At 42.5% G+C, this 72,089-nt stretch overlaps 2 protein-coding genes across 6 annotated transcripts in view; both read right to left on the bottom strand.

Moving 5' to 3' along the window:
• Nucleotides 1–21,295: 21,295 nt before the first annotated feature.
• On the bottom strand, nt 21,296–44,038 carry PLEKHF2 (pleckstrin homology and FYVE domain containing 2). Its single transcript, XM_075743678.1, has 2 exons — nt 43,906–44,038; nt 21,296–24,743 (listed from the first exon to the last, which is right to left on the bottom strand). The coding sequence occupies exon 2, from the start codon at nt 24,727–24,729 to the stop codon at nt 23,980–23,982; it is 750 nt and encodes a 249-aa protein (XP_075599793.1). The 5' UTR covers nt 24,730–24,743; nt 43,906–44,038; the 3' UTR covers nt 21,296–23,979.
• An 11,271-nt stretch (nt 44,039–55,309) lies between these two features.
• Nucleotides 55,310–72,089, bottom strand: part of NDUFAF6 (NADH:ubiquinone oxidoreductase complex assembly factor 6) — a 21,049-nt gene continuing 4,269 nt past the window's right edge. For 2 of the 5 annotated variants that reach the window (XM_010302088.2, XM_075743675.1), the window contains exons 3-9: nt 71,596–71,718; nt 66,594–66,650; nt 64,931–65,033; nt 61,675–61,808; nt 59,781–59,882; nt 55,957–56,013; nt 55,310–55,455 (exon numbers count right to left, since the gene is read on the bottom strand). In XM_010302088.2, the coding sequence (XP_010300390.2) occupies nt 55,327–55,455; nt 55,957–56,013; nt 59,781–59,882; nt 61,675–61,808; nt 64,931–65,033; nt 66,594–66,650; nt 71,596–71,718 (705 nt within the window). In that variant the 3' untranslated portion in view covers nt 55,310–55,326. Of the gene's footprint in view, nt 55,456–55,956; nt 56,014–59,780; nt 59,883–61,674; nt 61,809–64,930; nt 65,034–66,593; nt 66,651–71,595; nt 71,780–72,089 lie in introns of all 5 variants that reach the window. The other 3 variants (XM_075743674.1, XM_075743677.1, XM_075743676.1) reach the window with 2 other exon arrangements.

The raw sequence follows: 72,089 nt of genomic DNA on the forward strand, positions 1-72,089 counted from the left end.
TGTCCATAAATTAATAGCCATTTAAAAAAAAAAGTAATTAAAGATCACACCTCTTAGTGAGGAAAGCAAAAAAAGAAAAAGAAAGTGAGAATTAGAATAAGCTACAGCCACAGCCTTAAATCAGTGTAAATAAAAATGTGGTCCTGACACAGAGATTTTTACATCTTATAGCATTGAGAAATTATCTTCATCTGATTCATAAATCAACATGATGCAAACAGCATCAGCAACTTAATACCTCTGAGAGGAGTTGATGCTAAAATAAGTTACGCGGGCGCTGAAACGCCGCCCGGCAGGACGGCCTGATGTGTAGTTGTGTAATGGGGATAAGTACAGTATTTCTTTGGAGCATTAACCTGAATTAAAGGATGAAAGGGGTGGACAGGGATGAAAGTGGCTGGACAGGGATCAAGTGACACTCCTGGTCATGGCTGAAGCCTTGGTAAGCATTAGAGAAACTGCAAGGCCGTCATTTAAATACGGAAACTTTCACTGGGGAGCGCAGCAGTTTTCTTGCAAGGGATTTCTTCTCCCAGATCGGCTCTCAGGGCTGCCGCGGCTGGGGAGGAGGGAGTTCACGGAGGGGTTCAGCATCCCCACCCCACCACATCTGCACCCAGCGCGTGGAGGGCACGGCTCTGGTCTGGCCCTGCTTACCCTGTGGGCTGCGGTGGCTTTCCACAGAGCCGAGCCGTGCTTTCCAGGGACTGCAGCCGGACAAAGCAATCGGGACCGATGCAAAAGCAGTTTATTGTGTCTATTATGCAGCTGTGTCAGGAGTTACATACTTAAATCTCTGTGCATCACAGCGGGGGAACACTCTCCACGCAATGCTGCTTGTTGTCAGTAATCCTCTCAACTCGCTGCTCAAAATACAGCATGCGGCAGTCGCTGCCGCGCCATGGAAAAAAACGTGGTGTGCGCCAAAGTCACATAGAGCCTGATCTACATCTGGGGTCAGGCCCTGTAAACCAGGGCGATGCCCGCCACAGCCAGTCTGTCCCGCTGGAGGCATTCCTTCCCATGAGAGCAGAGGCAAGGGCACACACCGACGGGAGACATCGCTTTAAATCCCGAGCCCTTCAACGGGATTATTCCAGATTTTCCATGGGGAGCTAAAATCTGAATTTAGCCAATAGCACGTACACAAATGCCATTTGTTTGAGTTAAACCCACCAGCTTTGCTTTAGTTTGAGGAATATCTCCAAGGAACAAACCTCTTCATGTGCTTTGCAGCTTGAAAATGGATTTTAAGATCCTACTGCCTGCGCAGGGCCCATAACAAACTGTGCCCTTGCAGAACTGCCTTGTGTCTGGCAAACAACGCTGCTGTCATCAGCACAAAGCTAACCCCGTCATCTCCGTAATAACATGCTAGATAGGCTCACTGCAAAGGCTGCCCACCGGGGTCATGTTAGCCTTCAGTAAAGGGAAGACTGGTCCCTGTGTAAGCGTATTTTTAAAGCACATTTTCAATATATAGAAAAAACTACAGTGAATGGTGTTGCCCACTAGATGAGGATTTTGAGGGTCCCAAGCGTTGGCTCACTCTGGTTCCTCACTGCACCAGCAGCCCCCGATCTGCCAGGTTTCCTCTGCTGCTGACATTAGCACAAGCTCCACGGTTTTGTTGCGGTGACTTTCATGTTTATAACTTCTTGCTGGGATGAGCAGGGCCGGCACACACATATCCCCTCAACCATCACCACTGCTGGCTTCTGGGGGGCTTCTGCTCTCAAAACCACCTCCCAGAATTGCAACAGAATAAGGGCCGAGTCAAATGGTGTTTACATGTCATTGCACACTGAAAAAATCTTCCTCTGCCACTAATTAAAGGCAACGTGAAGACATTTGGCTGATGTGTTCCCCTAAACTGATCATGTGTCTGAGCACTAAAACATCCTATAACTAGGCAAGGCAAGCTGGCTCTAGGACAGCTTCCCGCTAGGACCGGTTTAACGTGTGCTGGGGAACAAGTGACGGTCCCTTCGTTTGGGTTAGAGGGTGCTGGTTACATCACACCAGCTGGGGTGATTTTGCATCATCCCTTTCAGCTCTGTCTAGAGTTGGGAAGGCAGAAATAAGAAGTCATCCAGACTTTGATACTCTCCTAAGAAAACTAGTTTAAGAGTCATACCTCAGGAGCTTATCTAAATGTAGAATTTCATTAATTCAACGGAAACAATTAAATTAATTGAAGCTTTTGCAAACTGCTGTGCACGTACTCCCGCTTGCATTTTAACCAGGTGTCTTTCATACCTGCCTCCACCATTGCTTGCTCCAGTGGTTTTTAGTGTGTGCTTCCTCCACCTTCAGACAGGTCACAAAAAATAACTGAGAAAAGCAATTTGGCAACAGGTTTGAATTCCTCTGGGATAAGCACTGGAGAGTATCTGGGTGAACAACAAATTTTAAAAGAACAAAAAACCTCACGCCTCTTTAGTTAGTTAAATGTACATGTAGCTAAAGCCTGGGGATGAAACCCACCGCTGCCTCGGACGATGATGCCTCAGGAGCCCTCTGGCCAGGCGCACTGCAGCACAGAGCAGAGCTGCTGCAGCAGGGGACTCGGTGGAGACCGAATAGCTGCAAAGTGGGATCCCACCTCATCGTTTATTTTCCCCATGCTGGGTGGTTTGAAAATAAAAAATCACAGCCACTCACTGCCTCACCTCTGCTAAGCCCCGTGCTGCTCAGGTCTGCTCTGAATTCCAGAGCATCACTGGCCAGCTGCAAACCTGGTCCTTGCTCTTGGGTGACCAACGCCCAGCGTACAGAAGGCACTATGTGGCACTGCCCTTCCCACTGTCCCCTGCCATTAGACGTGCTCCCACACCGAGCTGCAGAGATGTCCCCGCACAGCTGCCGTTTGGTGTCACAGGGAACCCTCAGCCTTGCCGGCAGGTGGCAAGTTGAACCGAGCTGGCTCTTTGGGGGAGATGTTGCGTGCGTGATTTCTTGTTCAGTACTTCCTACAGCTAAAATACAAAACATTGAGACTGAGAGGTTTAGTCTGTGTCCGTGCTGAAATGCACTGATTATCTTATAGAATTATTACTGTATGAAAGCATAAACTTCAGATCCCCTCTAAGGCAAATTCTGGGGTAGGGACACATGGCGGGAAGGAGAAAGGCTTACTGGGGTTTCATGCCTTTTCATTCTTTAAACCACATTTTCAAATTATAGAAATCACATCACACCTCTGATTGGATCCCAGACTGGCAGAACCATTCCCGACAGAGCTGTTCTCCTTAAAAGTGTTTAACTTTGTCCTGGTTTCAGCTGGGATAGAGTTAATTTTCTTCCTAGTAGCTGGTATAGTGCTGTGTTTCAGGTTTAGGATGAGAATAATGTTGATAACACACTGATGTTTTAGTTGTTGCTAAGTAGTGCTTACACTAAGTCAGGGACTTTTCAGCTTCTCATGCCCTGCCAGTGAGAAGGCTGAAGACGCACAAGAAGCTGGGAGGGGGCACAAAAGCTGAACTCAAACTAGCCAAAGGAATATTCCATACCACATGATGTCATGCTGAATATACAAACGGGGGGAGATGGCCAGGTGGGGGATCACTGCTCAAGGCATCGTTTGGTGGATGGTGAGCAATTGTTTTTCATTTGCATCACTTGTTTTTCTTGGGGTTTATTTCTTACTCTTTTTGCTGTTTTCCTTTTCATTACAATTTTTATTTATTTTTATTTTATTAAACTGTCTTTATCTCAACCCACGAGTTTTCTCACTTTTATCTTTCCAATTCTCTCCCCCATCCCACCACGGTGCTAAGTACTGTGTGGTGATAAGTTGCTGGCTGGACTAAACCACAACAGTCCTTCAGAAATAGAGATACATTACAGATATTTTCTGTCCACTGTCTGTTCACTTACCATACACTCACCACTTCTTCAATTTGACAGAGTTTTTTAGGAACTGTTTTTGCAGAGGTAAGAAAGTAGCATAAATAATCAAGTAGACTTTCATTGTCCTTACCTGCTTGTACATTATTGGTGTTTAACTACATATTTAACAACTATTGCTCCTAGACACATCACTTACAGCTGAATCAATTGATGTGCTTAAGTGTAGCTAGGGGATATGGGAAAAATAGAGGGAAAAATCTATCAAGAAAGAGAAACTTTGAGATGTTTGCGTTTGTACATGTCCTTTTACCAAACCGGTGTTTAGATATCTCATAAAAGAGATGGTCTGGAGCAAGGAGCTTACCTATTCCTGCAGTTCTTTAAAATTAATTTAAAGCATTGTGCATTTACAAGGCAAGAGGATCACCTCTACAATGGCAAATATCAACCTGCAGATGTTTCCTCTGGTCAGTGAAAGTGCCTAAAACTCACAATCTTTTCTCTTGCCATCAGAGCAGATGGGCATTAAGACAGGTGAGAGACTGCTGGTTTGACACAGAAATAATCTATCAGCGGCTGTGCCGTCACTGCTACCCCCATTTCACCCGCAGGCACTTGGCGGAAGGAAACAAGAGATGCTGCAACGGGGAAAGGTGACTTTGAGGAGCACAGAGCATGACTAGCAGCCAAGTAGTAGACAGGAGACTGAATATAACCGATGAAGAAGCTTGAGGAGGTAGCACATAGCAGAGAAGAGCTGAAATGTGCATGGGAAGTGCAGGATCGATCTGCCTTTCTAGAGAAACATGGAGGGATGGGGGCAGATATTTGTGCAAAGGAAACCACAAGGGACGGTGATGGACACAGCACAGCAAAAGGTGACATAAATGCTCTCAGAGATGACCACCAGGCCAGGAGCACTGGCCAGAAGAGGAGCTGCTCCATGTCCATGGTGGCAGCTCAGGAGGAGCGGGTGAAACGCTGAAGCGGTGATCCCTTGGGTGAAGGCAGGCTGCTGCATGGTAGCTCCACGCCATGCTAAGGTCTCCCAGCCCTTGGCCAGCATGTGCCTTCTCTTGTCATGAGCAGGGCTCTGCATTTATAGGGTTGGGCTTTGACCATCTTACTACCCTTCCTCTCATTTTTGAACTACCACAATAGAGGGCATCAACAGTAAGACCTGGAGGACTATCCTGCCTTCACTCTGGAGGGTGAAGAGTAGCCATGAGGATGTGTTTGTATACCGCGCGCTGTTTCCTCCTGCATTAGATGGATATTTCTATTTCAGTGGCTATGAGAAAACTGGGAAGGGGTGTTAGCAACTGATAGCGTAGCTGCTCTCCTCCAGCTCCCTGAAAGAACAGGTACAGGAAGGGAAACTAAGGAAAATTAGGCACCAATTTCCAAAGTCCCCCTCGGAGCTCCCTTCCCTCACTCCAGCAGCTGGAGACACACTGTGACCAACGAGCATTACCCCAACACATGTAGGGTTATGATTTACCAGGGCATTGCACAAATCCAGAGGTGCTTCCCTCCCACGTCCAGCCATTGGGAGGTCTGAGCTACCTCCAGTTGTTGTTTGTGGAGCTGCAGAAGGGCAATGCACAAGCTCTTTCCATCCTGCCAAACATTCCAAGGAAAACATTTCTTTTCCTTGAAAAAACAGTAGGGAGGATGCATTTTTGCTTCCTATAATCTGTGTCAGCTAAGTGCCCTCCTTGTCCTCTTCTCCCTGGGGCCACAAAAGTGATGCTCTTCCTCTTGTCTCTTGTGTGCACCTCTCCTGTTCTCAGTCATTGGCTCAATGGTTGTCTCCAAACGGTGACTTCTCCATGAGTCTTATAGCCACATGGCCTGCACAGAGGGGTCCTCACTAAACCTGACAACAAGCAATGGGGCACTTGGAGCGGAAAGTCCCTCTAGGACACAGTGGGGTGCATGGCCCATAAGATGATCTGCCCACCACTGCTTACTTAGATGTTGACACTGCAGCAACTTTGGAAACGGCAAGTTTAGGAACACACTGGATGAATAATATACAAGTTTAAGTTATTTCTGATTCCCACTGAGAATGTTCAGTGTGAAGAAGGAAGGCTCAGGTACTTCAGGAATGCGAAAAGCCAAAACTCCTAAGCAGCTATGGCTTTTTGTTCATGACTTTCACATTCTGTGCTGCATGGAGATCCCATCCCCGCTACAAGCAAAAATGGGATGATCAAAAATGTGAGGTGAGTATCCCACTAAGAGAAAATAAAAGCCAGAGCCTGGACCTTTAAACCCCACGTGTGCCTCTGCCAGGAATGCCACGGCACTGCCAAACACTGGGAGCAGCAGGTAATACCCTTGTCTGTATAACACTTTCCATTGCTTTTTTTTTTTTTTTTTTTAAATATAATTGAAACCTAAGCTCTGTTCTGAAACATCAGACTGCTGAAATACACCCTCTCCTCCCACATGGCATTAACCAGGCAGGTGGGTGTAAAGCAGCAGCTGGCACTGTGAGGCCTGAAGTGCCTTTCTCCGGTAGGCGCTGCCCGCCTGCCAGACCGAAACCAGCCCCGGATGAGGTGCCACGGAACTGGGGAAACCTCCTGCTGGGCTGGATCAGGCCCCGCTTCTGGCCGGGGATGCTCATCAATATGTCTTTCAGAGCAGCAAGTTGAGCACGAGACACCTGAGCAAACATCCCCGCACTTCCAGGCTATTTGCATGTCCTGGGATTTGCTCCCTTGCTTCCATGGGTGCCCCCAGTTTGGCAGCAGCCCCCTTCATGCACCGCAGAAATGAGACCCACATCTGTGCCCAAACCCGTGTGGTTTTGAAGCAAGTTTAGCCTCATGGGTACTGATTGTGCCAGTCCTTGATGCTTTGGCTGCTCCGTTCTGTTGGTGACACGAGTGCTGCTTGTTTTCATCACGGAAATAGTTGTAGCAAAAGAAAAATGATCATTCCTTTGGTTTTCTTGCCCTCTCAAGAAGACTATAAAAAAGCAGAGTTTCTGTGGCTTCAGCACCAAACCCTTCCGAGACACCTTTCAAACACAGCTTCTGCAATGGCTTGTGTGTGCCATGGGCATCTGGCAGGGTGGTGGTCGCTGGCAGGTGACGGGGAATTTGAGGCACTGCTTTTGGATTTCCCTTTTCTGGGTAAGTAAAGACATGGTGAATGAGAGACATTCCTCTGAGCTTTGTCCCCACCAGCGAGCCCCTCACCCTGTACCCTGAAGCTTTTATAAAGCTCGTGCCTTTGCCAGTTGGGACATCACTAGTGTAACTATTAAGAGAGCCGTCTTGGCCCGCTCAGAAGCTCTGTGAAGCATCCCTACGGCAGAGCTCCCATGGGTGGGTTGCTTGGAATTGATTTTTGTTGTGCTGATATGACTTGGAGGGGGTAACACTGGGGAGGAAATCTACGTGTTTGGAGACGAGTGTAAAATCAGATGTGTCTTTGACACACGTCCAAAGTGAGGTTGGTCCAGAGAGGTCCAAGCATCCATATGGGCCAAAATGGGGGATCTTATTTCCCCCGCTGGAAAAGTTCATTTGGGAAGGGGCAGGAGGCTGCAGCCAGCCACTGCTCCCCATGCCATGAGTTTAATAGCCCAGTTTTCTGTAAGCGCCGTGAAAGACCAAAGACTGAAGATACACGCTTGCTGCGCAGTTGCACAGGTATTGCAAGCTCAGAGGGGCCAAACTGCACCCTACCCCAACTCTCCTGCCCATGGCTCTCAGCAGTGCCACCAGCACCACCCCTGTGCCCCGTGGGAGGGGGGTTGGGGGGGATGGGGACTGGGAGCTGGCACCAAGGCCGTGCAGCTCCTCACCCTGGAGGAGGGTGGCGTGGGTTGGCCCCATGGCACCATGCAAGCACCCCGGCTCTCAGCTGGCCCCAGTGTCGCACATGCCCAGCTCGTGCCACCGCCTTCATGCTGAGACCACAGGATCTTCCCCAACAACCAGCAGCGTCTCCTGTGTTTGTAGGTCTGGCTGAATGCGAGTTCCATGAAGCACGTGCCATGCCAATTAGTGCTAATCACTGTTTACTCCCTGCACCCCTTCCTGTCTGCCCACTTGCAGCAAGTTAAAATAAATGAATAATATTTAAATGAACAGTGCACTTGTGATTCCTAGTAATTTTCCTTGAAGTAGTTATGACGAGCACATTAACTGGTACTAATTCATCATGCTGCTTGTAATTTGGCCAGGATTCAGACAGGAGAACCTGTTTTCATAGCAGCTAATAAACGGTGGTTTATTGCTGCCCTACCAGGTGTCCCGTAGCTGCAGAGTCCTTCCCAGCACAGAAGCCATGAACATCTACTTCTCTTGGCACGCGCTCTTGGTTAGAGAGATGATATTTTACAAATAGGCCAGGCTGGTTATGATTCAGCCTTAACCACTATAAACAGTCTTTCTCTTTCATCAAGGAAAAAGCAGGTGGAGCAAACATCTACCCATTGGTTCCACCTAACACCATACAGCTCAGGCACATTAAATAGCACCTGGAGCCCAGGGATGTATTCATAAGCTTTGCCCTAAAACTCAGTGCAGGCTTAGGAAACTATATTATACCATCACCTTGCTTATGCATCATGCTTACAGATGTTTCAGGTTACGCTGCTCCTGGGGTTCCCGCTGAGACCAGACCTGTGGTTGGGACTGGTCCAGCAACTCCGCAGGCTCTGACCCAGCCCCAGGAGCCGATGGCAAAAGGGGGAGCCGAGGGAGAAGGGCTGCAAGAGGTTGGCAAGATCCCCAGGTCCACACAGGCAGTTGGGCTCTGCACTTACCTTGCCTCAGCAAGGCAGGAATTAAATAAAAACCTGGCTTATGAAGGCTGCGTGGGCTCTGCTGTCTCATGCTGGGGTGGCGGATGAGGGGACTCGCCTTGTTAGCCAGAGAAATGGCAAGGTTGGGAGAGGAACCCAGGCCTGAGGTTTCCATCCCGCTCTTGCCAGCACACTCAAATGCTGGAAGGGAACATGCTCGCCTGTGACTGAACAGGAACTGCTTACAGGGACAGCAGGGGAATTTGCTCATCACTGAGTAAATTGAAAGGGTTTGTCCTGGTGCGGGTGAGGACAGTGGGCATGCACTCCTGGTGGATGTGGGAGAGCTTGCCAAGTCCCTCCTTATGGCTATGCTAAGCTTCTGCTAAAACCACCAGTTAATAATAGCTAATAACTACCAGGAAAATAAAAGAAAGAGAATAGGGTTTGGTGGTCCCAGTTGAGGCCATATGAAGACCGGATCAGTGGTGGCCCCCGAGCCAGCGATACCCTGGGGTTGCTAGTGGTGTCATGGAACGCTGCAGTGGGTTTGCTTCGGGTCTGACCGTGTCACTGCGTGCAGCACCTTCCCTGCCCCGCGAGGCACTGGAGCACCCCTATCCTACCCTTCCACTCACAGCAGCCAACTGCACTTCATGCCTCGGTATCGAGCTGCCAGCTGAGGGAAAAGCAGTTCAGACAGGAGCAGCAGGCATCACAAGGTCCTTGGGTTAGGTCTGGCTCTCCTTCCCTGCAGGAACAGTCTCATCGATGTCAAGTGCTTCTGGCTGTCATAGGAAAAAAAGCAAGTCCTGGTCCATCTGCTTTTGTTCACTGATGATGATGCACCACCCGTGCAGTGATGGTGAATCTTGTGGGTATCCAGCCACAAGGCTCAGAATTGAAAAAAACCTCATGGCTGCACGGCCACAGCGGTGAGCCCGACCCTCCCTGTGTGCAGTTGGATGATGAGCCACCACTGCTAGCAAGCAGCATGTGGGGACTGTCCCAAAGGAGATGCTGTTTGCAGCAGCACTGGTTCCTCACTCTCCAGCATTTCAGAAGATGCTGTGTGAAAGAAGGTGCAACTTTTTGGATCCAGGCTGGTTTTACTCAGTCAATATGCCTCATGACTTCAGGAAGATTGCAACCAGGCAGAGGATTGCTGGGGCATTACAACACACATGTAGCTTTGCCTCATAAAAGGATGGCCGCTCCATAGCCTCAAGCTGTTATTTTGCTTGATAGCTCCCTACGTGAAACCTGGGCAAGGAGCTGTGCAAAACAGGCTGCGGACACTCAGAGGGGTGCTGTGAGTTTATGTGGTATTTAGCCAGGCACCAGCTTGCCCTTCATCAGTGATCAGTCACCTAACAATGAGGCTAAGTCAGGACTAGATGTTAGAAACAGCATTTTGATGTCCTACGTGCTTCGCCACACCATCAAACCCCATGTCTTTTTTTAAAAATGCAAAAGCAAACCACAAACACGACCAGTATGTTTTAAAGTGGTGGAGGTGGTTTATCACACACTAATGTGGACTCAGATTCTTTCTCCAAGATGCAGCTAATTTCACATTAATTATACTTGGGCATTTCCCCTCTTTCCCAGACACAGGTCTCATCCAAAGTCCATTTTCCCTGTTAGCAACACAGAGCAAGGCTAGGGCCGGCCCTATGCTGAGAGGTGAGAAGGGGCATTTTATAGTCTGAAAGGCTACAGAAGCCAAAAGCTTTGTGTATTTTCTATCACACTATCCTGATTTTCTGCTGTAAACTGTGGAGACACCTCACCCCTGCAACCTCTTCTGTAAGCCAAGTTGTTGCAGCGATACCTCGCTTGGCCAAATGACTAATCGGCATTTTATCCCTGCAGGTAATGGCATGAAGGCAATTCTGTGCCTCTCCAAAGGGTGGGCTGTGTTTGCTTGCCTCTCCAGCACCCTCCATCCCCTGGGCTTGTGCTGTGCCCATCAGTAATTCTGTGCCCACAGCAGCCATGTGTTCTGTAATCTATCTTCCCTTCCTCTTTCTTATCTCACTTCCAGGCCTTTGTCTCCCTTTTTTCCCTTTGTAGCCCCTTCCCTGGCTGTCCTCCCCTCCTCTTTTACAGCATTGGAGAGAAAACCATCATCCCCAAACATGGCTTCTGGTACTCGGCAGCGCAGATGATGGCCTCGTGTCCCGTCCCCCCCCGTAATTCTTACCTTGCAGGCTCAGCAGCTATATTTCAGGCTCACAGCTCTTCCCTGTCTGCATCTGAACAGGCAGCAGTTGAAGAAACTTCCTGCACCTTGGCAGGAGCCACCGGCACCTCCAGCAGTGATCACACCGCCGGTGGCTGCCCAAAAGGGAGATGCTGGGTTTGCCCAGGCCAGCCCCAGCCCTCCGCTGCCAGAGCTTCGGCAATGAAAGATGCTCTGAAGTTATTAAGCAAGAAGAAGGGCCTGTCTTGCTTAAAAGGTTTGTACTTTTAGGCCATTACGCCATTTGCCAAAGAGGCCAAGGGCAGAGGTTGTCCCCAGGAAGAGAACCAGAGGTGAGGAGAATGGAGATGTGCCCAAGGCGGCAGGATCAGACTTCGGAAAGGGCTTCAAAGCCATTAGCTACACTGTGGCTTCACCAGGAAGGATATCAAAGCCGACAAATAAGAGAGAAGATAAAAAGCAGGAGTGGGGTAGCACCTTGCAGGGAGTTGCATCTCTCAAGAATTCAAAGATCACAAGTCAATGCTTAAAAAGCAAGAATTTACATATAATACAGTCGGGCTCATTATTTCGCCTTCAGATTGGGAGCCTTTAGGGTTCTGTTTCAGTTTTCCTCCCAAACCACTTACTGCATAATGAAACCTGACATTTTGATGTACTTCATGTTACTCCAGGGAGGTGGAGCTTTAGAAAATCACCACATATATCAAGAGCCGGCAGCACCACTTTCATTGCCCTCTGCAGCCGGCTGCGATGCTAATAGCCAGCACGAGGGTTCCTCTGCTGCGGGCTGCCGGAGCAAATTAACCGTCCTGACTTCTCTGCTGAAGGGAAAAGCTGTGCAATGCTACCAACCCAAAAGAAATGACAAGGAAAACATGAGAAGGGCAGAATCTGGTCGGGAAGGAAATTAATGATCAGCCGTGTTATTTGCTCCCCAGCACTCTGTGGGAAGCATGGCCGAAGCAGTGCGCCGCCCTCGCACCCCGTAATGTTACCGCATCATCCTGTTCGCCTGCAGACAGGCACCCAGCCTTGCTTTGTGTTAGGAAAACACAGCGCAGTATCGCTACCCAAAAATGAATGTGTAGCACCACCAGCGGTCTCCGTACATGTGGCTTCCAGCTTGTCTTCTCTGAGGGCTCTTCTCATTCTTGGTTTCTGATCCAGTTTGTGTTTTGACACTCAGAAGTACAGTTTTAGCCAGGTCTTCTGAGGAAAGCAAGCCTTCTCTCTTACACTGCACACACACGTGCCTAAACAGCATTTGAACCTGCTTACCATATTTTAACATAATTTGATAAGGGAAAAAAAAGTAGACGCCTTGAAGGCTGCAGAAGTCTTGTGAAGACAGAGATAGTGAATAAACATCTTGTGATCACGCTCATGGCAGGACAGGCTGATAAATGAAGCCAGCTTGCAGCAGGCATCAGGGAATACCATGGCAGAGTGTGCCCCCCAAAACCCACCTCTCCTGGCTCACACAGCCGCCTGTTTACAGCACTTCTGTAAAACTCTTGCTATGGACAGTGAGAGTGTTTCAGAAACACATGCAGCATCTCTCTCATCCTGCATGGCAACAGCTCCACGCTACAAAAGGCGGCTCTGGCACTACCTGTCGGCTATACAGGCACCAGGGGGGCTGGGGGGTTCCACAGAGAAAGGCCCCAGAGGATACATTGACTCTGCATGATGATCAGCAGATGCCCTTTGGTCATGGCAATGAGCAGGTTTCTCTGAGTGCAGCACAGTCTCCCTGTGATGTTCTCCGCATCTAGGTGCCTACTCGCTTTGAATCATGAGCCTCCTGTCTGATTTCCTTCCACGATAAGGCTTTTAATAACTAACTGCGTATACGACAAAGTGAATATTCAACCAGCTCAGAGCTAGATTACAGATCAAATATCTTCAAATCTTTCTTCTTTCCCTTTTAAAAGCAAAAACCCACACATGCAGCCTGCAGGGGAAAAGATTGCTCGCTTAGCACTTCCCTCAGCTCATCAGATAAATAAGCAACTACCAGTTTTGTACTTTACAAAAAACAGGCGAGGCAGCTGCTCCACAGCATACTGTGGTAATGTGATGGTGAAGAGCAGGATGCCTGCCAAAGTCTCACTCCTCTCCTGCGTTTGCTCTTTAGCTCTGTCCTCCAACCCGTCGCTCTGGCGTGCCATCACGGGCTGCCCAAACTGTCTCTGGCCAGGGGAGACGGGTGCCATCTCTGTGTCCTTCCTCACCAAGTGGTAGGGCTACATTCACGCAGACTCTAGAGAGACCATGCCTACAAAGCCTGGGCTCAAAACAGAGGGAGGAAAGAGGGAGTAGGAGAATGGTTGTGGATCCTGCAAAAGCAGGTGCCAGCCCCAGTGCAGGATGTCCCCCAGAGGACAAGCCAGAAGCCAATGCCCACTCGTTTCGGCAAACCACCGGGGCTCACCAGGAGCACCTTCTGCAGGGCAAGGCAGTGGCTCTAAATGGGGGCAAACTCTCCTTCCCCTATTCCTGGGGTCATTTCACCTAAGGAGGGACACAGTCCCTCATGTAAAACGCCCACATGGGAAACAGCAGAGAGGGGTTGTGTCCAGCCTCAGCCTGACATTCAACAAGTCACAACTTCATCGGTGTCCCCATCCCAAGCAAAATGATACCCAGCACACTCTGCAAAGCGCTTTGGGACCACTGGAAAGTTACTTTATAGGCCCTGTCACCCAAGTGAGGAAACTTTTATCTGTAAGAGTGAGCAAACTGGACCTGCGAATGGCACGTGTTTGGGGCTGAGCAGCGGCGCTTGAATTGGAGCTGTGCTTTGTTATACAAGCAGCAAATCCAAAATGGGAACGAAGTCTTAAAGCTTCTCATCTCTGAAGAGTCGAAACTTGAGAGACAAAGGAAAAACCAAGCCGAAGCAGCTTTGGCTGCCCACCGAGCGTTAGCGACCACTGTGACTGTTCCTCTGCCTCTTCCTCTGGTGGACTAACACGGCTGCTCAACATCTGCTCTGGCAGCACCAGGTACTGGACGATTTCCCCACGCAACAGGTAACAACTGACAGTCACGTACCCCCAAGCATTTTATCAGGGTGGGAGCTCATATTCACGGGTTTCAAAGAAATTGTGCATCTGTGTTCACATTAGTTGTACTGCTGTGCTTGGGCCCACAAGGATAAGGATTCCCTTAAAGGGTTTTGACTGTTACTTCTGTTAAGAATTGTGTTGCAAAAGCAATTGGCAGCATATAAAAACTAAAGTTTTCCTCCTTGCCCTCAGCTTATAGACAAACAGCAGAAACTGGGTGCCTTTCCCTTCCCCTCCGTACCTTTCCTGCTTTCCACTGCAGCACGCTAGGGAGAGAGCAGCCAATTTTCCTTCACAGGTGCTCCCCTATGAACCCCTTGGCCTCCATTTCCACATCAGATGCAAGCATTCCCTCATCTGTGGTTGCTCCCCGGGTTGAAAGAGCTGCCCTCCCTGGCAGTTGCAAGGAGTTTCACGCCTTCGCCTCAGCGGAGCGTATCGAAGCAGAGGCATTGCACAGCCCCCACCTCGGCACAAGGAGAGGACAGAAAATGGCCGTACCCCAGCTACCAGGGAGCTCCCTGCTTCACAGTCGCCAACCACAGTGGCTGCTGCAGCCCTCGGTACCCCGCCTCGTTCTTAAAATGAGCTGCAATGGAAATCTATTAAGCACGGCTCAAGTTATTGACAGTGCTAAGCTAAGGCGCAAGGGACTGCAGCGAGCGCAAGGGGGAAGGGAGGATCAATGGCATCTTTGATAGGATGAATGAATCTGGGAGACCGGGGGACTTAAAGATTTGGGGGAGGGTTTCCAAAGGCATCGAAGAGTTTGGTTGAAGGCTGCATCGCACACCACGCTGTGAACTAGGCTCCGCTCGAACCCAGCCACGTCCCTGGGAATGGCTTGTGCTGGGCCCGGGGTCACGGCCGCTGTCGAGCAGGCGGCTGAACCAGGCAGATGTCATCTGGGGGCAGGCGGGCTCTGACGCAGCGGGGATTTAGACCATTTAGAGCTTTGCAGAGCATAAGCTGCACCTTAGATCCACCTGCTAAAAAAGCCCTGACAGCCACTAGCAGCCAGCACAACAAGGGCAGGCATTTCCTGGGAAACCCTCTCCTTCCCCCCGCGGCCTCTGCAACTCCCAGCACAAGCAGTTACACAAATTTTAAGAGGAAAATCCTGTCTGTAGCATTACTTCATTACTTAACCTTGGTTCAGCTACCCCTATGCCATTACATGTGACACACGTGTAATTCTGCTTTGACTTTTCCATGCATAGACAGCCCCAGTTTCTTGGCCACTAACAGGGGTTTGCTTCAAACTGTACGCACGCTGCCTTCTCCCCACACCCCAATACCCACGAATTGCAGCTCTTAACATCCAGATAGCACCACTGTATGGGTCACGCACCCTGTACAGGGGAGGACTAACACAAAGAGGAGCCTAGTGCAACTTTCATGGAGCCACAGCAGTGTTGAGGGAGCTCCGGGTGCACAAGCATGGTACAGAGGGGGATGGATTTGTAGTCAGATCCCTGACACTGCCCTCCTTCCCCCTGAGACAGCCAAGGGTGCTGCTTCAGCAAGAAATAGGTTGGGCCTGGTCACCAGATCTCTGATCAACAAGAAGAAGCTGCACACAGCAGAGAAAGGGAGCCAGGAGGAAAGGAGCACACCAATGGCTCCAAACCCTGCTCTGAGCTTCTCTCGCATTGCCCTGAACCAGTTGTTTCTCTGTGACTCATCTCTCTGTCTCCTTTATCTGCCCTTTTTTCTTCCAAACTTATTAGAGAAGGCAGGTCGAGGCATTTACACGAAGTGAAGCAACAAAGGAGCCCTTATCTCAGCGGGGATGCAGGGCTGTTTCCATAACAGCTGGGGTGTTGCCTCCTTGCAGAAGCACCGCTCCCTGCTACCCCCGCTGCACACCGGCTGCGTGACGCCTGCGCCGGGATATGCCGCTTCTGTAGGGCGGACACAGAGTGCTCAGCACCAAGGTAAATGCCCATCCCGGCTTGCTTCGTGGTTCCTTGCTCCTAATGTCATATTCTCCCCCTCAGCCTACGGATGGTCGGAAGCACGGCGGCGTTGCAAGCCATGCCAGGAGGGTTACGGCTACCGCAGCAGGCAGAATGTTCCTCTGTGTTAAACTGCTTTGGGCATTAAGGACAAACACGGTCAGGTGAAGAAAGTCCTCCTCCCACTACCATAAGCTGTCATGGTACCAGCACCCACAAATATGCTATTTTAATCATAGGTGGACCCAGAGGTGGGGCATGATGCACTGGGGGCCATGTGTCATCTGGGACACAACCACCCCAAAGGCAGCAAGCTACGCCAAGATGTTTGGTGCATGAACTCCAGGCTGGAGCAAATCAAGTCATCGCACTATGCCAGCAAGGCCAAATCAAAGTGATGTCAGCACTTCAGCTAGAAAACAGAAAAGTATTTAAGAGGTTGGATAATAGTTCTCCCACCTAGAAAGAAAGGCAGTATGGGTGAGAATGCATGGCAGAGCAAAGGCATGGCCACGGCGGGGGGAGGGAAACATCCTTGTGTGAAAAATGTGGGTACACATAAAGAAAATACCAGCAACTTTTAGAATCTTTTCCACAACCATAAACATTTAGGCTCAAGGGGGACCTCATCAATGTGTACAAATACCCAAACGGAGGGTGTACAAGATAGAGTCAGGCTCTTCTCAGTGGTGCCCAGTGACAGGACCAGAGGCAATGGGCATACACTGAAGCACAAGAGATTCCGTCTGAGCATCAGAAAACACTTTTTCACTGTGAGGGTGACCAAGCACTGGCACAAGTTGCCCAGGGAGGTTGTGGAGCCACCATCCTTGGAGATACTCAAAAGCTGCCTGAACTCTTTCTGGGCAACCAGCTCCAGGTGGCCCTGCTTGAGCAGGGGGTTGGACAAGATGACCTCCAGAGGTCCTGCCAGCCTCAGCCATCCCGTGACTTCACACGGGAGGCAGACAGGCAACATCTTCCTTCCCCTCCCAGTTTAAACAAGTACAGCGAGACCAAGAGAACAGCTCACGGATTTTTCTACAGCCAAGGAGTCAGGTCAGTCCTGGCCTCGCATCACTGGACCAACAGCCCACTGGACGGAGGAGCAGAAGGGACCTTGAGTGGCACTATTGAGTGGCACCTTGCTACTGCAGGCAACTGCGTAGCATACATTCAGCAGACCACAAGCTCCCTTATAACTCTGCTTCAGTTGTCACCGCGTGCTGTAATGAATAGCATCAGCCACCAAACTGGCAGGGGCAGAAGCTGGCCTCGGGCACGAGTCACCTGTACACCAAGCACTGACGCTTGCACAAGTGGGAGGACAGCTACATGCACTCTGACACTCCTCTGACACAACCGAAACAGCCTCTTAACAGAAGTACCGCCAAAGAGCGCTGGATCCAAGACAGAAACTGCAGATAAAGCTTCTCAGGCAGCAGCTTCGGTGCCAGGTATTCATTGCCGAGCCCCACCTATCCGACCAAAGCCAGGTGACACGCACAAGACGTGCTGACACTTGCTGCTATGAGCAGATTGCAACCTCTGTACTCCCTCTACTAACCAACTGCAAGCTTCACCCAAACCCATCTGTACCCTGGGGTGATCCTGCCCGCACCCCCTCACCAGCTCCAAGCTGGTCAGGTTTGCAGAGGTACAGCAAAGCAGCAGAAGAGCTCCCAGTATTTTTGAAGAGCTGCTGTAGAGCAGCCAACAGCACTGGGCACCCCGTTGCTGGGCATCCCCTTCCAGGGCAGACAGGCACGGGGCATTTCAGACAAGGCATGGTTCCTCCCCCATGTGTGGTCTTGGGACAGGGTGGCAGGAACTACCACCTTTGGAACTACCACACCAAAACTACACCAAAGGACCCTCCAGTGTTTGCAAACACTAAGGATCACACATTGCACTTTTCAGCATTAATTTGTACACGCCAACCAGCAACAGCAGTAATTGTTTTTCCTTCCCAAATTTTTCCTGTGCCTTGAAACAAAGGGTGACAGGGACCGTATTAGGACTGTTACTCATCCACTGCTCAAGACCTGCTGCCATCACCTGTAAAGCCTGAAGCCACCGGCTTCCACTACACAGCACATGGGCACTGCTTTAAGGCCTGCGCAGAACTCCACTGCGCTTGTTCAAATCGTGTTAAACATTTCCTAAAACAAGTAACATGGGTTTATTCACAAGAAGAGTTTTTCTTGGACTTACCACATTTAGTGTCTATTAAGGGAGGTAACAAACCCTTTTCATTACATGCACTACAAACACTAGGAAGCAAGTACCCCAACAGAGGGTAACCTTCCTCTGCTTCCAGAAATCTCATATAGGAGGAGCTGTATCCATCACTAAAAGCCAAAAGAGAATTGTCTTCAAAAAGGGCTTTTTCATGTGTTCTTCCTCTCATTTGCTACTCTTTCAGTGCTGTTAAAAACATTACACAACCCTCATGTTTAAAAGCCAGGTTGGTCTTTCCAACCTTTAAAGACTCATCTACTCAAAATGCAAAGTTATATATAATAAAGGTCAGGTCAGATGCACACAATGAATAATACTATTACAGACCTATTATTGACTTTTTTTTTTTTTCTTTCCTTTTCAAGTAGTAACTTTAGCTTCCAAAGAAAAGTCTCAGAGAGGACTACAGGCTTGTTCTCAATGAAGCCAGTTGCCCTTCCTTCTAGATCTGGCAGTAAGATCCACTGCACTTTGCGTGCTCACGGTAGATTGAGAGGCCAGGTCTTTCCTTCCAGACATTAATTTACTAGCTCGTTCATTTTCTCAGCATAGCATTTAGCTCTGTTGTTTTCCTTGTTCCTGGCACACACGTACACATCCCACAACCCATCTTAACACTGCAATAGCAGTCACATCATCCTTGTCAGACAGGAGAGGCAGGCTCAACCCTCAGTTATTCATCTTATCGTCCAGGGTAATACCCCAATAAGGCAAGTATGAAGCAAGTCAGGTGGGGAAGGAAGAAAGGAACTGGCTCTACCTATATATTTATATATAGCAGGTGTCCCAGCTCATTTTGGAGCCGTCATTCTGGAGAGACGGCACGGACCTGGACTGGGGCAAATGGGTACCAGAAGGAACCAATTGCTATTTCAAGCAGACCGAGCAGGTTCCATTCCTTCACTGCTTTCTCAGGCTGCTGCTGTTATGCAAACCCGTTACAAGCTCACAGGTTAGAAGAGCTCAACAGCAGCACCAGGGTCTATAAAAAGCAGCCAGCAAAGCCCTAACTCTTACTACAATGCAGACTACGATTAAATTTGCATACAGGCAACAACTGCTGGGGAAGAAAAAAAAAAAATCTAAATAGTAAGTCTATCCAGAAGCAAAAATGAATTGCTAGCAAGCCACTCACATCTGTAATAGAGCTGCCCACATTACCATCTACTTCTCATCAGCAAAACAGACTACCTAAGCAAGGTTAACAGATGCTCTTGAAGATCTGACTGTTGAAAGATTTAAGCCCTTGAACTCACTACTGTTATGCTTCACAACATCTGCAGAAAATGAGCTCTTGCTTTCTCCCTGAACACTACTTCAGCTGGGGGTACCATCTTGTGTAAAAGAGTTTCTAAAAAAGGTTTCTTTTAGATGTGTTCTTGCCATGACTCAGAACCAGGGGTGAATCAGGTCTCTCTGCATCACCTTTGGTTTTGCTGCTGTTTTTTGTACTTGCAGAAATTAATCTGAGACAGAGTTTCTTAAAATACTAGATACAAGTAAATGCAAGTTTTATAAATTTAAAACTTCATCCCAATATTCCACTTAAGCAGGCTAAACAACTGATAGATGCACTAAGTGACCCTGAAATGCCTCCTGCTCCTTTGCAGATTACTTCCCCGGTAATCAATTTACATTGTTAGTTTTTATCCTAAATGTGTCCAAGTGTAGTTGAAGTGTTTTGATTTTTACTTGGGCCACAGGTAGTATTCCACAGACAATTAGAAAATAACTTAGCCATGAATCTCTACTCTGAAGACTGAGGTTCAGATTTCTTATTCCTGATTGAGTTTAAGAATATTTTCAGATATCTGCCATACAGTAGAGCTGTCACTGTACAGCAGACCCATCATCACTGTGCTGGGCTCCCTGGCAGCTCCAAACTCCATCGCAGCAAGGGAACAGAGCAGAGATTCTTTGCAGTGAAGAGTGCTGGCTACCTGATGAGTCACGGGAGCCAGCGCTGGCAAGAGACCGGCTGCAGGCACAAACAAGTAGCTCAGATTTCATCAAATGAAAAGCAGGGAACAGCCAAGAGACATTCTAATATTTACTACAATAATTTCCTCCTTGGGGGCGGGGGGGGGGGAATCAGTACTCTGACTCCTTTCCAGCTGTATCTGCTAAAACCAGGCATTCTTCTATCTGTTCAGGGAAATTACAGGAAAAGACAAAAATCACAATACGACCCATAATCTGCTTCCACTTACACATTAACCACTATGATAACCACCGTTTCATTTGCATTAACAGATTAGCTAAAGCGTATGCTCCGAGGAGGAAGTCCCACATAAACACAAGGTTTCTGCATGTCATTTTCATAATTAGAGAAGAGACTGTAAAAGCCCCGCTGCAGACTCAACACTCATTAATCCATTTTGTTAAATTTTATTTTAAACTAACAGCGCTTGACCCTCACAAATTACTCAATAGGTATAGGAAGTTCAGCCGCATCAAACCTGAAAGGAAAACCAGTCTCATTTACCTGAAGATAACAATGGCAGTTCAGGTGCAGAGGCTGAAATTAGTAGGTTTTTATTAAAACCTTCAGTAAATACTTTTCCTTTAATATTTCCAGCAAACGAACTATGAAATACTGGTAAAGAGTGGGCAAAATGTGAACTCAGCTAAAGCAAATGAGTACTTCTATATTCTTCAATACAGCATTTGGTACAAAGCAGAAGCCGACTGCAGAGCCTTGCATGAGAGAGACTGCAAGCACTGCTGCTGCTTTCGTTCCACGGGATTTGGAAAGCTTATCAAAAACGAGAGAGTTAAGTCTACCACAAACAAAAAAAAGTACAGAAAATATACGGAGACGGGCTGTATTTATTCACTATTTTAAGATCTTAAGAGTGTAGAAGCTCCGGAAAATGTACTAAAGTTCCTCTCCAGTTTGATACCAAGAGAAGGCTCATACCCAGCAGGGGTTCAACAAAAACCAGCTCAGCTTTGCAACACACTTGGTCATCCTTGTTTTAAACAGTTACTCAAATGTGTAAGTTGTTTCTAAATCCATAATTAGTTTCCAATTTAGTCTTAAATCTCCTCCTGTATGCTTATACTCCCAGTTTATTAATCCCTCCTGTCAGTGAACAAACTTGCTGCTAAAATACTCATCAAGAAAAAACCAGCCGCCCTATTTTCTGTCACACTTGAAGGCCCACAGTTAAAGAAAAGTAAACACATAGGCTTGAGGCTACACCGTATATTTGTAAATAAAATAATTTGACAGAACAAGATTACAAAATACAAAATGAGCCCTTTCAGGAATTTGTAAGTACAAGAGAAGTCGATGTTAAGTCCATTTTGTAAAATTTTAAACAAATACCACTGAGGAATAGGAGTATTACCATAAACTTTTTTTTTTTCCTTAATGCTTTCTCAAAAAGTTCAATTTCAGATGAAAAGTCTCACACACACACGCATTGGTTTGGTTACAGTTTCAGGGATCAGTGCAGCACAGTGTAAGTTTCATTCACAGATAAAAAGATATTTAAAGTAGGTACAAGAACATTCTGCAAAATATAGGATGTCATCTAACTCTCAGCAACCCTTTTCCCACCCCCTGGAAAGTGCTGTAAAGGAAGTGCAATGTATAGAAAGACAGGGAAAGCACATGAGGAGATGGGCTCTTTAACAAGACAAGTTAATATTTGACAGCTTAAGAAAGAGGAAACAATTGCATCAGGAAGAAGAAGATTGTTTGTCATTGAAGGTATGTACGAAGGAGGTTTGTACTTTGATTCTGTAGAAAAACTGAAGCTGAGAATTCTCCATTCCTGAAATATAAATATTGAGTAAGAGAGGTACAAAAAGTAAGCACTATTAATTCAAAGGGCCTTCTCAGAAGAGCCTGTTTTCCCCTGCTGCAGGTCACCATTCCCTCGTCTTTCAAGGACTAAGTCTGTGTAATTACTTATCGCAGCTAGTCTTTGAGTACGTACAATTGTATACACTCGTCTGGCAATTTTACAGAGCCTTCCTGGTCCCTTGTCTCCATCAGAAAGCATTTTCCCCTTTTTATGTTTATTTCAAAGTAGATCAAATACTCTTCAGTGCTTTTTAAAAAAAACCCTTATTTTTAGAAATTGCCCAAGCTAAAAATATTAACACAATTTTCACCTGAAGCAATGTATTGTAAACTAAGATGCTAAGTGCATCTTTAGCTATCAGAAATCTCATGGAGAGCTACAGCTTTGAAGTGCTCTAATTTTTATTTAAAAAAAAACAAATGAACAAAAACAACAACCAAAAAAAACCTAAAACCAAAACACACCAACCACAACAACCCACAAACTGACATTTACAATATACAGAAAGGGAGACTAGTGCAATATGCAGCATTGATTGTTTATTCAATAAATATTTAATCCAATTATTGCCAACTGAGGCAAACAGTGCAGAAATTGTCACTTAAAGAGATACAAAAATTTAACATTTTTTGCTATAAAGTCAGTTGCTACTATATTCATACAACTATTTCAAAGAGGTTTTTCTGCTTCAAAATTGATGCTACCATTATAAAAATATAGAAACATAGCATTTGAGGATTTAACATGTCTTTGCAAGTCTAACTTTTACATTTATATTGGAACATGACATTTCAGTATTCAAGAACTTATTAAAAGTAAAAATGAATACTATGGTAGAGACATTTTCTGCACTGACAATTTCATTACAGTTCTTAAATACATCTTTCTTGGTCCTGGGTATACATTTAGAATGAAAGAACTTGCATCTCACATTTATCCTGAGGTCAGCTGTGTAAAAAGAAAAGCCAATTTTATAAGGATAGTTGCAGGCTTTTTGTTCAAAATACAAGGTTATTTTTAAACAAGCCAATAAAACTCCTGAAAAAAGAAAGAAAACCAACCCTCTCACCAATGTTTTAAGAAACAATTTAGTGTCATTTTGGAGAACTATTTTCAAAAACATATAGGCTATCACATCCAAATGCTATATCACCCAACTAAAACTTCAGTATGCATTTGCCAAATTTGAAACACAGAAACTGTTCTGAAAAGAAAACGTATAAATCCTCGTGAAGAGTCACCCTAAGCTTCTCATCTCAAGATCCCGACCCGTAATGCAAGGAGAACCTGCTGAAGCCTGGGGGAATCTGCAGAGTCCTCGGGTCTGCCTGCACAGGTGAGGACGTGTGATTCAGGACTCCGTCACCCACCGTGGGGTACAGTTACGACCTTGTCAAAGCTCCACTTTGAACACAGCAGTTATTTTCAATAGCACCAACAATCTCTCAGATACCAGCATCAGGCAAATACAGACAACACAGAATAGGTTTGTTTCTTCCTGAATTCAGCACAATTGGTACAAGGCACTGCTTGGCATAGGAAGTCATAAATAAGAGCAAAACAAGATTTCCAAGTTTTGTGACATTTAAGTTTGTAAGTTATGTCACATTTCAACTTATGATATACCATGGTTAGAAAAACAAGATGGTCTAAGAGATTAACCAAAACATCACTGTTCCATGCATGCTTACAGTTTTCCTCCCCACGTCCAAAAAAACCCCACGTAACATATCAATATGAAACATTAGGAAGTATGGGTTGTTAAATTAAGAAAGTATTGTTTATTCTCCAATCTTCCACAAAAGTTTAACCTAGACACAACTCAAGTATAAGAAGCTGGAAAATATTCTGGTAACATTTGCAACAGTCTATCCCTGCAGAGGAGTGAAAAACCTATTGTCTAGAGAATTCATAGATTGAGGCACATTGCAATTGAAGATATTCAGGCATATTTTATGGCTAAAACAGGATTTTTCTGAGGAACCTCACTGTAGACTTCCCCAAAAGCAGCTCCATATGGTTTGAAACATAAATTGCAACACACAGAAAAAATGTTTGGTCCTTAATCACTACTGTCTTCATCATCATCATCATCAGATACATCATTTAAAGATGATTTAGGTGACTGGCTGTAGGAGTCTGATCTAGTGGACTGACAAGCAGTCATCTCCCCAGTAGAAAGAAGATCATAGCAGAAGTCGCAAATTCGCACAGGCTTGGAAGACTGGCTCGGGAGAAGAAACCTCTTTTCAGAGCAAGGCCCACACACAACAAAGCCACACTTGCGGCAGTGGTGACGACGGTTGACGGGCGTAAATTTTGCTTTCTGACAACGCATGCACACAGTGGCTTCCGAGTCTGGTACCCAGACAGCTGCATGTTCATTGCTAGGAGTCTTCCCGCTTTTGGAAAGTAAATCAGAAACACACTTATTTATGTGGTTCATCCACTCGGACTTCTCTGTGGCGGTGGCAGCGTAAACCGCAAAAGACTTTGTTGGTGTCTTGATAAGCCACCCATTCCGTAACTCTCCCTCGTCCTGGATGGAATCAATAGTGACATTTTCCAGTGGGATTATGTGCTGTTTATTGTATTTCTTCTTCTGGATGACAATGTTACCGTAAACAAGAATGTCATTGAATAGGAAGAACTGCCTCGCTTTGGGCTTCTTCCTACACAGCTTTGTTAGTACTCCCTCTCCGATCAGAACACGACCAGGAATAGTCAGAGGTTGACCAGCTGCTCCAAAGCAGTTTTCCACTATACTTATTCTTCTAGTATTTGCCTCACTGTTTGCCAAGCGATCCACCATCTTTCACAAGTAACCTAAAATTTAAAAAAAAAAAAAAAAAAAAAAAAGTTTGTTGTTAGGACAGAACTGATTCAACAGCAGCCCTCCCCAAGGAAGGTACCAACCCCGCATTTCTTAAAATATCTAACAGAACCCGCTGGCTCAGAGACACTGACTTGGGCTAGATTTAAATAAGTATTAACACCTAAGAATTTTTAGCAACCAATTAGTCTCTTTTTCAAAAGCAAAGATGTTCCATCCAGCTGACAGCTATCTTTATCACACAGCACTGCTCTTGAGAGCCTCTGGCAACAGACTAGGAGGCTTCCCCTCTAGTAAAGTTACTGCATCCTGATTTAATGCTCATATTTCTCTGTATATCCTCCTGCACCTACTCACTGGATGGCAAAAGAAAGCATCATCCATCATTCCAAATTCTAATACTGACAGAAATATCAACTTAACTGAGCAACTCGGAGACCCATGTTAGTGTTAACATAACAAACAAAAATTAGATAATTGATGTTCACATAGGAAACCACCATACCCAAGCTCAGTATTGCTCTTTTTCTAGTACATAAACCTTTAATCACGAGCCAAAATCATGAATTTACCTGCTAGAAACATTTAGTACAGGCCAGAGCTTGCACCCCCCACCACCTGCAAACTTGAGCCAGGAGCAGGGAGTGAGTCACAGTTGGTGGCCCATCGCCTGCCTGCTGCTGCCTTCTTTCTGCAGGGGCCCCACAGTCATTCCCTCCTTGCCTACTCAAACCACATCTGCATCCATCACGATCAGGTGATGTATGCAGGCAGATCAGCACAGAGGACAAGTTACACAGCTTGCAACTGCTCCTGAGAAAGACTAAGTGACCTGCAAAAGCTGAAAGTTTAGGCAAGAAGGCTTCGTATTTCAGGATGCTGATAAGCTACAGAGTACATATGTTCCAATTACAAATTAAAACCAGCTCTTATCCTTTCCCAAGTAGCAAATAAGATTTTTTTTTTCTCTTGTAAGGGCAAGATTCCTAAGGCATCCAACAGGGAACTGAAAATAAGAAGTTACTATTAGTGATTCATACCTTGGCAAACCACTCTTTAGCCCGACTTCTACCCTAGAGCTTCCTGAGCACAAGTCAGGCAAAGGAAACTCCTGACAGTCTGATCCAGATATGCTCCCCACAAGCTCCTCCTGAGCAGAGCCATGAACCTGAACTGTGTGCTGACGGAACAGCAAGACAGCTAGCAAGTACTATGGACAGACCTGTCTCTTGGAACGCAGAGGACAGTTCTTCTGTGCCTTCCTTTCCAGCTACTGCAGGGCTGACGCTCAGAACACCCTCTGGTAGAAACCACTGCTTTGAACAGGCCTGAAGGACAGCAGAGTAGCAAATACTATGGTGCCTGTTACCTGTGCTTCCCAACATGATCCCAGTTTGGAAGTCCTCTATGTTCACCTACCTTTTCTTTTAGATCTACGCTGCCTGCCATCAATACCACTGCCTGCCATCAATACAGCATCAGCTGATAACAGAGATGAAAATGGGCTGAAACAAGGCTTAAACTTGATGCTGCTCGGGCTCTCTCACTCTGCCATAACCTGATCCAGTCAGTCATCTTCCTATAAATCAAAGCTCAGATACTTCCTTACAAAATAGGGATGAAACTTCTTGATAGAAATTTGGTGGCAGAGAAGTCTCTTATCAGGCCTCATCTAAATAAGGATGTTACCTGTGATTGCACAAATCCACAAGCCTAACATTAGGTGTAATTAAAAAATAACTTATTGCTTTGAGGTTTAATTAGTTCCACACAAAAATAGTTTGACAAATGGGCTTACTCAGATACAACCTTTTTTAAGCTCTGCATACAACATTATCTTGTATCAAAGTCCAACACTGAAGACAGAAGAATCCATTACAGATATTACTCAGCACTTCTTTTGAATTTTCAGTATGTGCCTTTACAGCATTAGTTACATGTGAATATTGTGTTAACTGGTTTTATGTTTATGGTAAGTGGTTTATTATGGTAAGTGAAATTACAAAGCCACCAAATCTGAAATTATCTTGATCTGCAGAAGGTCAAGACAAAACATAAACTAACTTTTAAAAAAGGTTCAAGAGATTTATTTCCACTGCATCAAAGCACACAAGGAAGTACACCTATGCTATTTCGACCAGGTATCAGTCAAACTTCGAAAACAAAAGCAGGCCTCCTCCACTACCCTGTCCAGTGGCTCCACACTTGATCACTTCAGATGTATTTTCTTAACAGTAAGCTTAGGTCATCTTTGCTGCAAAAGAAACATTTCTTTTTGTTCTTCAATCAGAATAACCATCACTACCTTCTTTATTAAGCTTTCTGAGGACTGAAGTGCTTGTCACTTCTCTCTAGAGAGAAGTGGAAGGAGAAAAAAAAAATCCCACCACAAAACAAAAAACCCACTGTTATTTCCATCTCTTTCATCAGCCCTACTTTTCTGAACCATTACCCAGTCAAGGTTCTCAAAGCTTTGTCCATCATTCCCTTTAAGAGATGCCCACAAGTGGACACTGTACTAAATCCCTAAATCCTTCTGCAACACCAAACATAGCTGATATTGTTCTGCTTTCTTTCCTTCTGTGGTGATACCAATTCACACTATCTGCCTCCCTCCCTGCTCCCTCATGCCACTGCAAAAACTACACAGTGAATTAGATCAGAGGGCTAATGGAGTTGAAAACAAACCAGAGTTTTAGGGCTTGGGTTGGCAGGATAGCTGCAGCAGAGGGAGACGACGGAGGGATGGGAAGGAAGGTGCTTAGACAGTGCCCGGCGTAGAAAGTACACTGGCTTAAACTGATCAGTAAACAGAAGTATTACAGATTTGGGGTTTTTTTCCTTCCAGAGAACAGCAGATGACTCAAATTACATCAGTATGATTTTTTTTTTTTTTTTTAAATGCTATGACTATACGGGCATAACCAAAATATACCTTTCAACAGACATCTTATTTCTTTGAAGCATTCCCAGCACCAGTACTAGCTTATACACACAGGGACACCTTTATATGTTTTATTCAGCACTAAGATCTAGCCACTTTTTTTCTTTTTTTTTTTTTTAAATATACATCTTCCAACTACCTACTACCACATGGCAAGGAGGCACAAAACTGGCACTTGGGAGCGAGTTTTTCAGGTAAGTGATCAGCTTTACTCCTACTACAGCCTTGTCTAATTCAATGGTGCCACTCCGCAGAAATGCTGTTGGCTTGTCCCATCTATTATCTCTCTATATACCAAGGAGTAAGTACTAAGGAGGGAACGTAAAAAATAAACTAGAAACTTTTTGATGTGTATTTGCTGTAGTTCTAGGCTCAAAAAAAAAATCAAATTCAGGTGCCTGACTGCCAAAGCCCAGGATTTGGAATAAGGACTAGCTGCCATTAACTGCCAAATAACCATTCCCATCTAACAACACACTAGCAGTAAACAGCCTTTTCAAGTGCCAAAGCTGAACCAACAGTCACTTTGGACTTGGAAAGCAAGGAGTCAGACACAGGGTCAGTCTAAAGTTACTTAGAAATCCCATGTTCCCCGTGAACCGGGGAAGGAATCAGTCAGCAGAGTGCAAAGGGGACAGACCAGAAAAATACGCCTTTCTGCAGGTACAAATCAATATGTGTTACTTCCAAGCTTACACTTTTATAAGAATTATCTGCAAATTACAGCAAGTTAAATGCTTTTGCTATTCCATAAGGGAGAACTGACCCCCCAAAAAACCCCTCCAAAAAACCAGAATCATACTCATGAGTTTCAGCAAAGCAAGCTTTTGGTGTGAAGTTACCTGTAGGAAGCACTCACTGCTCCACAACTCCAACTCAGTCCTCTCTGCACTCTCTGCCAATAAACAGCAAACTTGGTCCAAGGTCACCACAAGAGCTTTCAAAATACAAGGCACAGGGAGAAGAAAAACGGGGGGAGAAAAGGCTAAAGGTTTTAATTAACTGTTTTCTAGGATGACCTAAGAGAAAACAACTCTAACCAGGATCATTTAATAATCATCATGGCTTGAAACCAAGACACATGACTCTAGAACTTGTGCTGAAGACTGTACTTTCAGCTTGTGAAAATAATCACTTACTGGACTTAAGGCAAGAATCCAGGGCAAGCTAAGGACTATTAGGAAAGACAAGATAATCACATCTCTTCTAGACTGAAATTTTTGTCTATAACATTCAACCAATTCTCACCTACCAGCCTCAATTAAGGCAGTAAAAGCCAGGGACTGCTATGGATTAATCCACCTTTCCAGGGCATGAATTGTATTTTCCCCAAGCTAATAGATAAAACTTTAAAATAAGCACTCTGACATTTTTCCTTATAAGTTTTTAGAGAGCTAAAGATTAAAAATCCATCTGAAATCCTACGCACACTAATGCTCATTCACCTTCACTAGCCCCTTCTGAGAAAGAAAGTAAGTTCAGAAATGAATAATGAGAGACTACCTGGAAAAAAATACACCAGAAATACAAAAGAAGCCATCCCCAAGTCACAAGAGCTACAGTTTGGAGTAGAGGTGCACCTCTTCTTCTCATGAGCACAGAGACCAAGGAGATGTTAAATTAAAATATTGTCTGAACACACAAAGGAAATTTAACCCCAAGATGTCACAGTACAAAAGCTACGCACGGTTATTAACTACTAGTCTTAAAATTAGAACAATCTTTTCTTAAGGCATATTCAGATGTGTTGTAAAAGATAAAAGATCATTTCCTAGAACTGGGTGGCAATATCCTCCTCTCTGCCAGCTAAAACTTTCTTCTGAAGTTTCTACTGTTGGCCACTATAAGAAGCACATACTGGATTACTGTCCTCAAGATGCAAGATCTCAAGACCTGATCGAACAAAGCAATTCCCAAGTGATGGCAAATTGCTGAAAACATGACTCAAAGTGAGGAATAAACCAGAACCATGGGCTTCCAGATGACAGGCTAGACAGCTCCACTTAAGGGGAGAGTGGGAATGTGTTATGCATAGTCTCAGTTTATGGATGCTATGAAGTCAAAAACCTCAAAACTGTTGTTCAAACTTTTATCACGTTTGACTCCAGATTTATACTTTTTGCATACAAACTCCCAAAGGTCCCCAGGCCCTTATACAAGAATGACTCTGTCTATAAGGATCATCGGTCCATCACATCAGCTTCATTTTCTGTGTCCAGACTGCAGTGTAGTACTAGCTGCCAATCAAAACACTGCAAAAATAAATAGATCACCTGTGTAGAGCTGCCCCATGAGCAGGGTTTAGGACTCTTTCCGAGTAAGTAAATCTCTACTTTCAAAATGCTGCAATACCTGTGGTTTGTCCTCCTTCTCACACACATGCTCTCAGTAAGCCTGTCACACAACGAAGATGCTGGGCAAAGGCCTTCATCTCTGCAGCGTATTATGCTATTTAAAGGTGACAAAATACTTATTTCATGACACAGAAAGCCCCAACTCCTCTACCATATGCAGCACTGTCTTTGACACTAAGTTATTTCTACTTTTACTCACAAGAGGCCTCTACAGAAATAACAATTCTGTTATCAAGATATCAAGATCTTCTTGCTCCTCTAGTTGACTCCAGTTTTACATTTGTATGCTGTTGTTGAGAACAGTCATCTTCAAAGTGAGCAAACATAGATGTTACCAAAACCTTTGAAGAACTAACAAGTTACCCACTTACCTAAAACACAACCCATGTTGAGGAAGTCACGTATTTATTACGGTTATTAACATTCCAGACTACTACAACAGGAAAATAATTCTGTTAGGGTTGCTGCACACTGACAAGTCACTTCCCACGTAATTGTTTCTTTCTGCCACTGTATCCTGGTGACCAAACTGACCATCTACCAGGACTCAACGTTTATACAGGTCTTATTTAAAATAGGAGAATGTTTATTTTATACGCTAGCTCTGTTCTTGATAGAGGCCAAACTAAACTGCACAGAAGAACAGCTGTAGTTGAAGACAGACATAAGGAATCAACTAAAAAGCAACCTTGACTGACATAGCGACACCTAATTCAACACCGCCAGGAAACTCTTCTACTGCTACATTAGGACTGTAGCAACTGACACGATCACCACAGAGCAGAACCATAGATAACACAAAGGTGCTAGAGGGGAGAAATGAGATTAAAAAAACTATTATAGCATAGTGATGCAGATTGCATACAGCTCAGCACAGAAACATTTCCTCACCCCAGCTCAGTGTGTACTACCATGACGATCAGCACTCCCCTTAGACTGCAGGATAGGCACAAAAGGTATGCAGGAGAGGGGGACAGCCTGAATTCCCAAGTTTCTACAGCAGTACAGCAGAACGAGCAGTGCTCCATTACTTTCAGGTCTGGACAAGAACAAATCTCGTCCAGTACACAGTCCCTGCCGACAAACATTAATTAATAAGCATCTAATTTTTAGCATTATTTTTCTTCAATGCTCCTTCAAGGGAGGAAAATGCTACTGGCTTTGCCATAATTTCCAGTTCATCTATCATCATCTTTACAATTAGTAATTAGGCTGTTAACGATTACATTTAACACATTGCATTACTACAAACCAGGCAGTCTAGATTCTCAGAGCCATGGTACCAGGATGCAGGCAGCTCATCCATTACTACATACATTCACAGTTAAGGTGACAGCTTTGAAAAAAAAAAAAAAGTATTTAAGCTGCTGGAAAAAGTACAAAAGCTCAAAACTAACCACAGAGGTCCATCCAGTTGTAAAGCAGTAGCAGATCCTGGATGCTTCCAAGGCAGATTCAGTAACACAAGTCCAATTAAAAAAATATCACTAACCACAGTATCTGATCACACCATTAGAACCGATGACATGAGATCTAGATATTGTTGCGGGGAACAAATGTAGAGAACAAGAAATAGAAGACTCAGAAATGGAGGAATACAAAAGGAATAAGAAAAGGTAGAAATTAGATCTAAAGGAAAGCACATTATACCTTGCCACCCAATAAACTTGTAAATAATTAGCCAGTCGTCAGAGCCCTTGTTGTCACACCTGCATTTACACATACAAACAACATCAGCAACTATGTTCCACCACATACCTTCAAACTAACCCATTCTCCTTCTTGCCTAAGGGTAACACAGGTTTCATAATAAAAGTTTCTATTTAGACTCCCTTAATAAAAGGCAAAAGTTAAAGGTTTTATCATGTCTGACTCCACAACTTGAAGGCTCTGAATAATAGAGATTTCAAATAGAACTGAATCTTGTTTTATTATACTTAATCACACAAATTAAACAGATATAAAAAGTACAGAAGATCAGTAAAACTTTTACAAGACAGAAACAAGTAAATTGTACACCTAAGACAGATAAGGACTATCTGCAGACCAGGTATCGAATACGCATTAAATGACTGATTTGTAAGATGACTCATCTTTTAGATCTACAGAGGAAAATACCACACTCTCCTTAAAAAAGAGTTCATCAGACATAAATAGTCATTTAGTACATAGTTACATTGGGGTTTTTTTAGTAATAGGTTTCAAATAGTTGTTATACATTATATTATCACATCAGACTCATTCAGCTTTCCTCTTGCACTTTGCCTATGCAAAGAAGACATGCTAATTTGACTTACAGTTGAATAAACACAAACAATTGAATTACCCAGATCCCTCATACACCTCTCTGATTTAAAGCTCTGTTAAATACTAATATCACTACTTTTTGTGGACAAACTTTCAGCCATGGAGGCATCTCAGTACTGTAAGACAGTACTCTAACCTCTATTAATATTAGATGTATTGCTCTCAAGAACAACACTTGCCTTTTTGCACCACTGCCAAGTAAAACAGTGTAAATTTCTGAAGTACAACCTGTTGAAGGACACTTATCCATGTCTAATGCTATGAAAATAGTTTTAGTGTGGAAAATTGCTGAACTAAACACATGCACAGCAGATATTCTGCATTTCTGACGCAGGTCAGAAGAGAAATCAGCATAAATTTTAAGTCTTCCTTTGGCCTCACTACTTCCACCTCCCACACAGCCTCCTTCAATACATGCAGAGAAGGATGATACCATTGCTTGTCCTCGATGTTTCACTATGTCATCTTTGTTGGCAAAATTAAGCTTTTTATGCACTTAGATCTGATTAGCTGTAATCAGAATCCAAGTGTTCATGCAGAAGTCAGCACTACCTGTCAAGGACCATAAAGGTAATAACAAGAGCTAGATTAAAGATGATATAGAAATAACAGCAAGACAGACTTAATTAAACTTTATTTCTATCATTCAGTATGTAGAAGAAAATATTGAGGAAACTGCCTTTTTAAGTATCCATTAACCCCCTTATGAATTCATTAATATTTCATTCTATATTTTACAGTTAAATACATCTATAACAATTAACTGCATGGATTTTTAATATTCATTCTAAAAAGCAACTGGCAAATAATGGCAATATATAAAACAGTAAAAAGACCAATTTGACCATAAAGTTAAGTGAAATTAAGAGAAATTTCACCCCAAAAAATATTATGTTGAGAGGAGATAAGAGCATGACAAACGCCTTCTAAAGGTCTTCATCACTGCTAAAAGCTGACATGACAGTAGCAACTAAATGCCTGTACTGTGCTGGAGCTAGCTGCCCTGGATGCTATTTAAAACATAAGATAACAACTGTCACTTAAAGAGAAATACAGCCTCCTAACAAGCAGTTCTCTAATAATTCTCTTCATAAAAGTATTCCTGAAACTGTTGCATTTAACAAACTGTCTTGCTATCGCTACTGTAACGAGCTGGTAAGGATGAAGAAGATAACCTGATGATATCTGAAATATATGAGTATCAAGAATGACAAAAAGCTACATCATGATATGGCAAAGAAATAAGAAGGACCAAGAGATTAAAGAGACTACATCAAGTTAGAGATGACAGCAGAAAAGGAAGCAGTAAGATCCCTCTGAACTTCAACATAGTCTTTACCCAGAATCACTTTTGACTTAATCTGGTTAACGGCTGCAGCATTGAGAAAGGTAGCAGGACTGAAACTTTGACTTGATTTAGACCAAAAAAATATTACCTTTCCTTACAGCAATATATGCTGTACCTTTGCACCATTTTTCACACCCTTAATTATTGGCATTTAATAGAATTTAAAAAAAGTAACAAGATAAAACACTGGAAAAGGATGGTGGCAATGCCATGGCTGCTGTGGATTACTCTAAAGGAAGCAAAGATGCTTGTGACATTTTCATCCCAACACTATAGAGAAACCATAGCGTAAGCATCAATACTACACTGGCAGAAAAATAGAATAAATGATACTGTGGACCTCTCCCAAGTCTCATTTCTATGATTCTCAGTGTAATGTTTTCTACATGAATGTGATTTTTTATTTTGTCTTCCCCACTGTGAAGACATGGCTTCCTGCATTGCATAAGCCTGTGGAGCAATGGCTGTGGCATGGGGAAATAGATGAGCACACTCACTCCCTTACTGGTACATCCAGTACAAACCAGCAGTCTTAACCTTTCATTTGTCTCAACCTGTTGGCTAGTGTTCTGGCATTGGTCACAGACTCGCAGAAACCATGCTGGAAATATGTTAACAGCAACCACATTACTTCATACTGTGCAACCTGTGGATACTCTGCCTTGACGATATTTTAGAAATCTTTAGATTATTTCTCAGTCCAGCATTTAGTCATGTCCAAATGCATCATGAAAGCAAATCCATGCATTTGTCTAGTCAGATGCCATCATAAACCTATGATTACCATAATAACCCAGACAGATCTGTTTGGGTTTTGTCTTTAAACTGCTGCAAGTGACTGTCACAAGTCTAGTGCCACTAAAACTCTTCTTGAGGGTATAATGTAGAAATCCTTATTTTAACTGCCTAACACCTTACAGTTTAGTAATTCTTTCAAGGCATTACAATTAATTTTAGTATATTCTAATTTCCAACCTACAAGAGAGGATTGCTGTTTCCCTTTAATTGACCAGTTGTGTAAGAAATGCTCAAAGAACGTAAGTGACTCTAAACAACAAAAACTTTATTATCAAACCTGCATGACAAGCGCACTACTCTTCAAGCAATAGCCATTATCCAACTGAGCTAGGAATGCCTAGAAAGGGCAATTCCACTTGGGGGATGGAGATGACTTCTAGATAGCTCTTTCAAGATGTATGACCTCGTATTCCCCAACCCACTCAGAAGCTAGTTGGGGTACAGGAAACTATATTTAACAGAAGACTATGTGTTTTGCCAAGCAGCATATGTAAGCAGCCCTTGTTGTGCTGATACTATCCAGGCTACTATGCTGAACAGTTAGCACACTGCCCGTGCTGCTGTACGCAGGCAAAACCATCCAATTTCCGCACATCAGCTTCTCGCAAGGTTTGGTATTTAACACAATAAATCTCATCCAGAAAGAGAGCAACAATTTCACCTGCTCATAAACAGAAAGACTAGCTCCCACATCCCAAATGAGTTGTAATGCTAAATAATCATAGAGGAGACCTGAGGAAAATAAAGGCATGCGGAAGCAGGCTGCCCCACCAGACGAGTTCAGCCAGCTTGCAGCCTGCCCCACGCAAAGGATGAGAGGAACCACCTTGGCTAGACTGCCACGTGCCGTAACACCAGCACCCCTGCTCCGAGCAAGAAACATGCGGCACCCATTAAAGACACACAGAAATCCAGAATTGTGGAGTCCCAAAGCTGTTCCCACTACCTTCTTCCCCTTGGCAGTAACAGAAAATATGGAAGATGGAAACCCAGACAGTACTAAAGGGTTCATACCGCAGGGATGTACATGATCAGGAGAGCCTCAATCCACTCCTAGACCAACTGGAAGCGGTTATATTTCCCTTCTGTCCCCAAGTTCACTGGAAAAAGTCCCTGAACGCCTCTTAGGGGAGAAAAGAGCTCACTGCAGAAGCCCAGGAGCAAGAGAGATCCAACTTTTTAATGAAATCAGCTGCTTATTATCACCATCAGGCTTCTATTTATAATAAACCATGGTAGCTGATACTGGCTTTGTTTCTTGGCATGATAGGGACAGAGCTGCTGCTGGAAAGAAATAGGCAGTTCTCCATCCTCCACCTGGTAGTCAAGGGTTGGAGCAACAAAGGGAGCAACTTCCCAAACTTGGTTCGTCTCTGTGTCCTTACTGTCTGCCAACAAGCTGTGTGCTTGCTAAGCACTGATACAGGCTTACACGGCTCTGAACAGCACTTGTAAAACACCATACTGCCAGCCGAACTGCTGCCATTTAGATGAGAAAAATTCTTAATGCCTTCTGAGATGTGAAGGAGGTAGCCAGCACGTGCATGTGGAAATCAGGTAATGGCTAAAATTAAAGGAATTAAAAAATAATCCCCACAGCATACCGCCACACAACCCTGAAAGCTTGAGTTCTGCAGAGGTGAACAGGTAGGCCTAACCCACTACGAACAGCGTTTCCAATTTGACATCAAACTCATCTGTCAAAGCACAGAAAGCAAGATCCAGGCAGATATGGGCATATCAAACATTTGCAGCTGTCAGCACACTGAAATGGGTATAAATAAAAAGGCAGAGGTTTCATAGATTTATATACATATATAAAACCAATATATTTATAAACTATGTAACACACATCTGCCCTTTTAAATTAATCAACAATTAACTGAAAAAAAACAATATTCAGATCAAATCTTTGCTGTCATGGGAAAATACTCCAGTATTTCAACTTTCCATTTGCATGTACTTAGGAGCACTAGCTGTGGTTAGCCTAGTCTCTGGTACTAGCAAACTGGATCTTTCATCTTAACCAAAGTACTGGGAACATACACCAGAATAGTTTCAAAACCAACTTCCACTGATCTTGAGCCCAAAAACGTTTAAGTTCCTTCCAAAGTTCTCTGCAGCTCCAAGTAGCTAAAAATCATCAGAAGAACAGCAAACAACAGACCAACAGCTTAGAAATGTGCCAGAAGAGTCAAGGGCAGAGGACAGGAGCCTGGGATCCTGCTCTGGCTCGAGAAGCTCCAGCAGACATATACCCCCACATGCTGGGCTGGTTCCTAAAGAATCACTCAACCAGGCTGCGATACCAAATACGTTTTTCTGTTTACAAATGTTTTTCTACTCTAATTGTTTAGCTGTTTGAAGAGACTCTCCCAGCAAATGTTTTTTTCCAGTTTGGCAGCACTGACTTACCCCTCCCTTCCAGGCTGCCTGGACAGGCACCGGGTGTGCCCTTCCCATCTGATACACTGCCTGCGAAGGAAGGGCTTAATTGACAACAGCCCCTTCAGCAGCACTGGGGCACCCATCTGGGCTAGCAAATAACTTGACACATACAAACACTACCACACTTAACATTGAATGGACATTGGGTGAGGGACACGGGAAAAAAAAAAAAAAAGAAAAAAAGAAAGTCAATCAAAAGGATATAACCAGTTTCAGAACAAGCTAGATCCTGCCTGAAGTTTTGCTAACCCAGCACAATGAAGAGAATTCATAGCATCAACATACCTTTTAAATCTTGAAATAGACAGATGTATTTAAATTCTTTTGCAGAAGGGACACAGTATCATTAGTATTAAAAAAAAGCAGATGCAGATACAGCTGTTCTACAGGAAGTGTTGCCAAATCCATCTTGCAAGCAGCTCTCCAAAACCAGATCATTGTGCAGTCTGTTGTTACGGATTATTGTATTTAGAGCACACATGGAGGCAACTTGCTAACAGCTAGCTACATCGTCTCTCGGTCAGTGTGAAAAAGAGGATTTGGTCTTCGGTGACTGAAATAAATAGTATTTGCCAACATACTTCTTGCATCATCTTTAACCTGCAAGTAGAGAACATTTACAGAAGGATTTCCGATGTGTATCTCTTGTACACAAGTATACGCTAAAAATAGCCCCTCCTAGATTTCAGAACACCTGCATGTTTTAGCACTTGAGAGCTACCAGAACAGCTACATGTTCAAGTGAGCTTCCTCGAGTTAAGAGAATTTTATTTTCCCTTTCTTCATGGATGCATACTTATGACACATCTGCCTGCTACTGGCTTATGTCTTTTTACTATGCACAGGTACTTAAAACAGTCAGTGTAAAGAAAAGCTTTCTGGTTTAAGTTTTCTTTAGTTTATTACCTTTACAAGAAAAGGTACTGAATTTTACTAACAGAACTAGACTATAGGTAATTGATTATAGCATGACCAAGCTATAGAGAGTTACCAAGTAGTCAAAGCTAGGCAAGAGCCATTAACTTCCTACAAATTAGTGCGACACAAAAGACCTTTTGCTTTTAGCCGGCTGTGTTTTAAAACAGAGCAAAGTTTTCCCATGCAGTCTCACAATTTACAAGCACAGCAGCACAACCACATCATATTTCATTTTTTATTATATCAATATTCATTGCTTTCACATGCACATGTCCTTTAAATTCAGATAGCCTGTTACAGGAAAAGAAGCTGCATGATAAACAGGTTTCTTTTACCAGCTCAGCAATTCCAGCCATTTCCACAAAACTAAACAAGACACAAGCCAAGTAACAACACTCAAACTCCTCCTCTGACCAGCTGCAATCACCTCAACTTTCTGCTGCTCATGACCCAAGTAAGTTAAGAAATCTCTGCTACAGGGGGCAACCCTAATACTATATTACACTGTAGAAATACTTTGAGGAGGCTAGGTAGGTGGCCACTACCTAACAGGGTGAAATAAAGCACTGCTGCAGCACATTTTCAATATTATAGTAGGAAAACTAGAATACTCAGACATACTTAGTTCCTTAAAATTCTGACCTCCTTTGAAAAAAAAAAAAAAAAGCCAAAATTTCTACCACTAGTTCACCAGCAAGAACAGACTAAGGGCAAGTATGGCTGGCTGCAGGGAATCGGCTGCAGGGAATCTTCTTCCTACCATTTCAGCTTCCTGAAAGAAGTGGCTCAGATTGGTACCAAAAAATGGCTGAAGCCCCAGTAACCACGCACACAGCAGGGCTGTCATCAGGCTGCAAACCACCAGCCCAGCAGAAACCCAGGGCTTGCCTGCAGCCAAAACACAGCTCAGGGCTTGGAATCAAACCACATGTTGTGATTTTCAGGAAGCTTGACAACACTGAAGTGCTGCAATCATGGACCTGTCACCCCCCCAGCAATATTTAAAATTTATTTATCCAGCAATATCTAAAACATATAAGCCAAGTGTTGCATTGCTCTTTCTTAAGCAAGGGACATAAGCCCTTTTTTAATATCAAATGCTGCTACCTGGTGACATGCGGGGGGATGGTGAAAGTCTAGAAAACCGACATCTGACAGCTATCGACAAAAGTGAAAAGGAAAGCTTTAACAATTAAATCTTAAATAGAATTTGTCAGTCTTCAACATAACCAGCTTTTCGGCCATAATCTGTGTGTTAAAAGGGCAGTTCACTTGCCTCCATGCTGCTAACCTAGACCAGAATCAGGGCTGAGGGGATGGGAATCACTGTCACACACAGCTTTCAGAACAGAAGTACATTGAAAAATCAGTTTCAGCAGAAGTTTTACATTACCAAGTATTGACAGGTAAGTGAGGAGAAATTTAAAGCAGAATGAGAAGAAGAAAAAAGAAAAAAAAAGAGTCATTTCCTGAAAGAACCCCATAATTACAACAGCTTACTGTAGGTGGCCTTCCTGGGAAATGCACTCACTGGCCTTTTTCCCCTTTTACTGCTTGTCAAATGTGTTTGATGTATTTTAAAGTTATATGGAAAGCATTTGGAGTACAGACATTAAAGCGCTCAGCACAACCCTGTCCTCTGAGCGCAATAAACAGTGTCCAGAATACCGCAGGGGCTTGTGGTCCACGTGATGCTCATCCAGCAGGCCATTCTCCCTTGCTCTTAGGCCCTTACTGCTGCAGCAAAGATGGCACAATCTAGAGGAAACTTTTAAAACTGCACAAAGGTTTGCACTGAAGTTAACCTGCACAGCTCACTGTTCTGAGAAAGATGCTATCTGACAACCTGAACGGCAGTGTGTACTGTACACTCTTTAATATTAATTTGCATTAACAAATTATGCACACACTTTAGAAACGCAAATGTCAGAGAACATGCTGTAACTTTTCCTTTTGCAGAAGGCATACTAAGTGCTTAAAAGCAAAACAGTTACCTCTAGATGATATGTTTGAGGTACAAGAGGTATCTAGCGAAAGCTAAAGCTGCTGACAGAAAGATCAGATACATCACTAACAACCCCTCTTTATCTGCTTGAATCAGTACAACTTCTCAAGAGATTGCATCTCGTCACAGTAACTAACTGCTTGCATGTCATCTTACTACATTCAGGAATGGGGGGGGCAGGTACATTCCCTTATTTGAAATCCTTTAACTTTCAACTGGTTTTTCTTCTTTTACACTTATACAAAATGCCAAAATCCTACTTTATTACATATAGAATATGCTTAACACTGTCTTATTGTAAAACACAACAATGCAAAGAAAAAGCCACTCTTCAAAATAATTGTTAAAATCCTTAAGTTAGTTATTTATCATCACTAGCAGGTTAAAAAAAAAAAGCATCATTACATCCAAGGCAGTAGCACTCTTACCTATTTATGTAACTTCAGAAAACCAAAGTAAACATATGAGTGTATTTTTGACTATGTAATACTAAAGTGTCAGGCTGAAAAACATGAAATACTCTTCTGTTCAATAACACTTAGGCACATTAATATTTATTTTCATAAAAGGAAAATTTTTGTCCTACAACTCCCAGTCAAGCCACTTCTCATGCGAGCAGACTCTTATTTCAACAGAACTACTCATGTGGCTCAGAATTTGCAGGACTCTACTTGCTAACACAGTTGTCATCACATCTTATAGCTTATGACAATGCTAAAATAAACTTTATTATGGTAAACGTGTTCTACCACACCTATCTACAGAGTAGCTTTTCACTCCCCCCAACTGCAAAAACAAGTCCTCTGCTAAATCAGGAAAACCAAAGTTATTCTACAACAGCCAACTTTGCATTTGCTGCACAGAGAGAAAGTTTTAAATACGCGGTTCTATTTCAAAAGCCTATTTTTGCACCTTATTTATTCTCTTTCAGAACAATCCCAATTATCACACTTCCATCAAATTACTCAATCCTTGAAAGTAGTAAAATATGCATATACAAGCACCATCTATCATTAAAAAAAAAGCACAAGAATTAAATGGAAAAGTAAGCTTGACTATTAACAGAGTTTGGATTAAGTCACAAATATACCTTTAGAACTTGTAGTAGTACAGAAAAAGGTTTAATTTCTTAATACAAAAATCAAGACGTTAACTTTCTTACCTACAACATCTAAGAAACTTATCCCATTAATGCTGGGGTTTCTTTATTTCACATCACCCGCTAATAAATGGCCTTTAAGAGCAAAAACTTGCATGCCATTTGTTTGCTTTGAACATTTTAGCTAACAGAGACTGTTTCTGAAAAATTTATCTGCAAGCATTAAAACCCTTAACTCTCCCTCATCTACATGCTATGTTTTACGCTAAGCCTTCACTTTAACACCTCTAGCCCTCTTGGCTGAAGACAAGTTACCAGAAATGCTGCAAGTGTAACAAAGCCAGTGTTTGTACCCTGCCTGTAGACAGCACCCTGGATTTATTGCCCTCAGTTGGCTCTTGGCAAGGTAAATGAGATATGCTAAGCTCTGTCATATCATGGAGAGGGACTGTTTATCAGGCAGTGTAGTGACAGGACAAGGGGGAATGGGTTTAAACTGAAGGACAGTAGATTTAGATTAGATATTAGGAAGAAACTCTTTACTGTTAGAGTGGTGAGGCACTGGAACAGGTTGCCCAGAGAGGTTGTGGATGCCCCCTCCCTGGAAGTGTTCAAGGCCAGGTTGGATGGGGCTTTGGGCAACGTGGTCTAGTGGAGGGTGTCCCTGCCCATGGCAGGGGGCTTGGAACTAGATGATCTTTGAGGTCCCTTCCAGCCCTAACCATTCGATGATTCACCTGAAACAGCAGTTCCATCTCTCTTTATCGCACTGACTCAGGAGAGATGAAACCTTCCTGCATCCACTCACCACAATGGTGAAACTTAAAAGCCGCAATGCTGTTTGAATATAAAGATGATTTTACCGATAATAATTTTTGTAAAATAATGGGCTTCAGGATGTTACAGGTAGATCTTCTGTTCATCCAAGGACACATGCAATACTAGAAGTAAGTCTCAGCCCACAATTTAAGGGAAACAGAATGCAGCTCTTGCTAAATAATGATTTCATCACTGCAGCTAATGAAAACTTGCTTCTAGGTGAAAAGACACTGCTCTGTTTCTTTTTAGATGATATGACAGAAGAAACTGATCCAGTGTCCCCAGCTCCAGTTTTCTATTGATTCATTTTCATTTAGCATTTATGGGACTTCCTCTGTGTAGGCTTCTATGCAGGGTAGAACTCATAGACACTCCAAAAGGCACATGGCCAATTTGCATTCAGAAACAGGAATTTGGGACTCGGGCTTACAACGCTTCACTTTCACTGCCATTTTCAGCATAAGTAGCGCAGCCCTAATGCAACTCAGAAAGCGTTATTTAACAAACTGAGCTGATATACATGACATTTAACTACATAAAGATTCTTATTTGTCACTTTATTAGGCCACAGTATTTAGATTATATAGTTTAAGAGCAAAAACATTGCTTTTCTGAACTGATTCCTTTCTGCATGTTGAGTGCGTACAAAGCAAATTATCTGTACCATCTCAGCACTGATTACACTACCATCTTTAAGTACTCACCATCTTTAAATATTTCCCTTCTTTCAGATAGCCATCTCTAAAATAATTCAATACACAAGTCTTGGAATTTGAAATCTGAGTATTTAAATTATTTCAGGAGAGAAAGGAATTAGCAGTCTCAGTTCTGAAACTGATTCCAGTCTTATGGGTTTGATTTTAGACTCACTTTGCCTACTGTATTAACCTCGTCCAAACTGAAGCCATCAGGCACATCACAGCTTCGGATGTAGTGCTTGTCAAATAAGCATCAACACCTAGAGTAACTATTCAGCACACTGGACAGCCTGAGTTAGGACTTAATGATGCTTCTGGAACCACTCTCATCAATTCAACCAAAATATAGGCAAAGGAATCCTTTTAATCTACAGTTAATGAGATAACAGGTCATTTTGGCTATCAACAACTAATGAATGCACGGATGCTTCATGTCAAAGTTTGGGCTACAGCCATCTTCTCTTAGCAGTGACAGAGTCGACACCAAGACGCGCTGCTCAGCAGACTCAATGCTTTCTTGCCGTGATGAGCAGTTTTGCCATTTATAAATATCACTGTCTATGCACACAGTATTTCAAATGAGGCGAGAGGAAAAACATGTGGCTGTCTTTTCCTGAACCGCTTTCAGACAACAGCTTATGTGCCACATGCATCTTAAGCAGACCAGTCACGTTCCTCTCCAAAATAAGCGAATTTCACATAAAAAAATAGCACCTTATGCTCGCAGCCGCGCCACTCGCGGTTCCACAGCTGTGGTTTTTTCTACCACAGCATCGAGACTTTTCAGGCGACTCGCTCCGAGAACGACGAGGAGTTTAGAACAGCGAGCAAGGCGCTTTCCCGCAGCGGGCAAAAGCCTCCGGGGGAGCGCGGCGGCGGCGGGCTGCCCCGCGGGGCCCGCCGGGGAAGGAAGCGCCCTCCGCCCCGTACCGTCCCGCCGCCCCACGGCGAGCGGCCGCCGCCGCCGCCCGGGCCTCGGCGCCAGTCACGAGTTGGGGAGTTTCAGGCACTTATGTAACACCGCGGGACCGATGCCGCTGTTAGTTTCCCCCTCCTCTCCTGAAGGCGAACCCGCTTCTGAGGCCCCGCAACTCCCTCAGCACCCTGGGACAAGCCAGCACCCGCCGCCCCTTTCTTCCTCAGGTCCTTCCCGCCCCGCCGCCTGCCTCCCGGCGGGAAGCAGCAGTACCCCCGCGGACGGCCGGGAGCGCCCTAGCCCCACGACGGGACGGCGTCGTCTCCCACCGGCGGAGCTCGTTCCCCGCCAGGCAGCCCCCGGCTCCCAACATGGCCGCGGAAAAGCGGCCGGAGCCCCAGCGGGGAAAGGCTCCGCAAGGAAAGTTTCCCTCTCCCTCCCCGACCGGCCCGAACGGCCAAACCGCCTCCACCAAGACGCGACCGAGCCCGCGCTGCTCACCCGGTACGCTTCACTCCGGCTGGCCACCCCAGAGCCCGGCTACCGCCAGCCCCACCGCCCTCTCCCCGCACCACCGCGGTCATACACCCCGCCGCCGGGGGACGGGCTCCGGGACACCGCCCGCGCGGGGCGGGGCCGCCGCCATCTTGGGAGGAGCCAGGCGGCGGGAAGAGCTGAGGCTGCACCGCCGCCCGCTCTGTGGCGGGCGGTTTCGCTGCGGGATGGGGCCAGGGGAGCCGCCCTGCGTGGGGAGACCAGGGGAGGGCCCGGCAGCTCTCAACCCACGAGTTGCCTGTCGTGGATAGAGGGATTCTCAGGACACGAGAGCATTACCGCAATGTTTTGTTTGGGTTTGTTTTTTTAAAAAAATTCCATTCTTTGTGCACCATCCCAGGCCCGTGTTTTATGTCCGTGGTTCCAAGCACACTCTCCCATAAGTAAATAAGGATGGTCAAGATTTTTATTACCTCTCTCTGCATAAACCTTTTACAGCCCACAGAAGGGAGTTGCTAACATGTTTTAGTGTGAACAGTTGCCAGTCAGCTTGTAGAAACTGCAGCAGGTCTGCTAGTACAACTGCCACCAGAAGCACCAGCAGTCTCATGAACACGAGGAGCCCCTTCCCTCCTCTGTATTGTCATCATCTACACATCAAGCCATCCAGAGCAGTATTTTCCAAGTCTAACCTGCTGATCAGCAGCTAACCTAGTCCTTCCAAAATTTCATAGAATCATAGAATAGTTTGGGTTGGAAGGGACTTTTAAAGGTCATCTAGTCCACCCCGCCTGCAATGAGCAGGGACATCTTCAACTAGATAGGGTTGCTCAGAGCCCCGTCCAACCTGACCTTGAATGTTTGCTGGGAGGGGGCAGCTACTGCTTCTCTTGGCAACCTGTGCCAGTGTCTCACCACCCTCGTTGTAAAAAATGTCTTCCTTATATCTAGCCTAAACCTGCCCTCTTAGTTTAAAACCATTACCCCTTGTCCTATCACAACAGCCCCTGCTAAAAAGTTTGTCCCCGTCTTTCTAATAAGCCAGATGTCAATGGGTGCTACCAAGTGGGAGGGTCGCTGGGGTGTCCTGGGGAGCAGTGGAGTGGGAGGGAAGGGGTCACAGCTCCCCCGTTTTGGCAGTAGTGCTGCACTGCTACAGTGCCGCTCCGGTGCCCAAGTCTGCAGTCTGGAAAATGGCCTCAGGATTTTTTTTTTTAAGAAAGTTTCACTTACATGCAATACAGCAGGGTTTCATTTTCCAAATTTCACATTATTGGGCAATAATGTGGGTGGCTTTTCTGGGCAAAAAAATAGTTAGGCAGTGGGGCTTTCCAGTGGTAATAATGAACCCGCTGAAGTTTCTGAATTTCATCTGAATTTTTTATCCCAGCTCAGATGGGGGCATGGATAGGCGAGAGCCTGGGAGAGCCATGTCACCAAGCTGGGTCTGTCCCGCTGTGGGAGAGGGACACAGGGAAGGGAGCAGGAGACTGAGGGCTGAGCACCCATGCCCTCCCACCCTACAGCATGGCAGCCTGGCAATCTGCCTCTTCCCTCAAACCCACCCGGCGCTCAGCCTGAGCTGAATGCTGCCCTAAGGGTTTATTGAAGGAAAGAAATGAAGGAAAAGCACTCTTTCTGTTGTGACAGATGCAGCTTCTGAAATGGGGTACATTCAAGGCTTCTGCATGGGGTGTGACAGGTGACATGGACAGCTGTGAAAGACCACTAGCATAGCGTAAGTGTGCAGCTCCGTGAGTGAATTTCCTCCAGAACCAAAGCAAGCAGGACTGCTGAACCCACATCTCTTCTGCAAGTAACGGATCTGACCCCTTCCAGTGTTCCCTGATAAAGAGCTAATGAACAGTGCTAAAGAGAAAGCACCTAGTGAAGGAGAGCAAATCTCCCCCCGAGACAAGAAAATCCATGGCGAGACACTTGGATTCTATGCAGAAAGCAAGCAACAGCTAGAAAACCAAGCAAGCATGAAAAACATTTTTTAATTAATGCTTTTTCTTTCTCTAAACAATATTGTGGTAGCTTTTTGAGCCCTGATGTAGACCTATATATGTTGTCTGTCAACAAGAATTTTATGTTTTTAGAGCGTTTCTGCAAAATATGTGAGTTTTCTTTTTCACTCTTATCACTTCCTCCCTCTTTTGGGGGGGATCTGTTCATTTTGTTGTAGACAAAAAAATAGAAGAAAACAAAAAAAACAACAAATAAAAGACTTTAAAAAATAAAAAACTCAAGAGACCACTCTGTTCTTGAAACTCAACAGTGGTCATAAGTGGTGTTTGATGTCCATTTAACTTTGTGCCCTGTCCCCACTAGTAGAGGCTTAAGAAAAACAAGTAAAAATAGAGCAATTACGTATTTATCTCATTAATGGAGCTTCTAGTAAGTCTTCTTTTGGGGGCAGGGGGGAGGAGGAATGTGGGCTTTGCATGATAGAGGTTGCAGTTAATATGTTCCTTAATAGATACCAGCTAATAATGAGTCCCTAAATTTATCTAATTCCTTTTTTTACCTTCATAACATGTCAATTTATTTATTCTTTGAAAATTCATTATTCAATGCTTGATTCAATTCATTATTTCAAAATAAATTAAAAGATACATTATCTATAAACATACATTATGAAAATTTTGCTGCCATCTATTTCTATTCATTTTATAGGATCCGGCACACCTAAGAGTATAGTTTGTATTTGGAAAATTATCAGACCTGCTTGATAATCTTTGAGCAGTTAGTACTTGGCAAATCCACCACAGCCAACTAAGCAGCTGACTGGAGCCAAAGATGAACTGCAGAAACTTGCTGTTAATAATTTCTGAACACCTTGGTTCTCTAAACAGAACTCAGGTCAACAAGTGTTTTACTGTCAGTTGGGCCAGCATGGGGTTAGAATTTTACTCTTGGCACAGGGGGAAAAAACCTTGTTAGTAGCAAACAGACAATAGTTGCAATGGAAATAGCCAAGTGACAAGGATTCTCACACCATTTTTATGGAACTGCATTTAACACTCAGAAAATTGATATATTTTGGTTCCTATTTGCCATGTAACATTAATGAGAAAAGGCAGACGAACATAATTCAGTAACTGGCTTTAAGCATTTCCCTTTTAACATAAAAAACATGTAAATGTATGGGCTTTTTTTTTTTCCCTGTGGAAAAGCACAACATTTGTCTATGCCATGTATTATAAACAACATGTCCAGTAAGCCAGGACCATCTATAATTTTATATCACTTTAAAATATTTTATCAAGCTTATGTTAGTAACATGAATTTCTTTCTGTTAGATATCTTCCACAAAAAATTGTTGCAAAGGTTTTGAGAGTTGCATTAAAATTACATATCCTGTTGCATAATGAAGAACTTGCACTGATGTATTATTATGAGAGCCAGTATCTGTGCACGTACAATAGAAACTAAACCTGGGGACTCAAATTCAAGACTGCAGATTGATTCTCAGCCTCTCTGGGCTAAAATTGCTTAAGTGTGTTCTGTAAATTTAGCCCCAAGCTGTGAGCTCGAATTCAGATGGTTACCTGTAGTTTTTGTCTCTGTTTTCGGTTGAGCTCTGTCCGTGTTACAACTATTACCAGAGTTTAACATTTTAACCTACCTTAAAAGCTAAATCGCAGATTGATAGGTTATTTTGAAGTGAGATCAAGATAGATTACAATGCAGTGCTCTTTGTGCCCCTCTGCTCTATGTACCGCACAGATGAGACTCACAATAACTGTATCTTAACAAATAACAGAGCCAGAAAGGCTCAAGCCAAGCTCATTTTCTGACGGATGGCTTCTCTGACACTGACAGAAAGGGATCTCTGGTTTTGACACAGCAAGGATTTCTGCTTACCATCTGTAGATTCAAAAATCTCTTTGGAACTACTTGAGGGCAATTTTGGATTGGCTAAGGAAAAACTAACAAAATCCATCATTTGTGCTCTGAGTTTTCATATGATGAGAATTCATCATAACCAAGAGGCTGCACCCATTGTACGCCTAAGGTATGAAAGAATTTGGCAAGGAAGTAGCTACAACAAGCATGCCCTTTCTCTGTAAATAATGTTTATAATAGAAATTCATATAAACATAGAACCACCTTTTATTTATTTGGTGTTCATCCCATTTTCATTGCAGAAACAGTTCTCTTCCAAATGGTGTTCTTTTTCCTCAGTTTCCACAGGCAAACAGCTAGCCAACAGCTGAGAAAAGGGCTCAGAAGCTGAACCAGAAATAACTCTTAATTTCCTAGGGATGGATGTGTCCCATTCCATCCCTGCAAATATTTATGTCATTTTTAACTTTAGCTTTCATTAAATAATCCATAATGCTGAGTTCTAAACATGCACCATTGAAAGCAAAAGATGGTTCTCTACTCCTTATTAGAAATAAATCTGTTAAGATAGATTTTTTTAAGGCAAAAACTTCAATACGTGCTAAGTTTTTTACTTTTTGGCTTTCCAAGTGCCATAAAGGCAGAGCATTTTTGCAGTTCAAAGCATATTACCTTACTGAAAGTTTAGACTATAGGATTTGTTAAGTATGCAAATCATATTAATCCGGCTTTGCGGAGGGTTCTACCAAGCACTGAAAGAGTTCAGTCCCATGTGTTCATTTCTGAAGAAACCATTTGCCAAAATTTGCAATTCCATCCTTAAACTGTGAGCTATGGTTTAAGAGGATGCATGCCTGTGTTCAGCTGGGGCAGAAACGAGCAATAGCTCAATTCAGAAAGTGTGGATGGACAAATCTTTAGGGTGCTTTTACATCTCCTGACATTAGAAGACAACAAACAGATGTTACGCTGTATTTGAATCTTCGGGGATTTTTAAGTAGTGATAACAGTGTCTGACCAGGGGCTGGCAGGGAAGGAGTTTTGGAGCTCCATCCCTCCAGGAGTGGTTTGCAATGAAGCTTCCCAACAGACAGAGGCCCAAATCCACATCTTAAAGGCACATCAATGCCTAGTTCCCAGCCTCAGAAGCAGACACCAAAGCTTGTTGCTCTCCTCTCAGAGGTGACAAATACAACTGCTAGGCCTATACGGTCACCGTCCCTCTCACCTCTTTCCAAATGCACTGTGAATCCTGTGCTGCATCACAGAATAACTCCTGTGGAAAGAGCCAAGTCACACAGAGCAGCCTATTTACAGCTATTTACACCAGAGAGGTGGTGGATGTTCCCTCCCTGGAAGTGTTCAAGGCCAGGTTGGATGGGGCTTTGGGCAACCTGGTCTAGTGGAGGGTGTCCCTGCCCATGGCAGGGGGGTTGGAACTAGATGATCTTTGAGGTCCCTTCCGACCCAAACTATTCCATGATCCTGTGATCTCCAACAGCTTCAGGCTAGTTATCTCCTGGTGGATAAGGCACCCTTCTGCACGATGAGATCTTGAAAGCGCTACAAGCTAGAGGCAAGCTGGGTTGGGGTCTCCACTCCTGGGATGCCCATGAAGGATCGCAGCCACGGCTGTATTCTGTGACAGCCCAGCCATGCTGTTACGTCCTTGGCTTGCTGAGGGGCTCAGGAGGCCTCAGTACAAGGATGCTATCCAGAGTCTGTATGAGAGACATCAAACTACCCATACTGGGAGAACTCTGAGCCTGCCCAGAGATGCAGCTGCAGGCACCTCCAGAACTTAAAAGACAGGGGTCTGTAAAGATTAGTGGCAGCTGTTGGACAGCAGTTACTTGCATTGTGATTTTAGATTTATGGGGTGAATTTCTCCTCTGCCTCACATTAGTTGCTTATGTCCTTTACTTACATTACACAACAAGCAGTATTTGCAGGCAGGCAGATTTCATGCAACTTCTGCAGCTACAGTTAGAGTAAAAATATCTGGGGAGTCTGCCTGACTCTCTGAATCTCTAGATTTGTACAGCGTGTAAAGAGCAGCCAACCTTGGCTTGGGCTTTTTGGTTAGAACAGAGACCAGACTTCTAAACCAGAATGCCATATGCAAAAACTTTGTGGAAGGAACGTGGTCTTTCTGACACTGAAGAAGCCCAAGAGTTATATCTTAACTATTTTTTTTCCCCTTCATTTAATTTTATGCTTATTTAAGCATGGCAATCTAAATAGGCATGGATGTCCTAGACCACAATGTTCTGCTCTGCCTCGGGTAACTAAAGAAGGTGTGAAATTACAAAAACTAAGCTTTCACGCTTCAGCCTTAACCAATTATATGCAGTAATACGTAAAGGAACAGCATCTACATACACTCTGGCAAAACTAGACATGCGCTATGAATTTTTAAGTGTTTGAGGGTTTGGGTTTTTTTGAAAACTATAGACTGAGAGAAGTCGAAGCAATCTCCCTATCCTACCTCCAACATTTTGACTTTTATTCTCCAGAGCACTGTCATTCTGATGTAGAAAGCCATACAAGCTGCATCAGCATACAAAATTTCTCCTCCTTATTACAGCCCCTTCCCTGTTGGCACAAATTAAGGACTGAGCAGTAGTAGGCAGCAAACATGGTGACAGTTGCTATATGACTGAGAGTCACCTGTGGATGGATGTATTGCTCTCCTCGCTCCACTGGCAACCCACTATGATTTAAAACATCCTTTCTGTTGCTTTAAAATAATCCTGGAGAATAGCTGTAAATCCAGAAAAACTGAAAGCAATATATATATATATAAAATACATATTATAATAAATTATAAATTCCAACAATGAAGAAATGCTGTTATTTAATGCACAACATAATCCATTTATGCATAACATTTCATCTATAAAATGGGTAACTGGATGCTCTGGCTACACCTGATTCTGCTAATAGATGGACTGGTACTGTAATTACTTCCCAGGGTCCCTTTCGGCCCTATTTTTAAGATGCTGTACTGAATATCCGAGTGAAATCATCAAGACATTTGCATAACAGATCTGTATGCCCAATTGACCCCATTTGTTCCTGCTAAGATACTGCCCCGAGGGAGAAGCAAACAAGACAAGCATTTGTAGCTATTTGGGAAAAGCAGATCTTTGGAGTTGTCAGTGAAAACGAAGGTTAAGTGGGCATACAGATTCATTAGGTGCTAAAGAAAAAAATATATGTTTAGGATGATGAACTACAACTGAGCTAATTTAATGAAAGGACAAATCAATTAGAGCTAAACTAACCAAAATGCCCTGTCTTGTCACACACTGCCTGCCTGCGACTTGAAATAAGCTGCGGATTTTGTGCATTATGGACAACACTACCAAAAAAAAGGATTTCTGGTTTTAGGCAAATTCCAGCCTTCTGGATAATGACTGACAGCTTTACGTATTTTTTTCTTGTTCCTTTGGAATCTTCAGATTAATAAAATACAAAGTTTGAACAGCCTGAGTAAGAAGGGAGTGTGCTCAGCCCAAGATGCACAGAACAAAACAATCCTCAGCTCCAGAGAGCAGTGCTTGGGTAGCTGCTCCTAGACCTTGCTGGAGGTGATACAGGAGTAGCTACCACTTACAAGTTGTCTTCTACTGCTGACTTGACAAAAACTCCTCAACCACTTACTACTGCACAATTAAAGGTTTCAGAAGTCCCCCCTCTAGTATGACGAAAGAAAAACAGCATCCTCTTTTAAAGACTCCCAGCTTTTTTATCCACAAAACAGAAATGCAGATCTATCCCGCCTTTCTGACTTTGTGCAGAGACAGAGGGGCCTATCCTAAAACAGGGACTCTAAAATATCCATAGATAAACCCACTGAATATATAACTTGCCCCTATTGGAGCAGAAGGCTAAACACCATTTGCTTCAGCTGAGAACATAAATCAGTGAATGATTATCTGCAAATTGTTGCCAGTCTATAAAGGTAAATACCCATCAACGTATAGCCCAAAGCGTGAAAGATTGCTTGTATATTTTGTCCTGATTTATGTATGTGCGAATGTTATTTATCACAATTTTTTACTGGATCAACTTCAATGGATTCAAAGTGGTTGAGGATCAGCCACATTAAAAAAAAATAAATCTGTAGGCTTAGATCAAGATTCATGAAAGCTGAAAAAAAGATAGAGATGTTTTGAGATAGAAAGACAAATGTAGTTTTGAGAACACACAACTGCCATCAGCAAACACAATGGAAAACAGGTTCTGAGAATAGTCAGCATAATACTGTATCCCCTTCTAAATCCTTTTGTAACTAAATGTTTGTAGTTAACGTGGCATCAGAGCAGTTAGGAAAATAAATCCTCACTACTTTGGCAGGCTGCTCACAATCATCTAAATGGTTCCTCTTGTGCCTTCCTTTGAAAAACACAGACAAATGTGGGTTTGAAAAACACGAAGACAGAAGTGCACAGCCCTCCCCTTCTGCACCATAGCACTTCCTATGTTTATGGCTGGAAAGCGTTTTCTGGTACTGTTCAACGTTTTGACATTAGAGAGGACCAAAATCGGATGCAGATACTCAGATGCTAAGCTGTGAGGGAAACAGGGACAATCAGGACGATGCATTTCTGAAAAGCAATGATTGAGATTTTTTGCATTTTTCCTTGAAAATATTTTTTTTGTTTGCTTTTACTAAGACCATTACACAGCTAAGTGGGAAGCCAATTAAACTGCAAGTGATGTCTGATGTGTTTCAATTCTTTCGAGACTTTTGATCCCATAGCTGTTACCTACCATGGACAAAATACAATCTGTTACAGGACTGGTATGTTTTGCTAGCTTAAATCTGCAAGTCTAAGTGGACAGAGACTCTGGAAACAGACTCCAGTGAACTGCTCTAAGAGAAAGATGGAGATACAATTCTGTGCTTAACCAAAAGCAGGCAAGACCATAAAGATCAAAGAGACACAAAACATATAAGGTCACTAGACTGCTGTTTTGTATGGACCAGGCTAACTAGACATGGAAATTAATTTCAAACATGTAATTAGCAGCTAGCAACAGATTTGCTAATTGCTTTTCTGATAGGAATGACCAGTAGGTTAGCACCAATATGAGAAAATATTTTGTCAGATACAACAACAAAAAAACCACCCCACAACAAAAAAAAAAAAAAAGGAGAAATAGGACGAATTTTTGTAGGATGTGGAACTATAAATTATCAGAACTGATGAATGGAATTTCTTATATGGCACCAATTGCTATGGAGAAATAAAAGGAGATAACACTAGTGAAAGCAGACAAATTAAGACTACCTTGTTTGACAGGTATTTAATGCCTCCATTCACAACATTGTCCCTAAGGGCAGAATCAGGCAGGACCAGCCAAGAGAGCCGTTCCCTGAAGGATACAAAAGGAGACATAGATTGCTTATTCAAGCAGACTCCTGTCATTTGCAATTCAAAGTGCTGCTTTACTTTCTGAGGTCACTCAAAACTCTCTTGTGACTGAAGTCATAACTTGAATTTATTTATTCCATATCCTGTTTACTAATTCACTGGTAAGTCCTTCTCACCATGCTAACCATTCACCACATCACACGGCTTCTTTTCTACACTAGAACAAATCAGCCCTTCCATTGATGCATTTGTAAGCATATTGTCAAGATTTGTTCCACTTCAACACCGAAAGCAAAGAGCTGGCCCTGTGGCCTGGAAGCAAGATATCACTGTAACAACTCGATGCACTGGTGAAACTGCATGGTTTCCCTTCTCTTCCTCCTTACTGTACTGCCCTCCTGCCAAAAGTTAACTTTACACGAGAGCGATTCCTTTTGAGAGGACAGGGCTGCCTCTATTGTCCTGGCTCAGCAGCTGGCCTGGTAGCAGCAACAGAGCCTAAGGCTTCGCTCTTCATTTGGCAGGAAGAGCTGCGGTGCCTGCATAGGAAAGAAATATTTTCCTTTCACCAGACCTCTTTGCCACATTCAAGAACACCACTGATAAGATACAGCAGCTGACTTTCAAGGTGGACAGAGCCTGTTAAGATTTTACTTTTACAAAATAGCTGGTATACTCTCAATCCAGTGTACACGGATTTTTCTAGGTTCGTTATCAACCTTGATTATTCCAGCTCTAGTAATACAGAAACCAAGATCCTGAGCTGAACAAATTCAAAGAGAAATGTCTGTCTTAGGAATAGGAAACTGCAGAATTAACAAAAATCTGGATCACAAACTGACTTCACACACTTAAAATCACCAAATGAAGGATTTAATGTTGGGTTCCTAAGACTTCTACCATGCTGACAGTTTCTGTGATTTAGAGAGACATGAATCTTGTTCTCAGAAATTCATTATGTAGCATTGTACACTAAAAATACAGGATGCTGTTATACAACCAAGCATCTGGGGAGATTAACTCCGATTAAAAGAAAAAATCTCTGGGAAAAGCAGCTATTTAATAGAACAAGGATGACGGCAGAATAAACTACCAGATTTGTGCAATTGAATCAAGTTGGATGTTAGGAAGTATTATTTTACTAAATAACAAATGAAACAGAAATATTTACCTTGATCCTAAGAGATGTGGAGTACAAAGCTCCTAGTAATTCCCCACCAAAAAAAAAAAAAAAAAACCCAAACAAAAAAAACCCAGTATCTTTACAGAGAGGGAGGACTCAAATGACCTGGAACATTCAGGACTATGCTTCTTCACAGTACCAAAGAAAAGGACTGCAGGAAAACCACGTGGGAGGGTGTCCTGAGAGACACGGTGAATATGAACAAAGGGGCAGTTGAACTCAGGTTGCAGTGACAGCTGTGGGCAACAACAGAGAACAGAGGCCAGGAGGAAGATACAGCCAGGCCAAGAGCAAAGTGAAAAATCCTTTGGCTAAGCTGGAGATAAAGACCATATAAGGATTCTCTTCCTATGTCGTACAGCTATCCTCCCACTACCTATAGTCCCTTCAATGCTCAATCTCAACACGCAGTTAAGTAATTTCTATATTACAGCTCTATTTCACCATTCTGAAATTCTACATAAACACTACATAATTAGAACAGCTAAAGCCTTCCCTGACAGTTTTCTTGCACTCATATATATGTGCTCATTCTTCCAACTATGAAGCATCATTAGTACTTGCAAGAAGTCTGCTCCTTGCACTAAACAGAATTGCTTGGCTGATTTATAAGGCATTTACTGTAACTGCTTTTGGGCACAAAGCAAGCAGTCTTTTTTTTTTTTTTCCTTTTTCAGGAAAGCATCAGAACTGTCAGAAGTATCCATTAGCACAGAATTTGTCCAAGAAGAATTCTATCATATTGCTTTTCTTGTCTTTCCTGTAATAACAGCAATCTCAGACAAGGACATATGACTTGGCAGACATGCGAAGCAGAGATATCAGCCTAATATTCCAAGAACAAACTTAACTAGTGCCAGCAAGCTGACAGCTACAGTTCATGTGCGTCTGCCGTTCCCAGGAACTGCACTTTGCAGAAGTGTGAAGTTAGACACTTAACAATTCTAACAAGTTAATACATTAAAGAAAAATTCAGCACTCTGAACACATATTAAAAGAAAACCAACTTTAATAGGTTTTTTTCCAAGATCTAATATATAAACGCAGTGGTAATAACGTACTCTTCTTTTGTAAGCTTGGATTAAATATATTGAAGTCCACTTTTCGCATATTACATAAATAATCATCTAAAGCAACCTAGAAAAGAAGGAAAAAAGCTTAGTCCATATAGTGCATATAAATAATTGGGCATTAAGTTTAAAAAGCAATACATGAAACCAAATGAGGAACCACAAAAAGGCTTGAGAATTTGCCTGTTTTACTAACTGGCAGCGTAACCACCACATTCAAAGGATACAAAAAAGGCAGGTTTTGTGAAGAGAAGCATTATCTTCTACTAGACCAAACAGCAACTTATAAAAATAGACAAGATTTTGGGCCCTTGGAACAATGGTCTATGAATATACAGACATCTTGGGCGAAATGAGGTAGTTGAAGAAGAAGGATTAGAAGTGTTCATCAAAACTATGAGGTTCCACAGTGAGGCACACAGTATGATTTTCACAAGTTTTAGGTATTACATCCTCCCAAAATAGACACATGAAGCATTAGTTAACCATGCTTAATTTGATACTCTTCACAAACATATTAGCACAGAAATGAGTCCATCACTTAAAGATTGCATGATATCACACCCACCGTACAGAAAAAAGCAGGGTATGCCTTCACAGGAACTTTCTTACTGAAAGATCTAGCCTGAAAGTAAATGGGGTAAGGTGGGAGAAAAAAAAGAAAATCACAAAAAACAAATGTGCTTATCAGAAGAATTTACCATTTCAGATTAAACATCAAGTACTATATATAATGGTTAGAGCCAACAGACTGTATTACAAACTTCATTCCTTTTTATTTTGACATTCTGAAACTGTAATTTTTCATTATGTTCAAGCTAGCATCATCCCTCCTTGTACACAAAATTACACAGAAAGTACGTAATACTGGGAGAGGCCTGCTAAAATTCTATGTTTTGACAACCTTACAGTTTACGTATAATAAACCAATGTAAATTAGCATCCCTTGTTCTGACAAAGTTCCAAGTTGCATCTGATTTAATAAATATGGTTTAACACTTTTTTCCCCCTGCCAAATAACTCTTCCCAAGAGACAGAAATAATGGAAGACCAGAAATGCATTTCTCTGAGTGCATCTTTTTGGTCCAGTGTTCCCATCATTCCCAGAAGCCCAGTTATGCTCCATTTACATTTATGAGACTCTGAAAGGATCTCAATGCCTCAGGTCCTCAGTATCAATGTATAAACAGAGTCTAAACCATGGCTGAATCAAGTCTACAATTTAAACCCATGCACAACTCAGGTACATGTAACAGAGCTGAAGCAAATCTTCCTGTAATGCTTATTTATAAATACAAAATCCCTCCTTGTTTTGTCTTTTCTTACATGTTAAAAAAACCCAACCAACCCTTTATGAATACTGATGAGTATGAATGAGTTTCTGGTCGTTTTCCATGGATGTTTCCAGACAACTGAGAAAATCAGGCTGAAACTTTAGTAGGGAAAAATACTGAATCTTCTCCTGAATCTTTTCAGAGGGCAAATTATTTTAAAACTTTAAGATGTAGCAGAGTGAGAGAGGGTGTGAATGCACGCGCGTGTGTGTATATATATATATATAAAAAAATGAAAATGCTCTTCCCTGATCTAATGCTCTGCTTTACTATTATTAATTGTGAGATAAAAAAAGAAAGTAACCTTGCTTGACCTTCTTAACCCAGAATGGGTTGCATGTCATGTAGAAAGCATGTTATCTTCCTTGGTAGATTGAGTCCATAATGATCTAGCATAATTGAGATAAATGCAAAAAGCCAAAAGGAAACCTTCTTTTTAAAGAGGAATGGGAGAGGGAGTGCTTAAGAGAAAGAGGGGGAACATGTAAATGTATTCACAAGCTTTCAAAAGGATCACTGTGGGACTGGCAGACCACTTTTATTATATGCTTTTGTTCTAATAAAATACACAATTCCTAAAGAAAACTGCAATCTTCATTACCTTATTTTGCCCTCTGCTGGTCATCAGTTGCAGCATCAGGAAGAGCTGACCACAGTTCAGAAACTTTTCTTCCAAGATTAAGTGCCACATTACTACAATATGCTTCATGTAATATCATTAATCCTTAATTTAGCATTTAAGGATTATATTTCTTCTGACTGTGAAATGGGGCTGGTAACTGTTATCCTCATCCTTCAAAATATGTGGTTTGTGTAACAAATACTGAGATTGCTGAAGCCTCTCTGCAGGTTTAAACTTTACCCTACCCTGTAATTCCAACTAAGACAGAGGGTAAGTGGCTGAAAAGACCCTCAGGCAAAACAAGAGGGCGATTTTATACAGAACATGATGCGTTTAAAGGCATCAGCCCATTACGTTCACCTAAAGTCTTGAAATACGCAGCAAATGTTGCCAGCAAAAGCCCATTTCATCCATTAGGGGAGAAAGTATCTTTATCCTTGCATTAACAAAGACCATCTGATTATCAAGGAGGCTAATACCCTGCTATTACTGCCAGTTATTACCAGTTCAAGTGAGTTGAACACTCTAGAGAACCTGCACTGCCAATTATTCTTCACTGATGATGGAAGCTGGAAACAAGCATTCAAAGAGGAACTTTTTTATTTTAATTAAGCTGATGATAACCCATCCATTAAAAAAAAAAAAAAAAAAAAAGAGTGGATAGGGAGACTGCCAAGATCAACGTTCAACTGAATAAAATGCTAATGCTGCCCTGATCTGGTTTCCTTGTGTTTATACTTTTCTGAATAGTCTCCAAGTACATGATCACATTGCGTATTTTCCATAGGACCCTTCCAGTGCATAACATTGGCAGGGCTCTAGGAACGGAGTGGGAAGGAAGGGGTGGTAAGGTTCTGCCTGTTCTCTTCAGAAGCTGGTTGGCACGTTGGGAGCCAAGGGATCAACACGCTTGGAATTATCAAATTATCTGAAAGGATCCGAAGAACTGAATTCTCTCCCTGCTTCTGTCCCAAAGTTTCCATGCAATACCAGCAACCAAATTTTAAACAGCTGGACAATAAATACATATTGCTCTTTTTCCATGCCTCCCATCCCTGATATGAGGCATTTCAGGCCAGGCACTTGGCATTTTTGAAAGCCACAGCTGCAACCAAAGTCATCTGGATTTATACACTGTGCATTATGGGTTGAGGGGTAGGGAATAAAAAAAAAAATCAAAATATTTCAGCTTGAACAAAGGGAGTGGACAGTTTAGACCTTGCATTTTCTTTGTTCTCTGCTTCTAAATGGAATAAGCAGTTTCCTTGGGCATGTGACAACAAAAACTGAGACATCAGGTGAAACAACATGAACAGGAATGCATTAAATGCAAATTATAAGTAGTCTGTATCAAAAATAAAGCCCAAGGCTACATATTATTAACAAAAAACCCTGCCATTAATCAACTAACTAACCACTGACTGGACAAACCAGGGATGCCTCATTTTACCTTCAGAAAAATGAAGAAGGGCTCTTCTACCTCTATTGCATAAAACGCTGTGATCATAGGTAACACCGTAATTGAGGATTATATTAATGGTGTAAAGAAATACCAGATTTGTCTCTGCATTTAGTTTGAAGTGGTTATCTTTTCAGACTACCTTGATTGGAATTATTGGGTGCAATACTCAAAGTATATGCGTACGTATTCTTGCAGACATAAGAAACCCTTCACAGTGCTTCTTGCAAGTTTTGTTTTCCAGATAAAGGCAGACACAGCATTGCTGATGAAACATTCTTTTGCTTTTGTATTATGTACCAACAAGCAATTCAGAGTGTAGCTAAAATAAGAGCATAAAATAAAAATAGAATAGGACTCTGCAGTTCTTCGGGATTCATTATCGACTGTTCCAAGCAAATAAAGTCTCTCCTAATTCACTTGGCTGTGAGCCAGGAAAGAAATAAACAGAAAGCACTTTTCCCAACATAGCTTTGAGTATGGCTGGTCATGTTAGGGAATGAATCTCCCCCTCCCACACAGACTAACCAGCAGTTAAAGGCAACGTGCTCTCCTTTCCTGGCAGCCATTCCACCGGGCTGTGAAATGCCATATGCAGAAATGCTTTCTATGGTGCTGATCCCATGCTGGCATGTAGTTGCATTTGTAAAAGTCTGCTTGAAGTTTCTCTTCCAGTAATAAAGCTTTTAGGCAGTATTTATATATATATGCAATTGGACCTGGCTGTGATTAAATTGCCTCCTGTACATACAGATAAATATAATATTCGTACAGAAGTAGTTGTAATATTTAAAGGTTTTGTGTGGTGGTTTTTCGATGTTTTTTGTTTTTAATTTAAACACTCGAAGTAATTAAAGGTAAAATACTTAAAATTAAGTATGCAGCTGTAAGTCTTCTAACAACACATATGCACAATGCTTTGCGAAGATTAGCATCAATTATGTTTATTTAAATAAATAAAAGGGAAAGAGTCTCACATGTTCTAGATGAATATGGGCCTGGCTGGCAATGTCATAAATTACGTCTCTCACATTTTTCTCTTGCTTGCCTCTTATGAAATCCTCTTGTGAAACTCCATGCTAGACATAGGAAGGAAAAAAAAAAAAATCACAGAGAAAAAACCCTCAATAAATATCGTTTCCATTTTAGCTTCTCAAAAACCTGTCCCAGCAACCAAACTAATGACACAAGATTGAAACAGCCTAAATGTTTTACCACTGCCGCCTCCTTTTTTATTTCCCTTTTTGTCAATCATTTGGAAAAAAAAAAAATCAAGAGAACAAAGAGAACAGTTGGTACAGACTCTCTCTGCATGAGTTTCCTCTCTAAAGACTTTGTGGTCAGTCAGATAACCAAGTCTGATTTTAAAGTTTTGGGAATTTAGATCAGTTTAGATGCCCAATTTTTAAAACCATAATCCAAGAATCAACGTTAAGCAGAAGACAGTAACAACTAACACAGATGCCATGCTGGTTTATGAAGTAGGTCATTATCTTGCAATTGGTGTGCACCACCAGGCTTGCAAATAAACCAAACAAAACCAAAAAACCCAAACAAACCCACCCCACAAAAACAAACCAAAAAACCAAACCCAACAGAATAAACGCCACCCCCCCAAAAAAAACCCCCAAACTTATTCTTTCACTATAGTGACCAATGGAAGACATAATATGGTATATTCAGAATTGCACCAGTTGCCCGTTGTTCTCAACAACACTCAGGCACGTGAAAGCTGTATAAAGGCAGGCAGGTAGACAGACATCACAGGAGATCACTAGAACTCTGTGATACTTGCCAGCAGCCGAAATGCTTACGAGATGCTCAGTCTGCACAGAAGGGATGCAAGCTGTTTTTACAGTTTCATTGTAAAACACCTTCCGTGGCAAGGAATGACTGTGAATTTTCAGGCTATGTTTGAAAAGCTAAAAACTTGGAAGGCCTCCCATACAATCCAGTCCCAGAAGGGCTGAAAGCGGGGAGCAGCTCCTTTCTGCAGTCTTATAACCCTTGCCTATATTAGTATCTGCGGTTTTTGCAACTGCCTAAATTACTAAACTTCAAATCAAAACTTTCAATTGTATTGAAATTATATTCAGAAAATACTAACACAACTGCCTTAAGCATCACCATAATTACATAAATTTTGTTTAAAGTATAAAAAGAACAGCATTAACATTTAAAAATAAAGACTGGAGATGAAGAAATAACAGCTGCGATGCCTACAGATATAGCCAGAGAACATTAATGAAAAAATTCAAGCTTTAATCCCATCTTATCCAAATTGCAAGATCTGCTAAATTCCAGTGCAAATTAGGTGTACAGTTTAAATTGGAGGACTATACCATCTCCTACAGCAATGTATGGAATGTATGCTTATATCTATCAAATATATAACAAAAAAAAAACCCACCACCCAAAAATCCAAAAAGCCAAAACCACTAGCACATTTATGAAAAGGTAGTAAAGAGAAACCCGAGAATGTTGTTGAGAAGTAAAATTTTTCACAGTGCTTCCTTCATGGGGGTAGGAAAAGAAAAAAAATAAAATCCCCCAAAACCCAAGCCCCATTCCACATGTGTATTACTGCATATTAATGGAAAAACTCCTGAAAGCTAACATACTACTACATTTAATTAAAAGAATAAAAAGAAAAACCAAACCAGAAATCCTGGAGTTTCACGAAGGTGACTCCTCTTACCTCCCACAAGACATAAAACCATGACAATGGCATATTACTAGGCCATATCAGAAAGAGTTAAAGAAAAAAGGTGTTCTGTTTCTGGCCTAATAAATTATGATCTAATATGTAGCGTTGAGAGACACAGTTAGAAACCCTATACTGTTCAATTCCAGATAACTTGTTTGTCTTACCAACATACAAATGTCCATGGGAAGAAAGACCTTTTGTCTTGTACTGTGATAGGGAGTTGCTCTTAAACAGGTAACTATGCCTTGCGCTTTCCCAATGTGACTGGCTGCATGGTCAGCATGGATGTCCCTCACACCTAAAATTGCAGAAATAATATGTTTAGAAACATATTGGCAGGCCTTCTGAGAGGTATAGTCTTCCCTGATGCATATCAGAGTCATATTTAAGGAAAGCTAAGTGCATTGGTCCATGACAAGGCTGTCTATGTTCATAAATTGCCTTGAGATCTCATCTCAGAGGTGCAAAGTGGCAGGCAAATTCATTGATTTTCACATTCAGGAGCAAGATGCCTCTTAGCTTGTTGCAGTTTCTGCAAAGGGTATACTTAGCAGAGTGGCACCTATTCAGATATAATACATCAGTACACAAACTCATTTTCATTGGCATGTTCTCTCCCAGGATAACAGGATTCCAAGAACTGTTTTTCTTGCCAGAAAAAGTCATTCAAGTGTGAGATTCCTGACAAGCATTAATGCTTACAGCGAGGTTTCATGATAGCTGCAGCTGATTCAGCAGTGTACTGAAGCCAGAGAGAATGATCCTATGCTTCCCCCCTCTGCGAATCTGTATTTCTGCCACCTCCCTTGTGCTGTCATGGGCAATGAGGCAGTAGAATGGCAAACTGAATCAGATCACCAAAGCAATGGAAAACTAACTTTAGTTACTACATGGTCACACAACTGTGAGAAGTGGAAGAAGAGGGAGATGAGTGGGGCAGAGCAGCACCATTGCTCCTCATGGCAAGACCATGCACGAGTGGCTTAGACTGATCATAAAGCCATAATGTTTTCAGAGGACTGACCTGGGATAAAATGAAAATTTAAAGGAACTGAAATTAAATTCACAAAAACTCTAAGAGAAGCAGCATTCTACAAAGAAAGAAATGAGGATACAGGAATTACAGACCAAGAGCCTAACTGACATCTGAAAATTATACTGGGCATGCCAGATTCACTGCCCAAGCCTGCCTCAGCCTTGCGTGGGTCTCAGAAGCCTTTGCGAAACAGTGACTATAGGTAGACTACATGGACTTATTTTGGCAATGGCAGCGGAAAGCAATGTGGCTTGGAGTAAGCAATAGATATAACTTATTGATACTGTCCGGGCAGCTCAGGCTTTACATATAACTAGGAATTAAAAAAAAAAAAAAAAAAAGCTTGAGTTAGCAGTGACTCATGCTCAACCTGGGAATACATCCCAAAAATGAGGTTCTGAGAAGGTTTAACAAAATTCTCGAGTAGTACCAGATTCCTAACTACTTAGGCAATGAATCAGAGCACAATATTAATATTTTTAAATGACAGGACCTGGGAGGAAGTACCAGGATTTTGGATAACAAGATTACCGGTCAAAATGCGCTTGACAAAGAAGTGACCCAAAATCAGTAAGAATAAAGCAGCACTACTACTGGGAGAGATACACACAAACTGGAGACAGGTCAGGAATAAAGAAGCTAAAAAGCACAAGAAATTTGGCAAACATGGCCTATAATGAAACCAGGTCCCCCTCATCTAGAAAAGACTGCTGATGGGAAACACCAAGAAAAGACCTGTGTTCAATTATTTTTTCCATTTATGGAAAAAAACCCTGCAGAAGTTAACTGTTTAATATGCAGTGAAGGAGACTTTTGCTTAGATGTTTTGTTACATTGGTATATTTAAGAGAAGATAAACACGACAACAGGGCACCTAGAAAATCCAGAGCCCTCATAACAGATTTTCAAGAGGAGGATCATCTGACTTGTATCAGGAATGACCCAAGCATGACAGAACTTCTTCAGGATCGAAGACATTTCTCAGAATGGAAGACGCTGATATTTCTCATACTTCTACATTTCTTCAGTCAGAAGTTCAGAAAGACACTTGCAACATTTCACTGATTTCCTACTGAGGAAGAGAACATCAGATGTTAAGAGACAGGTTCCTCATTTCTTCCTAAGAATTCGCTCACCATATCTCTCTCTTTACTTTTTAAACTCTTAACCTCAGCATTGGCCTTCCATCAGACTACTCCGATAAGCAAAAGGAAAATATTGCTACTATAATACTAAATATTATCAAATAATATCACTCTTCGTTTACATTGGAGCTCATATAGGGAACACTTCCATAATGCAACAGATACCTAGAAGAAAGTCATCCTTTTCTTCACTGCAAACAAAGAGTTCTTTCCCAATCTGTGACTCTCATATTAGACATGACACAGATACTAGCTCTTAACCACAAGGATCCTATTATCTTTGTTGCAATTCTTCTAGCTGTTCAATTATTGATATTTAACCTACTTTTAAGAAGGGGAGAGGATTTGGACCCAAATTTACAACATGGCCAAGGGAATTTTATAGGTTGGCAAGTCACCTGTTTCAAGATAACCAGTGTACATCACTGCAATATAGAACAACAGCTGCAGAATGACTACAGCACTTTGTGTTCTGACAAGTTCTGGAGCACAAGTCTTATGAGGAGTGGCTAAGGGAACTGGGGTTGTTTAGCCTGGAGAAGAGGAGGCTGAGGGGAGACCTTATTGCTCTCTACAACTACCTGAAAGGAGGTCATAACGAGGTGGGTGTTGGTCTCTTCTCCCAAGTAACTAGCGAAAGGACAAGAGGAAATGGTCTCAAGTTGTGTCAGGGGAGGTTTAGATTGCATATTAGGAAAAATTTCTTCACCGAAAGAGTGGTCAGGCATTGGAACAGGCTCCCCAGAGAGGTGGTGGAGTCACCATCCCTGCACATGTTCAAAAAACGTGTAGGTGTGGCACTTCAGGACATGGTTTAGTAGACACGGTGGTGTTGGGTCGACGGTTGGACTTGATGATCTTAGAGGTCTTTTCCAGCCTTAAGATTCTATGATTCTAAGTGGGACAATCGGAAAACACGGTGAAGAGCTGAATTTACCACACACTGTAACAGGAGCAAGAAAAAAAGTGTTAAGCCACACAGAAAAGAGCAGTAGGAAACCGCACTTCCATGAGCTTTCCACTGAGCAGCTTCTAAGGAAAGTATGTAGTTCTAGGACAGGTGCATTAAGATTCCAAATTTATGGTTGAGGGTTCAAAAGATATCTGAAGTATTACCTAAGACAACTTTTACTGAAATTAAACTCCAGTGCAAAAAGAGTGAGTTTTTTGAAACATTAATAAATATTGTACCTGCACTAATGAGTCATCAACAAAATCTAAAAAGGGGAAAACACCTACCCAGCATTTCCAAGGTGAGGTACAAGAGAGCACTCTGAGTGTTCTCAGAATACGTTTCAAGCTCCTGGATGTTACGGTACGCTCTATCATCCAAATTCTTCTCCTGTTATATGAACACAGAACTTCAGTAAAATGTAAATATAACTGCTGTTTGTGCAAGTTTATTACTACAGCCAGGTCAGCCTAATCCACTATTAGAAAAAAAAAAAAAAAAGGACAAAATTAAGAGATAGAAAGAGTATAAACTCAGATAGAAGTAGTCATTAAAGCTTACAGCAAGTGTAATTTCACCAAATAACAACATGCAACTGCAGCCAAGCTGGAGCAAAAATAACCTTCTGCAATAATAAGAAATTTGAATTCTTCATAAAAAATACAGCCAAACCAAAACATCATATGGTATTCTTAAACTACAGGGTTGCCAATTTTAATACTTAATTTGCATCTGAGGCACAGAGAAATTTAGATAAATAGGAATGTAATTTTTAAAACATAAACAAAAATCAATCCATCAAATACACATATAAGTTTCAAAGTCATATGCAAATTCCCAAAAAATGTAACACCCTCCATCATTCTTCCTGTCCCTAGGGGCTTTTGTGGTTAAAGCATACCAGTCTTAAGATTAAAAACCAGTCTGAAGATTTAAAAAGGTCTGAAATCTTTCATAGCAATGACACTCCGCAAGTAACTGACAATCAATTTTTTCAAGGTCTAACTTTACAAGACATCAACTCTAGCAGCAAAGCTAGCGTAAGAAGTTCCTGCCCTCAGCTGTTCATTCTTGCCCTTGTGTCAGAGTTGGTGGCAGCACCACTGCACCAGTGAAATTCTTCCTCTTGTTTTTTCCCCAGAAAAAGGGGAATGCTCCAATTTACAGCACTGCTTAGAAAAAAACCTCCACAGCCATCATAAGGAGAAGTAGCAAAGTGTAACAGAAAGGTTCGCATGGGCCATTTAATTCTTCAGATTTTAGATCCATGACTTATTACAAGAGAAGCCTATTTAGGGGCAAAATTGACAAGGTAAGAAAAGAGGTGAGCAGGAATAAGATGATGCCAATGATGTAGATTTGTGCAACCTTTTGCAATATGGAAGATGTCCTTTCTCTTGGGGCAGGATTGCAATGGCACAAAAAGAGACCATGTACGAGTTTCTCTTCTTGCACATCTTCATTTCCATTTCTATTAACATGTAGTTTTCCAGAATTCTTAACAGTTGCATATGGAGACGTTAATACTTAATCCCATATGATGGAACATCCCTCATTACATACAAAAAGGTATCTAAGTGTAACTCCCAATGGACTGCCTCTAGGGGTAACCACTTTAAAGCAGGAACAGAGACAGGCAACAGAAAACACGAACACAGATACACTGATTATCAGAGCAGGGAACAAGAAAGATGTGCACTCACAAACTGTATCTATTTTAAAGCAAAAATAAACAAAGGATTCTATTAGCCATTTTGGCCAGAAAGAGCAGAAATTACAAGTAGGGGCATCAAGGGAGAATTAAAAGGAAATACAGCAGTACCATTCTTAAAGAGAAATACTACTGTCCAGAAAAGCTTTTGTTTTACACACAAACACATAAAAATAAGGGGGGGGGGGGAACCAAATATGATGAAAAACAGAATCAGACTTTGAATGGTAAATACTTACTCTTTCATCAATGATCTTCATGAACCACATTTTAGTCAAGTTGTGCCTCTTGACAGCCTGAAAATTATGAAATAAAACATCCATGCCAATGTATACAAAGTGATAGTACTTCTGCATTCTGAAGGCTAAAATATATTTTAGATAATCCTTTTCTTACAGGGATTGTATTCACTGGGTTAAATCAAAAGTGGCATGTCAGTGGAAAATGAGAATCTTCTTGAAACACAAAAATTTTCAACTGGCATTTGTTACAAGTTGTTGCACACAAGAAATGAAATCTTGGATGTCAAGCCAGTTAACTAAAAGCATTTCTTTAAAAATATTTTTGAAAGTAATTTATTCTTTCATGGAGCCATACGCTCCCACAAAATATTTGCAGATCACTACGCTGACTTTCCAAAGAGAACACAGTTTCCTCCAGAGTCAAACAATAAAAAGATTTCCCCTGTAAATTTTCAAGAAAACATCAGTACAACATACCAATACGTACTGTAAACACAGCATCCTATTATGGTTTTGTTTAAAAAAGTATCCCACAGCATCTCATTCACACATTCTTCCTTTGACTCTTATCTTGTATTTGACTTCCTTCCTGTACCACTCTATCAACTTACCTTCAATCCACTTACTTACACACACTGAATTTTGCAGATCACATTGTCAAAAAAGCTACAAACACACATAAATATTTATAAACAAAATGTATGGAGCATTTTTCTCACAATCTTAGCCTTTTTTTCAGTCTCTTTTTTACATCCATTATATTTGTAAATATTTTTTTCAAGGTTTGACAAGACTAGATCTTCTTGTTGATTCAACAAAATCTGCTTGAGGAAGTACTTGGTATGTGAAAATGCAAATTTTAAGTTACAACTACAAATGTCAGTTTTGCTTCTCTCTTGTTCATCTTGAGTATCATTTTGTAAATGAAATCCTTGAAATAGTCACAGGTCAAGACTCAAAGCACCAAACTGAGTTGTGCTAAATTATCCAATTTGTACATTACATCCATTTTGAGCTACCTTCCTTCAAACACACCGGTCCCCATTTTTCAGAAGTTTTGAAAACTGGCTTCTTCCACAGAAATGGAGAGGCCTCATTTTTCATATGTTCAAAATGGACAGGTAAGTAAAACCAAATATCATACAGCTGCCATGTAAGTTTATATTAGTCACTGAGAGCTGAGCTATTAATAATTCTAGAAATACTATTAAAGGCTATTTATATACTTTACTAGTGCACAAAACTCGTGGAATCCAAATTTCAGTATTCTGGGATATACAAAACTTCAGGAACACATTTAACATGATAAATTAGTATTTCTTCTTGAAAATGAAAATTGTCCTCATACAAACTCAAGATCAAGAAAAGAGTATACAGAAAAACTGTGTACTGTGCAAAACTTTCCAAATCCTTCTTTCTAAGAATTGCAGTGACATTCCTGGACATTTGTGAAGCTGTGCTCTTCAAATAGGTCATTCTTGGGCTATATGCTGAAATGTAGAAATAAAATAACATCTTGAGTGCAAAAGTCACCAGGTCAGGTTGGATTGTTAGTTTGCTCCAGCGCTCTGCAGTGTTCAGAGCTATAAGAGCTCCTGGAAATACTTTCGGAATTATTTTTTCAGCATCTTATTTCACAACCAGTTCTGTTTGGATTGTCTTATATGGGTCTTCCTTTAGAGAAATGATATGTAAGGTAAAATCTTACACAGAGATAGGTCAATTCTTTCTTCCACTTCATAACCAACTTTCTGTTTGTGAGAAAGGAGTATGACCAGCAGTCTTAGCTGTTGGAAAGGGTTGCAATTGATATCTCAGTATCTGAATAATTTACATCTGAATATTGTACTGGTTTTGGCTGGGATAGAGTTAAATTTCTTCACAGCAGCTTGTATGGGCCCATGTTTTGGATTTGTGCTGAAAACAGTGTTGATAACACACTGATGTTTTAGTTACTGTGAAGCAGTGCTTCCATGGTGGCATCAAGGCCTCCCTGCTCCTCACACTGCCCTGCCACTGAGTAGGTTGGAGGTGCACGAAAAGTTGGGAGCGGACACAGTTAGGACAGCTGACCTCAACTGACCAAAGGATATTCCATACCATATGACATCATGCTCAACAATAAAACTAGGGGGAAGGTTGGCCTGGGGGGGGAGCTGCTGCTCAGGGACTGGTTGGACATTGGTTGGTTGGTGGTGAGCAATTGTGTTCATTTGCATCGCTTGTCTTTCTTGGGTTTTATTTTTCTCTATTTCTTGTTTCCTCTTTTCCTTACAAATTTCATTATTATTATTATTTTTAATTATGAAACTGTTTTTTATCTCAACCCACCAGTTTTTTATCCTTCTGATTCTCTGCCTCATCCCACCACAGATGGGGGGAGTGAGCAAGCAGCTGTGTGGTGCTTAGTTGCCAGCTGGGGTTAAACCATGACAATGTTTCAGAGTTTTTTATAAGTTACTCTTCTGGTAATAAACATTTTTGCCGGGCATTAATACACACATAAGCAGCCTGAAATTAAAAGCAGTCAAAAGAACAGAATATATACAATCATACCCAAAACTAACTTGGACCTAACCCACTCAGACAACTAAATGGGAGGATATCTTCAGAAACAAAGATAAGTCAAACTACACTAAAGCAAGTTCCTCCTTGGAAAGGAGACAAAAGCATTTGGGCAGAAAACGATCTTGTTCCTGGGAAGTTTGCCATATACTGGAAGAGAGACAGAAAGAAAGAAATAAAAAGCAAAGGCGCAGACAGGTTGACGTGCAAAAGGACCAATTCTGCATTTCAATGTCTGCATTAAAATATCATCCTAGGCACATCTTCAACTCCCACAATCCCATAAAAAGGCTCACAGCCTTTGCCAGTCTTCATTCTAACTGTACGAACGCTTTGTTGTGGCTAAGGCACACACTTTATCTGAGCTGGAGACACCTATGAAGAGCTCTGGTCCTCCTAAAAGGGACTGTAACAGGTGTTTTTATTTTATTTTATTTCTTGGCTTTACCTATGTTTCCTCTTAGTTAAACAAACTGTATCTCCTTTAAATCCCAATTTTAATCTAAACACGAGCATTGATAGACAGGAACAAATGCTCGCTTATGCTTTATTTCACATATGAAGGAGGAAGAGTCAGGGAGAGGCCACAGTTTCAGCACTGCCAAAAATCATTGAAAGAGGATTTGGAAAGGACTCATTTTTGTGGTCTCAGAGGTGCAGCAGAGTGGATGTGAATGGCAACGAGTGAAATACTCTAATCCCGCAGGAACTGCATTGTTCTAACCCAATGCATCCTGCTTTTTTCCAGGCTTTTAACAGGAACAATGCAGATGAATACTTGGATGAGGACTCCACGTTTTACTGACTGTTTTTCAGCAGGTCCATAAACCTAACTACCTATGGGATCTATGTTTACTGTGTTCAGCTATTGAGATCTAGACAAACTGCAGCTTTTCTGTCCAGGAGCTCAGAGATCTTTAGTTTAAATGCAAGTTCTTATCTTACAGACTAGAGGCCTTACGGTAGCTGCTCTTTTTGGAAGGTTCTAAGACTTGCTGTGGACCATGGCCCTAAGATGACAAGTTAGCAACATATGGAATTTCCATCCCTGAAGAAATTAAAAACTCAACTTGATGTGACCCTGACAACCTAATCTTAACTTTGACATTAGTCCTTCAAGTGGCAAGTTGGACTAGGAAACAACCAGAGATCCCTATCAATTGAATTATTATGTGGTTCTGTATCAGCATCAAGTGAAAATCCATTTACACTGCCTTCAGACCTTCAATTATCCACCGAACAGATCAATGACAGTCCTAACTAGAAACAAAAAAATTTTGCAAGAAAGTCTGTTTCTCTGGCCATCAGCAGCAGAGGAACAGATCTGTAGGTGTACTTTATGTGTGATGTTCTAGTGCCAGCAGAACTGAGGCATCTTGGTAAAAATAAACTGGTAAGTTCACAAGTATATTCCCTGTTACTCAATGCACACAAAAGGATCTGTGCAAAACATAATGCATAAATAGAAGTCATCAAGCAACTCTTGATGCAAGGAGAAGACTGTATTAAGATTCTTCCTATTATCCAGTAACTAGGTCTGAAGGTCTCTGGCTTTTCCTCATATCCTATTTACTAGTTTAACCTCTATGCTTAGTCTCCTGTCTTTTTGTACAGCTTAATCTCTTCAGGTAGGACTAGCACTGGCTCACGGAAGTATACTTATGCACTTCACTTGCTATCAACTTACAGCTTGCTACAATTTACTCTGTCCTTCACCGAAACAGAAAAGAAAAAAGCAGATTCTAACCCTCCAAGTAGGTCCCAACTATCCTCCTTCTCCCACTCTGCTCTTTGGTTGTAGGTAACTGAAAACATAGAATTATAGAATCATTTTGGTTGGAAAAGCCCTTTAAGATCATCAAGTCCAACTGTTAACCCAGCACTGCCAAGTCCAACCACTAAACCATGTCCCTAAGCACCACATCTACATGGCTTTTTAAATACCTCCAGGAGTGGTGACTCCACCACTTCCCCGGGCAGCCTGTTCCAATGATTGACAGCCCTTTTGGTGAAGACATTTTCCCTAATATCCAACCTAAACCTCCCCTAGCATAACTTGAGGCCGTTTCCTCTTGTCCTATTGCTTGTTACTTGGGAGAAGAGACCAACACCCACCTCATTACAACCTCCTTTCAGGTAGTTGTAGAGAGCAATAAGGTCTCCCCTCTGCCTCCTGTTCTCCAGGCTAAACAACCCCAGTTCCCTCAGCTGCTCCTCATAAGACTTGTTGCTCTACATCCTTCACCAGCTTCATTGCCCTTCTTTGGACAAGCTCCAGCACCAGCTCCATCACACACAAACACAATTTACATTATCTGTTTCATATAAAATAATGCTGTTAACTGTGCAACACAGCACACACGAAAGAATGACATTATTCCCCACAGTAACATTTTACTTAAGTGAATCTTAGGACAATAAAGGTATATTTTACCCTCCACAGTTCTGTAGCAACTGGCTGATGTGGTGGGTTATCGCAGTATATATCTTCCACAGCCTCCCTCCAGAACTGCATTCGCATCAAACCCGTAGTCTTCTGAGTTATGGAGTCTTTAATCTGGAAAGGATACATCTGGAGTGAAATTCACAGTGTCTTTAAGGCACTTGGTCTATCAACACTGGAAAGACAGACACAGGACATAGCCAAACTCAGTAGGGAAAGTGCTCAGTTCTGAATTTCCGTTTATTCTTCAAAGCATATAAACACTACAGAGAGTTTAAAAAAAAAAAAAAAATCTTCACTACCACCTGACTTTGAAACACAGAGAAATTAAGTTCTGGGCAATCCTCACGTTGGCTTGCTTCCCAGCAGGAAAAGCAGCAGTGTTAACAGCAGCGAGGGCAGCACCACAGGTTGGCAGAAGCACAGCCCACAGAAGTTGATCTTGGATTTTGCTTTCTCAGCACATTTCTTGGATTGCTCCTTTC

Source organism: Balearica regulorum, chromosome 2 (genome assembly GCF_011004875.1).
Source record: "Balearica regulorum gibbericeps isolate bBalReg1 chromosome 2, bBalReg1.pri, whole genome shotgun sequence".
Taxonomy (NCBI): domain Eukaryota; kingdom Metazoa; phylum Chordata; class Aves; order Gruiformes; family Gruidae; genus Balearica; species Balearica regulorum.

Coding starts and splice junctions, on each gene's coding strand:
- PLEKHF2 (XM_075743678.1), bottom strand. CDS start 24,729: ATGGTGGATCGCTTGGCAAACAGTGAGGCAAATACTAGAAGAATAAGT.